At 52.4% G+C, this 70488-nt stretch overlaps 1 protein-coding gene and 1 pseudogene across 1 annotated transcript; both read left to right on the plus strand.

Annotated features, from left to right (window-relative positions):
- The first annotated feature begins 4363 nt into the window (after positions 1-4363).
- Positions 4364-6848, plus strand: LOC119955901 (annotated as a pseudogene).
- Positions 6849-7417: 569 nt separating this feature from the next.
- On the plus strand, positions 7418-43442 carry slc6a8 (solute carrier family 6 member 8). The gene is made up of 11 exons (XM_038782560.1): positions 7418-7545; positions 19763-19895; positions 22511-22645; positions 23844-23947; positions 25584-25708; positions 28315-28427; positions 35224-35361; positions 37562-37664; positions 39205-39305; positions 39910-40080; positions 43240-43442. Exons 1-11 carry the CDS (start codon positions 7418-7420, stop codon positions 43375-43377), a joined length of 1389 nt encoding a protein of 462 aa, XP_038638488.1. The 3' UTR covers positions 43378-43442.
- Positions 43443-70488: the final 27046 nt, after the last annotated feature.

Genomic DNA, 70488 nt, shown 5'->3' on the forward strand with positions numbered 1-70488 from the left:
AAATTGGTCGAATAATGAAAAGCAGAAAGTTATGGGGCTGGATTCTCCGATTCCCCCCCCCCACCCCCATTCCCCCCGGCCGCTTGTTTTAGGGCGGTTCACCTTTCGCTGGCAGCGGGATTCCCTTACCCCGCGACTCGGCAATGGGACTTCCCATCGAAACCATTCCCACGCTGCCGGGAAACCCGCTGGTGGCAGGAAGAGTGAATCCCAACTGCCGGAAAATTCCGCCCAAGTCTCTTAGATCGTCAGATGTAAAATAAAGGGGGTGTCTCGGAATGTCGAATTGTTGGCATGTCTGCTCAAAGGAAGACGAGGTAGGCACTGCTGAACATGATTCCCAGCCGACAAATGCCCCTATCTCTCCCAATATCGAATTTCTGATCCGTAAGATCCGGCGGAAGTCCGGGAAGCCCTGGATGGGAGAAAGAAGGGAAGTCAGATTAGATCTCCCCTTGAATTGACGGGATTCCTCCCGCACTCCAAAGATGTGCAGGTTAGGTGGGTTGGCCACGCTAAATTGCCCCTTAGTGTTGTAAAAGTCAGGCGGGGGGTTACTGGGTTACGGGGATAGGATGGAGGGGTGGGCTTAAATAGGGTGCTCTTTCTAAGGGCCGGTGCAGATTTGATGGGCTGAATGGCCTTCTTCTGCACTGTAAATTCTATGATTCTAACCCAGTTCCTTATAAACCTAAGCTGAGAGGCTAGTTGGTGCAGTTTAATATCCAGGGCCCCCAAACCAACACCCCCCCCCCCCCCAAACCAACACCCCCCCCCCCCTCCCCACACACACACCCCTTGGAACCTGAGAGCTGCAACTTGATCAGGATAGTGGATCCATTGTTTATAACATCCCACCCTTCCCTGGACGTGGGAAAGGTTCCAGTGGATTGGAAGACTGCTAAAGCGACGCCCTTATTCAAAAAGAGAGGGAGGCAGGATGTGGGAAATGACAGACCTGTCAGTTTAACATCCCTCGTTGGGAAACTGTGAGAATCCATTGTTCAGGAAGTAATATCAGGACATCCGGAAAGTCAGAACGCTAACCGTCAGACTCGGCGTGGTTTTATGGAGGGAAAATCATGTTTGACTAATTCGCTTCAGTTCTTGGAGGATCTAACAAGCCAATTGGATAATGGGGATCCTGTAGATGTAGTATATCTGGACTTCCGGAAGGTGTTTGATAAGGTGTCGCATAGAAGGTTAACACACCAGGTTAGATCGCGTGGGGTCAGGGGTGATTTATTCACTTGGATTGAAGACTGGCTGACGGACAGAAGGCAGAGAGTCGGGATAAATGGGTCTTTTCTGGATGGCAACATGTAACTAGTGGAGTGCCACAGGGCTCATGGGTCCCAGCTATTTACAATCTATATTAACGACTTAGATACAGGGATAGAAGGGTCTATAGCCAAATTTGACACTAAAATAGGCAGGACAATAAGTTGCGGCGAGGAAATAAGTTTAGAAATGGATATCGATAGGTTATGAGAGTGGGCCAAGGGGCAGCGCGGTGGCCTAGTGGTTAGCACAACCGCCTCACGGCGCTGAGGTCCCAGGTTCGATCCCGGCTCTGGGTCACTGTCCGTGTGGAGTTTGCACATTCTCCCCGTGTCTGCGTGGGTTTCGCCCCCACAACCCAAAAATGTGCAGAGTAGGTGGATTGGCCACGCTAAATTGCCCCTTAATTGGAAAAAATAATTGGGTAATCTAAATTTATAAAAAAAAAATGAGAGTGGGCCAAAATGCGGCAGATGGAGTTTAATGTTGATAAGTGTAAGGTCACCCATTTTGCTTGGAAAAATGCGACGTAGTTGCCTTTGAGACAGTTCAGAGGAGGTTCACGAGATTGATTCCAGAGATGAGGGGGTTTGTCTTCTGAAGAGAGATTGAGCAGTTTCGGCCCTGACTCCCTCGAGTTCAGAAGAATGAGGGGCAATCTAATTGAGCTGTACAAGGTATTGACAGAGTAGACGTGGTGCAGATGCTTCCTCCGGTCGGGTAATCGAGAACAAGAGGCACAGTTTTAGGATAATACTTCAATTATTTACGTGTTCAATGTCCATCACAAATTGAATCTATCTGGATTTCCTCTGTGTCTTGTCAACTTTCTAAGCACTGGTTGAACTCGTGTGAGTTTGATTTGCTTTCTACCGTCTCTGAAGATGGTTCTTGCTGTGTTTCTGCGATTCGCGCATCTTCAGCTTGTTCCGTTTCTGTGTGCTGAGGTGGCGTCTGTTCAGTGGTCCGGAGATTGCGTTCTGAAACTAGGGGTTGCTGAGCCTTCAGCAAGGCCCGAAAGGGAAAATCCTGGAAAATCTCAGCAAGTCTGGCATCTGTAGGGAGAGAAAAGAGCTGACGTTTCGAGTCCGATGACTCTTTGTCAAAGCTAACAGACAGAGAAAGTGGGAAATATTTATACTGTGGTGGAGTGAGAATGAAAGATGGGTCATAGCCACGGAAACCCAGGGAAACCGGGTGCTAATGGCCACAGAAACCAGGGGGAAAGAGTGTTAATGGCAGTCCCCAGGGAGGACAAAAGATGTGAAAGGTCAAACAGCAGAGAAACTAACATCAGAGGGTGAATAAAGATGTGGGGGGAGGGGAAGGGGGAAGCAAAGAGGAGAAAGGTGCAGGAAAGGTGGATAAGATTTGGGGGGGGGGGGGAAATTAAATGTATATTAAGAAAGAAAGAAATGGTAAAAGATAGTTAAAATGAAATGAAAACAAATGGGTCGAGGTGGGGTAGAGCTGATCATCTGAAGTTGTTGAATTCGATGTTGAGGCCGGAAGGCTGTAGCGTGCCTAACCGGAAGATGAGATGTTGTTCCTCCAGTTTGCGTTGCGCTTCACTGGAACATTGCAGCAGGCCAAGAACAGACATGTGGGCATGGGAGCAGGATCTTGTGTTAAAATGGCAAGCAACAGGAAGGTCAGGGTCCTGAATGCGGACAGACCGAAGATGCTCAGCAAAGCGATCACCCAGTCTGCGTTTGGTCTCTCCGAGATAGAGGAGACCAAATTGGAAGAGATGCAAGTGAAACGCTGCTCAACCTGGAATGAGTGTTTGGGGCCTGGGATGTTAAGGATGGAAGAGGTAAAGGGGCAGGTGTTACACCTTCTGCGATTGCATGGGAAGGTGCCATGGGTGATGGGAGAGGTACTGGGTATGGTGGAGGAGTGGACTAGATTATCTCGGAGGGAACGGTCCCTGGGGAATGCTGACAGAGGGAGTGAAGGGAAGATGTGTTTGGTGGTGGCATCACGCTGGAGTTGGCGAAAATGGCGGAGGATTATGTTTGCATAGGGAGGCTGGTGGGATTACACTCTTTCCCCTTGGTATCTGTGGCCATTAGCACCCGGTTTCCCTGGGCTTCTGTGGCTATGACTCATCTTTCATTCTCCACAGTATAAATATTTCCCACTTTCTCTGTCTGTTAGCTCTGACAAAGAGTCATCGGACTCGAAACGTTATAACATAGAACATACAGTGCAGAAGGAGGCCATTCAGCCCATCGAATCTGCACCGACCCACTTAAGCCCTCACTTCCACCCTATCCCCGTAACCCAATAACCCCTCCTAACCTTTTTGGTCACTAATGGCAAATTATCGTGGCCAATCCACCTAACCCGCACGTCTTTGGACTGTGGGAGGAAACCGGAGCACCCGGAGGAAACCCACGCAGACACGGGGACAACGTGCAGACTCCGCACAGACAGTGACCCAAGCCGGGAATCGAACCCGGGACCCTGGAGCTGTGAAGCCACAGTGCTAACCACTATGCTACCGTGCTGCCCAGATGCTGCCAGACTTGCTGAGATTTTCCAGCATTTTCCCTTTCGTTTCAGATTCCAGCATCCGCAGTAATTTGCTTTTTTTCTTCAGTGGGGCTACCCTGTTTCTTTGTCGAACTAGCCCTTCATCGGTGGCGACGATGTAAGACTGCGGACCCGCTGGGTTGTATTACCTTTGCACACCTCAACATCCACCTGCATCAGGATCTTCTACCCTGGCTGTGTCATTCTTTGCTAATGGTTGCAGACATCTTGTAGATCTGCCATATTTCTTCTGCCTCCTTTTTTGAAATGTGAGCTCCTTCACGTTTCCGATTTTGGTTCCTGTGAAATATATATGAAACGTAAGGTGGTTCTGAGTTGCCGATCCATCAACAATTGTGATGGTGATAGCCCATTAATCGAATGTTGTGATATTTGGAGCAGGATCCCTTTGGCCATCCCTCGCTGAGATATTTTATGACCCTTTGTAGCAATTCATCCTTCTTGGTTTCTTAGTTTTGATTTCGCGCCGGACACTGGAAGTGTTTGCGTCACAAGATTCACGTGTACTCGCACACCGTCATCCATGCGTTCTGCCACCATATCCGCAGCCTGTGAGAGCCCTTCAGCGACTACGGTAAGTTTTTCAGGAGTAGAAATGAGATTGAAATCGTACCTCTGGAGTTTCATCCTTTGTATTCTCGGTGACATCACATTTAAATTCTTTCTTATGAACATAGAACATACAGTGCAGAAGGAGGCCATTCGGCCCATCGAGTCTGCACCGACCCACTTAAGCCATCCTATCCCAATAACCCCTCCTAACCTTTTTGGTCACCGAGGGCAATTTATCACGGCCAATCCACCTAACCCGCACGTCTTTGGACTTGTGGGAGGAAACCGGAGCACCCGGAGGAAACCCACGCAGACACGGGGGAGGACGTGCAGACTCCGCACAGACAGTGGCCCAAGCCGGGAATCGAACCTGGGACCCTGGCGCTGTGAAGCCACAGTGCTAGCCACTGTGCTACCGCGCTGCCCGCGGTCAATGATCTGTTTCAGCCAAGAATGTTGGTCGCCCATATACGCAATCGTGGAATTTGTTGAACCGTTGATCAGATCTAAACCTGCTTTCTCGATCTGAGCGTATCTCTGCTCTGTGTCAGTCAGTGACCTCGAAGCCTGTGCAAGCGGAAGCCAATTTTCGTTATTGACTTTTTGCAATAACCCGGCTCCCGACCCATCATTCGACACATCGGTCGATATTTTAGTCTTTCTTGTCAGGTCAAAAAACGTCAGCACTGGAGTCAATGCTTCCTGTAGCATTCGCCACTTTTTTGCTCGTGTCCGTCAGACCATTGGAAAACAGAATCCTTTCTGATTATTTCCCCCAAGCGGCATGTTTAATATCGCCTTTATCTTCTCCTGGTCTGGTTGTGCACCTCGAGCAGACAGTTTGTCTCCCCAGAATGTAATCTCTTCAACAAACTGACTTCATTTAACCTGAGGCCAGACTTTTTTCAGCTTCGATGAGCCTATCGCCGTGCTCTTCTTTTGTTGAACCCCCAAATAATACCGTATGGCACTTTGAGGAAACAGTATCCCCCGAACGGAGTGCTGGGGGTTCACAGCTTTGTGCTCGCCTCGTTCAACTCGAGTTGCCAATAGCCCTGCGATGCCTCTAGCTTGCTGTCGCTCCTGACCTCTCACACGCCATCTCTTCCCGTTTCAGAATTAGATCCTCGCTTTACATTGAAGTTGAGGCCTTTGGGATCCATGCCGATTCTCAAGTCATCGTTTCGTTTCTTCCACGCAGATTGTGGAGTTCACCCAATCCGTTGGTCCTTCAGTTCGTTTTATCGCCCCCAGATTTGTCATCCTCTCCAGTTGGTGGGCGTATGACTGGTTAAGGATTCTCTTTTAACCGGATCCGATAAGTGAATGGCAAAACTCTGAATCATAGAACAGTACAGCACAGAACAGGCCCTTCGGCCCTCGATGTTGTGCTGAGCAATGATCACCCTTCTTAAACCCACGTAACCCGTATACCCGTAACCCAACAATCCCCCCATTAACCTTACACTACGGGCAATTTAGCATGGCCAATCCACCTAACCCGCACATCTTTGGACTGTGGGAGGAAACCGGAGCACCCGGAGGAAACCCACGCATACACGGGGAGGACGTGCAGACTCCACACAGACAGTGACCCAGCCGGGAATCGAACCTGGGACCCTGGAGCTGTGAAGCATTGATGCTAACCACCATGCTACCGTGAGGCCCCAATCCTTGAAATATTTCTGGAAACGCTTCAATGATTGAATCCACTGATGTACTTTACGTGGTTACAGCACAGTCAGCACTGTATACTCTTTTTACCAATTCGAGTGCTTCACAGGCTTCCACTCCCAGCAGTGATTCACGCTCAGCCCCTACAATAGAAAACTTCACTTTATGCACGTTATTCTTTACCCTGACCTCTAGCTCGCATACTCAATTCTTTTGCCATTATAATCCTTCAGAAGACCCACGGCCGCCATAACGGGAGCTGTTGTCAATGCTTCCCGTAGCATTCGCCACTTTTTTGGGAGCTGAACATTACAGCTGCTAAGGAAATTTAAGTCGGCAGTGGCAGAAAAGCAATCATTATCTTTGTGCCAGTACCCCAACTGAAGTCTTTTCAGAAGATCCAGGCGCGACTTGTTCGAGAGCTTGAAAGGAAACTCAGTGGTAAACACGTCGTCTTCATTGCACAGAGGAGAATTCTGCCAAAACCAACCAGAAAAAATAGAAACAAGAACAAGCAGAAGCGCCCCAGAAGCCATACGTTGACTGCTGTGCATGATGCTGTTCTTGAAGACTGGGTTTTCCCGAGCGAAATTGTGGGCAAGAGAATCCGTGTGAAACTGGATGGTACAAGGCTCATCAAAGTTCATTTGGACAAGGCACAACAGAACAATGTAGAACACAAAGTGGATACATTTTCTGCTGCCTACAAGAAACTAACTGGCAAAGATGTTGTATATGAATTCCCAGAGTTCCAACTGTAAATTGTTCAGAATGGCTTAAATTAAAAAAAAACATAATCCTTCAAAAGAATCGTTTAATTCAAAACGATTTAATTTTCATTTCATGTCCGATAAACTTATAAGATTAGCTCTTGCTCCCGTGTCAAGTTTAACACTGACTAATGCTTAATTAATCATTGGAGGAACTGTCCAGTTATCTCCCTGAACAATTGTATTTGAATTGCTATTACTGCAGATTCGCTGTGAAGACTTTTCAGCTTGCATCCCGTTATAATGTTTATCTTCACTAGAAATAACATCAATAAAAACTGTGCTTTCCAGATTTATCACTTCAACCACGTTGATTGATTTATGTATTTCTGATTTTTTTTATTCGAAAAACATTGTTTTGCAAAGTGATTCTTGCCTTTGCGTTTAGCACTCACCTTTCCCAATGCTGGACATTGCCTTTGCAAATACTTGTTGCCGCATCGTTTGCACAAAATGGTGGAATCGGGTATTCGTTTAAAATGGCCACCGCTGTTGGGACCATGCTTTGCCTTAGGGTTGATTTTTGAGCCAAAATTCTTTAGGTTTAGGGTGCTAATCTGTTGCGCAGCTAGCTCGCTGGCATGGCAAATTTTAATGGCATCATCGAGCTGGAGTTCATTCTCGCTCAACGATCTTTCACAAACATTGCTAATCCCAAACACAATCTGATCTTGGATTGTGGACGCTTTGAGCCTTTAACCTCAAGTCTGTTAGGAAGCTGTCAAACGATTCACCTGCCTGTTGTGTGCGCATTCGAAAAACATACCTTTTTTTTGGGTGTACAATGTTGATCAAATTTTTTCATCACCTCATCAAAATTATTTTTATTAGCTTTGCTATCAAATATGACGGTATGAAAGATTTCTATTGCTTGTGGACCTGCTCCGGTGAGCAGCAACGCTGTTCTCTGTTCTTCAGTCTGTGCCTGAAGACCTAGAGCTGCCACATAGAATGTGAATTGATGTTTGAAAGTGGGCCAATTTGCATCTACATTACCCGTGAATCGAAGCTGGTGTGATGTCTTCAAACCTTCCATCATTGACTTTGATGGCTTAGTCGGGCGTTGAGTTATATTCTGTCAGTACTTTTTGTAGTTAGCAGAAAAATGTTTTTCTTCTTTTCCTTGGTACCTAGGTCCTTGGTCTTCTTATATCTGCAAAAGCAAGCCTGGTACCATGTGAGATCTTCAAAGGTCACCCTGGTACCATGTTATATTCTGGTGTTTGGCCGGACATAATTACTGCACTAGAGGATGTCTAATTTGTGATGAGTTAAATGTTTATTGTTAATTAATAACATGAGTCAGGTAACAATACGAAAACTATCAAAATCTACTATTTATAAATTACTATTGTCTAGGAGCTACTACAAATGTGACTATTCACTACGACAGCTATCTCCAAACTCCCTGTGGTAACAGTGTCACATGGTTGTTCTTTGCTGCCACCTGCTGGTTGGAGGTCATATCTATTAATATTTACATGATTGCTTATGCATTTCATCACAGGGGCCATCTCTGAAGGCCAAAATTCTCAGATCTATAACCATTCATCACCACAGCCATCAATGGCCTGAGTTATAACATTTGAACCCATTTAACATATTCCTCACCCATTGCAAATCTCCACAATGTATACACCAGGTCATCCCATTCCACCTTGTCAAAAGCTATCCAAGGACAGAATCACGGAATATTTCAATCACAGAAGAGGCCCTTTGGCCCAGTGAGTTTGCACCAACGCTTTGGAAAACACCTGACCTGCCTACCTAGCCCCTATTGGCCAGCACTTGGCCCATAGCCTTGAATGTTATGAGGTGCCAAGTGCTCATCCAGGTACTTTTAAAGGGTGCGAGGCAACCCGGCCCTCCCACCCTCCCAGGCCGTGCGTTCCGGACCCTCACCACCCTCTGGGGATAAAGGTTTTTCCTCAAATCGCTCCGAAACCTCCTGCCCTTCGCCTTGAACTTGTGTCCCCCTCGTCACTGACCTTTCAACTCAGGGGAACAGCTGCTCCCTATCCACCCTGTCCACGCCCCTCAGAATCTTGTCCACCTCGATCAGGTCGCCCCTCAGTCTTCTCTGCTCCAGCGAAAACAACCCAAGCCTATCCAACCTCTCCTCATAACCTCAATGTTCCATCCCAGGCAACATCCTGGTGAATCTCCTCTGCACCCCCTCCAGTCCAATCACATCCTTCCTATAATGTGGTGACCAGAATTGCACACGGTACTCCAGCTGTGGCCTCACCAAAGTTCTATACAACTCCCAACATGACCTCCCTGCTTTTGGAATCTATGCCTCGATTGATAAAGGCAAGTGTCCCACATGCCTTTTTCAGCTCCCCATTAACCTGCCCTTCTGCCTTCCGAGATCTATTTACAACGTGCCAAGATCCCTTTATTCCTCGGAACTTCCCAGTGTCAGGCCATTCATTGAATACTTCCTTGTCATAGGGACAGCATGGTGGTTAGCACAATTGCTTCACAATCGATTCCCGGCTTGGGTCACTGTCTGTGTGGAGTCTGCACGTCCTCCCTGTGTCTGCGTGGGTTTCCTCCGGGTGCTCCGGTTTCCTCCCACAGTCCAAAGACGTGCAGGTGAGGTGGATTGGCCGTGCTAAATTTCCCTTAGTGTTGGGTGCGGTGACTGGGTTGTGGAGATGGGGTGGGGGGGGTGTGGGTTTGGGCAGGGTGCTCTTTCAAAGAGCCGGTGCAGACTCGATGGGCCGAATGGCCTCCTTCTGCACTGTAAATCCTATGATCACTCCTTCCGGGGTGCATTACCTCACACTTTTCAGGGTTAAATTTAATCTGCCATTGTTCTGCCCATTTGACCATCCGTCTATATCTCCATGTAACCCGCAACCTCGTTGTCAACCACTCGGCCAAGCTTTGTGTCATCCACAAACTTACTGATCCTAACACCCCCTCTCACACATAGTCATCTATGTCATTTATACAAATGACAAATAATAGAGGAGCCAGCACAGATCCCTGTGGTACGCCACTGGCCACTGGCTTCCACTCACTAAAGCAGCCGTCTGTCACCACCCTCTGTCCCCTACAGTCAGCCAATTTTGAATCCACCTTATCAAGTCACCACTAACTCATCCAACGCCGCTTTTGGAAAACAGTAACCTCTGGACCAGGGGTGGGCAAACTTTTCCGTGCAAGGGCCACATTCAGAAATTCACAATTCACAAAGGGCCGCATAGTATATTAAGTAAAATAATTACTTCACCCGGTTATGATTCTGGGCGCCTCATATAGAACATAGAACAGTACAGCACAGAACAGGCAACTTCGGCCCTCGACGTTGTGCCGAGCAATGATCACCCTACTCAAGTCAACGTATCCACCCTATACCAGTAAGTAACCCAACAGCCCCCCCCCCCCCCCCCCCCCCATTAACCTTAAAAAAAATTTTTTTTTTAATGTTTTTTTTTTAATGACTTGGTGGGCCGCAGAAATACCTTTGGCGGGCCGCATGCAGCCCGAGGGCCGTAGTTTGCCCACCCCTGCTCTGGACACTATCGCCAGAATACCAACCTTTTATGGACCCAGTCTGGTCCCCCCCCCCCCATAAACCCCTCCCCCCCCTCCCCAATGTTCAATGGGCCAATTCCCCCTTAACGCGCCAACACTTCAGACAACAATTCTGTCCGATTGGCCTATGAGGAACCACGTTCCTCCAGGATCTCACCCGCTTTCAGAATCCGAGAGAGAAACATTCACTTCCCGAAGCATCGGTGGCAACAGACCTGCCTCGCCTGAACGACACGCCGATTAACGGATTGATTCACAGGTCCTTAAATTCCCTGTAAAACTCACCCCCCCCCCCCCCCCCCCCCCCCCCCCAAACCATCCGGTCCTGGGTTCCTTGCCCCCTGGGAACTCCCCAATGGCCGTCGCCCGCTTCAGAGAACGGGGCATTAAGGGCGAATCGTTGATCCTCCAAAGGCATAGGAAGCTGGAGGGATGAGATGGAGCGCACCACACGTGCCAGTTCATCTCCAGAGTGGCTGAGCGTATAGAGTTAAGCATAAATATCCCTGAACGCCCTTCCGCCGCCCCTAGAACCCCGAGGGATAGCCCGAGAATCGGCCCCCTCCTTTTAAAACATTTTTTAAAAATTTAACCCGCACATCTTTTGGGGTTTTAAAAAATTCGTTCATGGGACGTGGGCGTCGCAAGCTATGCCAGCTTTTATTGCCCATCCCTAATTGCCCTCTGAGGGGGCAGTTAAGAATGAACCACATGGCTGTGGCTCCGAAGTCACATGTAGGCCAGACCGGGTAAGGACAGCAGATTTCCTTTCCCTAAAGGACGTTATAGATGGGCTTTGCCAACAATCGACATTGGTTTATCTTTAGATAATTTTTTTTAAATTCCAGATTGTTTTGTATTGAATTCAGGGGCGGGGTTCTCCGCGCCCCCCCCCGCTGGGTCGGAGAATCGCCCGGGGGGGGGGGGGGGGGGGGGGGGGTGGTGGGGGGGGGGCGGTGTGAATCCCGCCCCCGCTGGCTGCCGAATTCTCTGGCGCTGGGGATTTGGCGGGGGTGGGAATCACGCCACGCCAGTCGGCGGCCGATGGCAGCAGAACCCCTGCCGATTATCCGGCCCGCGATGGGCCGGGTCACCGGCCGTTTTCGGCCTCTGGGGTCCTCAGGGGGTCTGGGGGTCTGGCTCCGGGGGGGTGCCCCCATGGTGGCCTGGCCCATGATCGGAGCACACCGATCCGCAGGCGGGTCTGTGCCGTGGGGGCACTCTATTCCTCCGCGTCGGCCGCTGAAACAGTCCGCGATGGCTGACATGGAGATGAATCCCCCCCCCCCACGCGCCTGGGCTGGGATGACGCCAGCACACGCTGGCGCTCCCGCGCATGCGCCAACTCGCGGCGGAGACCCTTCAGCGCCGGTTGGCGTGGCGCCAAGCCCCTTCCGCGCTGGCGCTGGCCTAGCCCCTGATGGTGCGGAGGATTCCGCTACTTCGGGGTGGCTCGATGCCAGAGTGGTTCACGCCACTCCTTCGCGCCGGAGTTGCCCGCCCCGTCGGTTTCCGACGAACCCCCCACCCCCCCAGGATTTCTCCATCGTCGCTGGTGGGATTCGAACCTGGATCCAGACAGAAATACTCTGGGTTTCTGGTTTACTAGTCCAGTGACAATACCACAACGCCACACGCAGGCACGGGGAGTCTGTGCAAACTCCACACGGCCAGTGACCTGGAGCTGGGATCAAACCCGGGTCCTCGCCACCTTGAAGTAGCAGTGCTAACCACTGCGCCACTGCGCCGTCCTGTCGGCATTCTCCTTAGTCAAAAAAAAGCCAGGTCTCCTGTCCTGATTCTCACACAGTGTTGTTTGTTTTTAAACATATTTTTATTGGTGTTTTTGACATTTCATATCACACAAGACAAAAAACAAAACTTGTACCGATGAGAATTCATAGCAATTGTAGTATGAGCTATTTTACACCGGATGTGATCTCTCAGTACGCGGGACTCGTCATACCGGTTTAGCTACGGCCATAGGGCAATTGAGTAAGATGTAGACATTGGTAATTTGCAAAGAAACTGTTGCTAAGCGCTTGCCGGGCCAGATTGTGGCCCACAATATGTCCACTGCCTACTCGATCGTGCGGGGCCCGTAGCTAGCTGTGCTTCCCTGACAGGGAGCTTTTATATAGTTACGGTTGGGGGCCCCAGGTGGTCAGCTGTGACTATTGTGCGGCCCTCCCGTTGGTGAAGAGCCGCCATGTTTTGTGGACGCCTCTGATGGCATGTTGTATTTTCTCCAGCTTGAGAAATTCCCCCAGCTCTGGGCTGCGCTGCCGATCGCCCGCCGGGCGGGAGTCTCCGGCGGGCGATCAGGGAGGCAAAGGCCAGGGCGTCGGCCCCTCGCTCCATAAAAACTCTGGCTGTTCCGATACCCTGACGACCGCCACTGGGCGGGCAAGGCACCACCCTCACCCCCCCCCCCCCCCCCCCACAACCCTGGACATGGCCTCGAAGAAGGATATCCAGTACCCGACGGGTCTGGGGCAAGACCAGAACATGTGGGTGCGGTGAGCCGGGCCTCCCTGGCAACGTTCACACTTGTCCCCCACCCCCTGACGCTCATTCTTGTCCTGGTTAGCTGCACCTTCTGCACCGCCTTTAGTTGTGTGAGGCTCAGCCCGGAGCACGTGGAGGTGGTTTGACCTTCGATCCTGAGGCCTTTCCCTATCTCCCTCAACTCACACAATTTGGCCAACTTTAAGACCCCTCTGGCCCCGCTGGGGAGAGGAATGGGGGTGGGGGGGGGGTCAGAAAGGCGGGCGGATGGCCACAGATCACAGTGGTACCGATGGGGTAGGAGGCTACCGATTGTAGGATTGATCTGCAAAGAAATGATCTATTCTAGTGTAGCGTAGAAAGTAGGAGCAGGAGGAGGCCATTCAGCCCTTCGAGCCTGCTCCACCATTCATCATAGCTGATCATCCAACTCAATAGCCTAATCCCGCTTTCCCCCCCCAAATCCTTTGATCCCCTTTGCCCCAAGTGTTGTATCTAACGGCTTTGGAAAACATACAGGGCGAGATTCTCCCATATGGGGAGAAATCGTAAGGCTGGCGTCAAATCCGGGCGGGTTTGACGCCAGCCCCCCCCCCCTTCCCGACCGGGAACCGATTCTGGTCCCCGGTCGGGGCTAGCAGCCCGACGCCGTAAGCTCCGGCATCACGGGCTTAACGAATTTCGTTAAGCCCGCTTGCCCGAGTTAGCGCCGGCTGATGCGTCATATGACGTCAGCCGCGCATGCGCGGATCGGAAGACTCCAACCCGCGCATGCGCGGATGACGTCATCGCGTATTTGCGCGAAACCCGCGCATGCGCGGGCCGGGATGCCCCTCAGCCGCCCCGCGAATGGATACTGCGGGGCGGCGGAAGGACAAAGAGTGCGCGGGCATCGGGCCCGCTGGGCACCGATCGCGGGCCCATGGCACCCTTGGCACGGCCGTGGTACTGCCGTGCCAATCGGTGCCATGGTTATGAAATGCGAGTGTTTACGGCCGTTTTTACGAACGGCCAGACCAGGTGTGTTTGCCGTTTGTAAAAACAGCCGTAAAGGGCTGGGAACTCGGCCCATCGGCCAGCTGTGAATTGCTGCTGGCCGTAAAAAAACGGCGGCAGCGATTCGTGTCGGGAGTCGGGCATGGAGGGGGGGGAGAATAGCGGGAGGGCGTCGGAACAGCGTGGCCGTAAAATTTTACGAGCCACGCTATTCTCCGCACCGTCGGGAGTGCGGAGAATCTCGCCCACAATGTTTTGGCCTCACAGGCTGACCACTCTCAGGGTGAAGACATTTCTCCTCACCTCAGTCCGAAATGGTCTACCCCGTATCCTCAGACTGTGACCCCTGGTTCTGGACACTCCAACGGGAACATCCTTCCTGCATCTACCCTGTCCAATTCTGTTAGAACAGTGACAGCCGTGTGTACCATCTACAAGATGTGCTGCAGCAACTCACCAAGGCTCCTTAGGCAGCACCTTCCAAACCCACGACCACTACCACCTAGAAGGACAAGGGCAGCAGATACCTGGGAACCCCACCACCTGGAGGTTCCCCTCCAAGCACTCAATATATCGGCCGTTCCTTTACTGTCAACTGGGGCAACATCCTAGAAATCCCTCCCTAACAGCACAGTGGGTGTACCTACACGTCAAGAACTGCAGCGGTTCAAGAAGGCAGCTCCCCGCCACATTTGGGAGGGGCAACTCGGGATGGGCAATAAATGCTGGATGCCCGCATCCCGTAAATGAATTTTAAAAAACTTTTCAGAGAACATCGAAGGAGGCCATTCGGCCCATCGAGTCTGCACCGACCCACTTAAGCCCTCACTCCCACCCCATCCCCGTAACCCAATAACCCCTCCTAAACTTTTTTGGACACTAAGGGCAATTTATCATGGCCAATCCACCTAACCTGCACGCCTTTGGACTGTGGGAGGAAACCGGAGCACCCGGAGGAAACCCACGCAGACACGGGGAGAACGTCCAGACTCCGCACAGACAGTGACCCAAGCCGGAATCGAACCTGGGACCCTGGCGCTGTGAAGCCACAGTTCTGTCCACTTGTGCTGCCCTTTTAGAACATAGAACATACAGTGCAGAAGGAGGCCATTCGGCCCATCGAGTCTGCACCGACCCACTTAAACCCTGTCTTCCACCCTATCCCCATAACCCAATAACCCCTTCTAACCTTTTTTTTGGACACTATGGGGCAATTTAGCACGGCCAATCCACCTAACCTGCACGTCTTTGGACTGTGGGAGGAAACCAGAGCACTCAACTACTTCCTGCGGTGACTATTTCCACAGGCCGAACACTCTCTGGGTGAAGAAATGTCTCCTCACCTCAGTCCGAAATGGTCTACCCCGAATCCTCAGACTGTGACCCCTGGTTCTGGACACCCCCCCCCACCATCGGGAACATCCTTCCTGCATCTACCCTGTCCAGTCCTGTTCGAATTTTATAGATGTCTCTGAGATTCCCCCCTCATTCTTCTGAAGTCCAGTGAAGACAACCCCAACGGACTCGATCTCTCCTTGTACGTCATTTCCACCATCCCAGGAATCCGCCTGGTAAACCTTCGCCGCGCTCCCTCTAGAGCAAGAACATCCTTCCTCAGAGAAGGAGACCTAAACTGTACACAATACTCCAGGTGTGGCCTCACGTTGTTGAGCGACTGACAAAAATGTAAATTCTTCACCTGTGGGATGTAAATTTTCCCACAAGTGGAAACACCTCCTGACACATTGACGCTAACTCACTCGCGGGAAGCTAAAAAAAAAACTCTGAAAAAGCCTCAAATGTTTTTGGGCTGGCTGGGGGGCCCGGGGAAGGGGGGGTTACTGCCCGGGGCGAGGGCAGTGATGGGGCACGACTTGATGCCAAGTCCATGGATTCGGGGTGTCCCTATCGGGATCCTGGTAGGTTGGCTCGGACCGCCATGGCCGCAGTCTGTGTTAACCTCGGTGAGCCTCTGGGCAACCGGGGGCCCGCCCAGGCCACCCCCCTCTGGACATCAAGGGCGTGGCCAAACATCCATCGGGGTGTTGGCACTTCTCCGAAGGGGCTGCCCCACTGCTGAAGAAGCAGGGGATCAGCAGAGCTCACCCCAACCAGAGGGCACTCCCCGGTCCTCTGCCCCACTCAGGGCAGAGGCCTCACCAGTGACCTCCCCCCCCCCCCAACCCTCCGGATCACCCCCTCATGGTGAGGCTGGCAGAGCTGGCTGCCCCTGCCGCCTCCTCCCAGGCCCTGTCCGGGAGGGCGGGCCCCGATTTTACAGCCCACCCTGGGGGAGAAGGCATCCCTCTGCTCCTCGCTGCCATGGAGCTGTGGACCCACACGGACTGCTGAAAGACTTCGTATACCGCCCTCGGAGAATAAAGGCTGCCGTAATTCGCTCCAGCTGCCTTGAGCTGCTCACGAACATTATTACCAATCCCAGAATCCTTGGCGGTAAATCTCGGCCTTGTTTTTTTTTTTTAAATTTAGCGTACCCAATTATTTTTTCCAATTAAGGGGCAATTTAGCATGGCCAATCCACCTACTCTGCACGTTTTTTTTTTGGGTTGTGGGGGCGAAACCCACGCAGACACGGGGAGAATGTGCAAACTCCACACGGACAGTGACCCAGAGCCGGGATCGAACCTGGGACCTCGGCGCCGTGAGGCGGTGGTGCTAACCACTAGGCCACCGTGCTGCCCAATCTCGGCCTTGTTGACATGGAATTGAAGTGCCCAGCTTATGGAAATGTGGGAGCCGGCGCTCAGAAAATCTCAACGGGCGCCTTACCGTCGACCGCACCCGGGGGACCGACGACCCCGACGTCCTTCTTCAGGCATCGGTCCTCTGGATCCTCCAGGAATGCCGGACATATTGTGTAATAATAATAATCCTTATAGTCACCTTTATTGACACAAGAAGGCTTACATTAACACTGCAACGAAGTTACTGCGCATGGCCTGTTTTCCAAGGACTGAGCGCCGGCTTCAGCCGAGGGAACAACATTCCCGACATTCCCTTCTTTCCCTCCGTTTCCTCGAGCCCACCCCATTGCTTCTGACTGTCCCCTTTTATAACTGTGTAGAACCTTAGTGAATGAAAATGAAATGAAAATCGCTTATTGTCACGAGTAGGCTTCAATGAAGTTACTGTGAAAAGCCCCTAGTCGCCACATTCCGGCGCCTGTCCGGGGAGGCTGGTACGGGAATCGAACCGTGCTGCTGGCCTGCTGGGTCTGCTTTAAAAGCCAGTGATTTAGCCCAGTGAGCTAAACCAGCCCTTGAGGCCGCACTTGGAGTATAGTGTGCAATTCTGGTCGCCACACTACCAGAAGGATGTGGAGGCTTTAGAGAGGGTGCCGAAGAGATTTACCAGGATGTTGCCTGGTATGGAGGGCATTAGCTGTGAGGAGCGGTTGGATCAACTCAGTTTGTTCTCACTGGAACGACGGAGGTTGAGGGGCGACCTGAGAGAAGTCGACAAAAGTACGAGGGGCATAGACAGACTGGATAGTCAAGAGACTTTTCCCCAGGGTAGAGGGGTCAATTACTAGGGGGGCATAGGTTTAAGGTGCGAGGGGCAAGGTTTAGGGGAGATGTGCGAAGGAGGGTTTTGACACAGAGGGTAGTGGGTGCCTGGAACTCGCTGCCGGAGGAGGTGGTGGAAGCAGGGACGATAGTGACGTTTAAAGGGCATCTTGACAAATACATGAATAGGATGGGAATATTTGGATTGGATTTGTTTATTGTCACGTGTACCGAGGTACAGTGAAAAGTATTTTTCTGCGAGCAGCTCAACAGATCATTAAGTACATGGGACGAAAAGGGAATAAAAGAAAATACATAATAGGGCAACACAAGGTACACAATGTAACTACATAAGCATCGGCATCGGGTGAAGCATACAGGGGTGTAGTGTTAATGAGGTCAGTCCATAAGACGGTCGTTTAGGAGTCTGGTAACAGCGGGGAAGAAGCTGTTTTTGAGTCTGTGGTGAATTCATACTGTATTGTATTATATAGTATTATGCCCCTGTGGGCTCTGTCTGTGAGCCGTTGCGCGGCTCTGCCCATAGGGGGAGATGAGGAGCTTGTACAGGGCTCCTCCCTTGGCTCCGCCCATGGCCCCTCCCACTACCGGAAGTATAAAGAGCTGCAGCCGTGTGAGCCTGCCCTCAGTTCTTCTGGTCGCAGGCAGGCTCAGTTGTAAGACTATTAAAACCACAGTTTACTTCCAATCGTGTTCCGAGCGAATTGATGGTCACGTCAGAGTCTATTCCTTTCTTGAAGTTCCTTGCGGTCCTGGGCCGAGCAGTTGCCATACCCAGGCTGCGATGCAGCCCGATGGGATGCTTTCTGTGGTGCATCTGTAAAAGTTGGTAAGGGTTAATGTGGACATGCCGAATTTCCTTAGCTTCCTGAGGAAGTATAGGCGCTGTTGTGCTTTCTTGGCGGTAGCGTCAACGTGGGTGGACCAGGACAGATACGGAGGGATACGGACCCCGGAAGTGTAGAGGATTTGAGATTAGATGATTGGCGCAGGCTTGGAGGGCTGATCATCTGCGTTCTGGGCTTTATTAGCTGGGCCATGGAGGAGGTGATGCTGAATTTATACAAGACTCGAGTTGGTCCTCAGCTGGAATATTGTGCACAGTCCTGGGCACCCACACTAACGGAGGGATGTGACCACAGAGGAGGGAGTGAGGGAGAGGTTCACAAGAACGGTTCCAGTGAAAATGAAAATCGCTTATTGTCACGAGCAGGCTTCAACGAGTCCTCGTGGGGGGGGTGGGCTCAGGGGGATCCGGCCCCTGGGGGGGGGGGGGGGCCTGGCCCACGATCGGGGCCCACCCATCTGCGGGCGGGCCTGTGCTGGGGGTCACTCTCTCCCTCCGCGCTGGCCTGTGTAAAGCTCCGTCGTGGCCGGCGCGGAGAAGAATCCCCCTGTGCATGAATCCCGCCAGCGGTTATGGGAACACGCCGGCGCCCCTGCGCATGCGCCAACTCGCGCCGGCCGGCGGAGGCCCTCTGGGGCCAGTTGGCGTGCCACCAATCGCTCCAGCGCCGGCCTAGCCCCCGGCGACGCTCGTTTGGAGGGCTGGTGTGAAGACGATGGCTGAATGGTCTCCTTTTGCACTGCAACACATCCTGCAATTTTGTGAAAGATCAATCCAATTTGGTTGCTCCTCTCCCCCCTCATAGTCCTGCAAATATTTCCTCTTCCAGTATTTCTCCAAGTCCACCCCCCCCCCCGCTTTTTTTTTGAGGGTGAATCTGCTGCCTCCGCCCCTTTCGGGCAGCCCTCCCAGATCACAACAACTCGCTGCGTCTGAAATAAAAATTCTCCTCATCCTCCCCCCCTCCCCCTCCCCCTGGTTCTTTCGCCGAAGGCCCTCGCTTGGGATTTGTTGCTGAGGGGAAATGTGGAGGGTAGGAAAGAGGAGGTGTGGGGGAGGGGGTGAGAGGGTAAGAGAGTAAACAGTGATTGCCAGGAATTTGAGGGTGGGCGGAATCATGCCCGCTGGGGGCCGCGAGAGAGAGAGAGAGGGGGGGGAGGGGGGTGTTGGGAATGGCGAGCGGGTTTAGGAGTTGGGGCCTAGGATTGGGGCCTACTTCCTGCCACATCCGCTCAGCACCCCCTCAAGTGCCCAGCTCCTCCCGGCCCACCACTCCCTGGGTCAGGGGCAAGTTAGATCAGCTGAGGGGGGGGGTGGGGGGGGGGGGGGAATGGGGTGTCAGACGGGGGGGGGGGGCGCAGCCTTGGCAGAGGGAGGGGCCCTCGCCTGCGCGTTGACGCGAGGTGCACTGCGTTGCTCAACGGGGTCTTTGTTGGTGATGACACTGAGAGCCCAGGCTGACTCTGTGCTCACTCTTACAGGAGAAAGGTGCTTGGCCTCTCAAGTGGGCTGGAGGAGGTCGGGGACATCAGCTGGCAGTTGACCCTGTGCTTGATGGCGACTTGGATTGTGGTCTACTTCTGTGTCTGGAAGGGTGTGAAGACAACGGGCAAGGTAGGGGTGACGCGTTGCTGCTTTGCGTGTGCGGGGTGGGGTTGGGGGGAGCAATTTTACCATGCACATCTTTGGGGCTGTGGGAGGGACCCGGGGGAAACACAATCAGACACGGGGAGAACGTGCAGACTCCACACAGACAGTCACCCGAAGTCGGAACTGAACCTGGGTCCTGGGGCTGTGAGGCAGCAGTGCTAACCACTGTGCCACCGTGCCCCCCCCCCCCCCCCCCCCCCAAATCCCTTCCGGTTCACTCCCACTGTACACAATCCCAATGGACCCAAACCCCTTCCCATTCACTCCCACTGTACACAATCCCAATGGACCCAAACCCCTTCCCATTCACTCCCACTGTGCACAATCCCAATGGACCCAAACCCCTTCCCATTCACTCCCACTGTACACAATCCCAATGGTTCCAAACCCCTTCCCATTCACTCCCACTATGCACAGTCCCAATGGACCCAAACCCCTTCCCATTCACTCCCATTGAGCAGAATTCTACCTCTGTCACTGTATAACACTGGGGTACGGTACTGGTGGGGACGGGTCTGTCACTGTATAACACTGGGGTACAGTACTGGTGGGGACGGGTCTGTAACTGTATAACACTGGGGTACGGTACTGGTGGGGACAGGTCTGTCACTGTATAACACTGGGGTACGGTACTGGTGGGGACAGGTCTGTCACTGTATAACACTGGGGTACAGTACTGGTGGGGACAGGTCTGTCGCTGTATAACACTGGGGTACAGTACTGGTGGGGACAGGTCTGTCGCTGTATAACACTGGGGTACAGTACTGGTGGGGACAGGTCTGTCACTGTACAACACTGGGGTACAGTACTGGTGGGGACAGGTCTGTCGCTGTATAACGCTGGGGTACAGTACTGGTGGGGACGGGTCTGTCGCTGTATAACACTGGGGTACAGTACTGGTGGGGATGGGTCTGTCACTGTATAACACTGGGGTACAGTACTGGTGGGGACGGGTCTGTCACTGTATAACACTGGGATACAATACTGCTGGGGACGGGTCTGTCACTGCATAACACTGGGGTACAGTACTGGTGGGGACGGGTCTGTCACTGTACAACACTGGGGTACAGTACTGGTGGGGACGGGTCTGTCACTGTATAACACTGGGGTACAGTACTGGTGGGGAAGGGTCTGTCACTGTATAACACTGGGGTACAGTACTGGTGGGGATGGGTCTGTCACTGTATAACACTGGGGCACAGTACTGGTGGGGACGGGTCTTATTGAGACAGAGAGGATTATGGGTGGGATTGACGGGGTTGATGCTGAGAAGATGTTTCATCTTGTGGGAGAATCTAGGACCTTGCGACAGTGCGGCGCTCCCTCACTACTGACTCTCCGACAGTGCGGCGTTCCCTCAGCACTGACCTGCCAACAGTGCGGCGCTCCCTCAGCACTGACCCTCCGACTGTGCGGCGCTCCCTCAGCACTGACCTGCCAACAGTGCGGCGCTCTCTCAGCACTGACCCTCCGACTGTGCGGCTCTCCCTCAGCATTGACCCTCCGACAGTGCGGCGCTCCCTCAGCACTGACCCTCCGACAGTGCGGCGCTCCCTCAGCATTGACCCTCCGACAGTGCGGCGCTCCCTCAGCACTGACCCTCCGACAGTGCGGTGCTCCCTCAGCACTGACCCTCCGACAGTGCGGCGCTCCCTCAGCACTGACCCTCCGACAGTGCGGCGCTCCCTCAGCACTGACCCTCCAACAGTGCGGCGCTCCCTCAGCACTGACCCTCCGACAGTGCAGCGCTCCCACAGCACTGACCCTCCGACAGTGCGGCGCTCCCTCAGCACTGACCCTCCGACAGTGTGGAGCTCCCTCAGCACTGACCCTCCGACAGTGCGGCGCTCCCTCAGCACTGACCCTCCGACAGTGCGGCACTCCCTCAGCACTGACCCTCCGACAGTGCGGCGCTCCCTCAGTACTGACCCTCCGACAGTGCGGCGCTCCCTCAGCACTGACCCTCTGACAGTGCGGCGCTCCCTCAGCACTGACCCTCCGACAGTGCGGCGCTCCCTCAGTACTGACCCTCCGACAGTGCGGCGCTCCCTCAGTACTGACCCTCCGACAGTGCGGCGCTCCCTCAGCACTGACCCTCTGACAGTGCGGCGCTCCCTCAGCACTGACCCTCCCACAGTGCAGTGCTCACCCTGCACTGACACCGGGTGTGGCTGGTGTGTGTGTGGGTGGAGGTGGGGGTGTTGTGGCTTGAACCTTTCTTTTAAAAGTGTTTTATTGGGCCTGGTGGGGAATTTCCGAACAGTCATGTACATTGTTTGCCGTGTTTATTTCCTGTATTACATAGAAAGGGTTGTCTTGTCCTTGCCTTATTTTCCCCTATTTACATTCAGCTGTCCTCGGCGGTGGTTCCTCCTGCCCCCCCCCCCCCCCCCCCCCCCTCCCAACCCCCCTCAGGAACTTGAACCTTGAACTGCATGCAGACTCAGAGCTGGCCTATTCTGAGAGGTTGATTGACGCCAAGGCAAGTTGGGTGGGCGGTTGGGGCCGTCGGGCGAAGCCTTCTGCAGTCAAATAGCTGAAAGTGCGCTGCGTTTCTTTTTCCCTCCCTCTCGTTGCAGGTTGTCTATTTTACAGCCACCTTCCCCTACATCATCCTCATCATTCTGCTTGTGCGTGGCGTTACACTACCGGGGGCTCTCCAAGGTATCATCTACTACTTACAACCGGATTGGTCGAAGCTGGGCGAAGCGCAGGCAAGTAGACCGAGGGTGCGTGTGGTTGGGGGGGGGGGGGGGGTTGTGAAGCTCCTGGGCTACCCTCCAGAACGTTCTGGCAATTACCAGCCACTTTTTTCTGAAACAAGGTGGCCTGTCGATACCTGCCATGAAGCCCCGATGGTGGCCATTTTGAACACAGCATTAGATCAGGGATTGGCCATGGATTGAATTTCAAATACTTTGTTGAGGACTCTGGCTGGAGCACATCACTCCAATACCAGCACGGCGTTCCCTCGGTACTGACCCTCCGACAGTGCTGCACTCCCTCGGTACTGAGCCTCCGACAGTGCGGCGCTCCCTCAGCACTGACCCTCCGACAGTGCGGCGCTCCCTCAGCAGTGACCCTCCGACAGTGCGGCGCTCCCTCAGCACTGACCCTCCGACAGTGCGGCGCTCCCTCAGCACTGACCCTCCGGCAGTGCTGCGCTCCCTCTGCACTGACCTTCTGACAGTGCGGCGCTCCCTCAGCACTGACCCTCCGACAGTGCGGCGCTCCCTCAGCACTGACCCTCCGACAGTGCGGAGCTCCCTCTGCACTGACCCTCTGATAGTGCGGCGCTCCCTCAGCACTGACCCTCCGACAGTGCGGCACTCCCTCAGCACTGACCCTCCGACAGTGCGGCGCTCCCTCTGCACTGACCCTCTGACAGTGCGGCGCTCCCTCAGCACTGACCCTCCGACAGTGCGGCACTCCCTCAGCACTGACCCTCCGACAGTGCGGCGCTCCCTCAGCACACCCTCCGTCAGTGCGGCGCTCCCTCGGCACTGACCCTCCGACAGTGCGGCGCTCCCTCAGCGCCGATCCTCTGACAGTCTAGCCCATCGTTCAGCGTGCACGCTAATTTAAGTAATTGCCCCCTCATCACTATTCGGCCTCAGTGTGGATTCGATCTGGAGGAGGCGGTGTTGGGTAGGCAGCAGCTGGTGAGATAATTAGCCAGGTATTCTCACCTCCTGATTGCCACCCAGCGCTGCCACACCGAGAGTTGCTACATTGGTTTGGATGCCATATTGCTCTTCCCGCGAACAGCGAATCATCAATTGCCACCCGTTGGCAGTGATGGGCACCCATTGTTTGCGGACGAAGGAGTGAATCGTAATTTAGTAACCTGGGGACGGGTGGAGCACAGAGCCATGTTGGCCTCACTCTGAACTCGTACCTTTCACCCTGCAGGTCTGGATCGACGCGGGCACACAGATTTTCTTCTCATACGCCATCGGCCTTGGTGCTCTGACGGCACTGGGCAGTTACAACCAGTTCAACAACGATTGTTACAAGTAAGATGTGAGGTCAGGATTCGCGAGGGGCCGGGGGTGGGGGGTGGGGGGGGGGGGGGGGGGCGCGGGATGGGCTGGCGGCAGAGGTTGAGCAACGAGGGTGGGGTGCTGTACGGCAGTGATCATGGGGCACCCCGACGCCCTCACCCGCTGGACTAACAGCCCTTCAATGAAGACAGACGCAGACCCCTGTCCTGGTGAAGTGGTGACCCCAACACCCCATGTACCTGTCCTGGGAGTGTTTGATGGGGACAGTGTAGAGGGAGCTTTACTCTGTATCTAACCCCGTGCTGTACCTGTCCTGGGAGTGTTTGATGGGGACAGTGTAGAGGGAGCTTTACTCTGTATCTAACCCCGTGCTGTACCTGTCCTGGGAGTGTTTGATGGGGACAGTGTAGAGGGAGCTTTACTTTGTATCTAACCCTGTGCTGTACCTGTCCTGGGAGTGTTTGATGGGGACAGTGTAGAGGGAGCTTTACTCTGTATCTAACCCCGTGCTGTACCTGTCCTGGGAGTGTTTGATGGGGACAGTGTAGAGGGAGCTTTACTCTGTATCTAACCCCGTGCTGTACCTAGAACATAGAACAGTACAGCACAGAACAGGCCCTTCGGCCCTCGATGTTGTGCCGAGCAATGATCACCCTACTCAAACCCACATATCCACCCTATACCCGTAACCCAAGAACACCCCCCCCTAACCTTACTATTAGGACACTACGGGCAATTTATCACGGCCAATCCACCTAACCCGCACATCTTTGGACTGTGGGAGGAAACCGGAGCACCCGGAGGAAACCCACGCAGACACGGGGAGGACGTGCAGACTCCACACAGACAGTGACCCAGCCGGGAATCGAACCTGGGACCCTGGAGCTGTGAAGCATTTATGCTAACCACCATGCTACCGTGCTGCCCCAATGCTACCGCGCTGCTCCTGTCCTGGGAGTGTTTAATGGGGACAGTGTAGAGGGAGCTTTACTCTGTATCTAACCCCGTGCTGTACCTGTCCTGGGAGTGTTTGATGGGGTCAGTGTAGAGGGAGCTTTACTCTGTATCTAACCCCGTACTGTACCTGTCCTGGGAGTGTTTGATGGGGTCAGTGTGGAGGGAGCTTTACTCTGTATCTAACCCCGTGCTGTACCTGTCCTGGGAGTGTTTGATGGGGACAGTGTAGAGGGAGCTTTACTCTGTATCTAACCCCGTGCTGTACCTGTCCTGGGAGTGTTTGATGGGGACAGTGTAGAGGGAGCTTTACTCTGTATCTAACCCCGTGCTGTACCTGTCCTGGGAGTGTTTGATGGGGACAGTGTAGAGGGAGCTTTACTCTGTATCTAACCCCGTGCTGTACCTGTCCTGGGAGTGTTTGATGGGGACAGTGTAGAGGGAGCTTTACTCTGTATCTAACCCCGTGCTGTACCTGTCCTGGGAGTGTTTGATGGGGACAGTGTAGAGGGAGCTTTACTCTGTATCTAACCCCGTGCTGTACCTGTCCTGGGAGTGTTTGATGGGGACAGTGGAGAGGGAGCTTTACTCTGTATCTAACCCTGTGCTGTACCTGTCCTGGGAGTGTTTGATGGGGACAGTGTAGAGGGAGCTTTACTCTGTATCTAACCCCGTGCTGTCCCTCCTCTCTCAGGGATGCCTTTATACTGGCCTTGGTGAACAGTGGGACCAGTTTCTTTGCCGGGTTCGTTGTCTTCTCCATCTTGGGGTTCATGGCGCAGGAACGAGGAGTGGACATCTCTGAGGTGGCAGAGTCAGGTAAGCGGGCGGAATGCATTGGCAGCCATTTGCATGACCGATACCCCAATGTTTCCCCCTCACCTTGTGCTCTGAGGGGCTGAATGGGCCTCCTCCTGATCTCGGTGTGCGTGGGACAATTTGAAAGTGGGCGGATGACATTGTGGTGAATGTATTCAGCATAATGCATGCATGATACCATAACCTGTGACCTTGGACCTGGAAGTGGTGATATGAACTGCTTCCAGGTACTCTACTGTGACCCCGGTATGGCTCCGCCTCTGGCTCCGCCCACACCGGGGCCATATATGGACCGGCCTCTTGTGGGCGGCATTCATCTGTCCTACTGACTCTGGCTAGGCAAGTTCATGACTAATAAAGCCTAATGCTCACTCACTCTGTCTGCCTCACTGTGAATTGAAGGTATATCAGACATGAAATGTGAAAGTATTTTAAACTGTGAGAAGGACATTGTGGAACTTGAAAAGGACAGAGACAGTGCTGGACTGGGCAGATAGGTGGCAAATGAAGGTCAATGCGGAGAAGCATGAGCAGATGTTTTTTGGTGAGAACAACATTGGGGAGAGAGTGAGCAAAAGGTTTACAAGAATGGTTCCAGGGATGAGGGACTGTTCTCCTCGAAGAGGAAGAGGGCCGAGAGGAGATTGGATCGAGATGTTCAAGATCGTGAAGGGAGGCTGGACAGAGTCCAACTCATACCTCAATGGGACCAACCTTCAACTACTCCCACTGTTTGTAAAGCAAAGCGGATCGTGTGGGTGACACATTCCAGTGCAATGCCATGTTGCTCTGGACAAAATGGCACCCTGGGATTTTAAAATGGCCGCCACATTTTACTTGTGGACCCAACAGGCACTGTTCTTAGAACCAGAGCAATCAAAATGAACGCAAGGAGGGGGATGAGACCATCAATTCACGCGACACGTGGTCAGAAGCCAACAGTGGTTTTAGTCGTCTCACAACAGAGCCTGCCTGTAACGAGATGAACTCTAGATGAACTGGCAGGCAGGCTCACAACAGCAACCTTCATACTTCCGGTTAGGGGGAGGAGCCATGGGCGGAGCCAAGGGTGGAGCCCAGTGCAAGCTCCTCATCTCCCCCTATGGGTAGAGCCGCGCAACTACACATGGTCCAGTACAAGGTACAGGCTCAGCACATGTTGTACAATACAGTGTGGATTATTACTGTTTATAATTCACCACAGAGGGGCTCCCAATAAATGGTTTATGGGCAGCACGGTGGCGCAGTGGGTTAGCCCTGCAGCCTCACGGCGCTGAGGTCCCAGGTTCGAATCCCGGCTCTGGGTCACTGTCCGTGTGGAGTTTGCACATTCTCCCCGTGTCTGCGTGGGTTTCACCCCCACAACCCAAAAATGTGCAGAGTAGGTGGATTGGCCACGCTAAATTGCCCCTTAATTGGAAAATATTAATTCGGTACTCTAAATTTATATATAAAAAAAAATAAAATAAAGGGTTTATTTTGTTGACAAAAACGTCGATGCTGGTGGGGAAATTAAGACCAACCGTTTTCTGACAGGGCGTAGATTGAGGCCTACATTGAGGTGTAAATTCTTTTTAGCCCCCTTCCGTTTTAAAATTTGGACTGAAAACGCGATAGGCCCCTCCGCCTGGCCATCACGCCTCGCGCACATCGCTCGTTCAGACGCCACTTGTCTGAGAGGGATCGGTTTTTCCCGTTGCCCGCGTTCTTTCAGGCCCCGCTCGCCTCGGCAAGACTTTGGGGTGCTCAACCATTACTCGCCGAGGTCGTGGCTTCGCGCCTCGCGGTGTCTTTTTGGGTCCTCTTTGTCAGTCCGTCTCGTCTGCGGTTCAAAACACCTTCGGAAGCAAGTGCTTCTCTCCCGCTTAGGAAGCGCTTTCTTAAACCAGGCAGCGGTTTTTTTTCCATGACCACGCTCTCCCTTAATCCTTCTGGGTCAAACGTTGCTCTGGCAGTCATAGATCATAGAATTTACAGTGCAGAAGGAGGCCATTCGGCCCATCGAGTCTGCACCGGCTCCTGGAAAGAGCATCCGATCTAAGGTCAACACCTCCACCCCTATCCCAGTAACCCCACCCAACACTAAGGGACACTAAGGGCAATTTATCACGACCTAACCCGCACATCTTTGGACTGTGGGAGGAAACCGGAGCACCCGGAGGAAACCCACGCACACACGGGGAGGACGTGCAGCCTCCACACAGACAGTGACCCAAGCCGGGAATCGAACCTGGGACCCTGGAGCTGTGAAGCGATTGTGCTATCCACAATGCTACCGTGCTGCCCCTTCACTATCTATCGGGTGTAGCTCCATATGTCTCCGCACCATCCCCACCGTATGTCGTGCATTGGACGCAGGCCAAAGTAAGAAATATAAAGTTGCCGTTGTGTTTTTTTTTGGGGGGGGGGGCAGGTTGTGCCTGATCGGCGTTTGGGGTTTGCCCTGGAGATGCCCTAGACCCTGCCCCTACCCACTCCCCCCCCCCCCCCCCCCCCCCCACACCCTCACGCGTGATCCTGTGTGACTCTGAGTTCCCCAACTTACCCGCTGTGTACCCACTGCCCTCGTGCATTAACGACTTAACGGTTGCTATGGTCTCTCCCAGGACCCGGCTTGGCCTTCATCGCCTACCCCAAGGCAGTGACCCTGATGCCCTTCCCCCAAGTGTGGGCTGCTCTCTTCTTCATCATGCTCCTGCTCCTGGGGCTGGGGAGTCAGGTAAGACCGTCGACGGGAGTGTGGGTAAGATGGGGTAGGTGGCGGTGGGGGGGGGGGGGGGGGGACATGAGATGGGGAGCGGGGTGGGCAGGAGGGGGGGGGGGGGGGGGAGAGGGGTTGGAGCGGCAAGGATCGTAAGCCGGTAGGGAGGGTTCGTAACCTGGGAAGGCAACCGTCGTAACCTGAAATACTTGGGTCGTGACCCAAAGGTGGGGAGGGGGTGCAGAATTTGTCCCTTTTTCTGCCCCTAGTTATTGCAGTGTTGTGGGGTTTTTAAGCATGTAATTGTTGCAATTGTAAAGACGGCTATACTCCTGCAGCATGTGATTCCGTTAGAGGCTTTCTGTGACTGACCCTAAGATGTCAGCCTCCAAAGGCAGACTCACGGCAGAGTGACAGGACTATGGCGAGTGAGTTCGCTCATTGAGTGAAAATCGCTCGTTGTCACGAGTAGGCTTCGATGAAGTTGCTGTGCAAAGCCCCTAGTCGCCACATTCCGGCGCCTGTCCGGGGAGGCGGGTGCGGGAATCGAACCGTGCTGCCGGTCTGCTTTAAAAGCCAGCGATTTAGCCCAGTGAGCTAAACCAGCCCCTAATGAGCTAAACCAGCCCCCTGTGCAGGATGGCATTCCTAAAACCCAAACGTCCCATTCTTAGAGCGTCGAATCTGCCAGAGCAGCACACGTGGATCAGCCAGGTAGAAAACAAAGGTTCTATTTGTTCACAATACTACACCCTCCACCCCCCCAGAAAGGCCTCCCTAGCTCCCAGGCTGGGGTTTTTATCCCTTTTTATACTAGAGAGCTGACCTCTCAGTGAAGGGGGGGAAACCCGCCCTCTCGTTACTGGGGGAACTCACAGTCAGAGAACAAAGAACAAAGAAAAGTACAGCACAGGAACAGGCCCTTCGGCCCTCCAAGCCTGTGCCGACCATGCTGCCCATCTAAACTAAAATCTTCTCCACTTCCGGGGTCCGTATCCCTCTATTCCCATCCCATTCATGTATTTTCCAAGACAACCCTTAAACGTCACTATCGTCCCTGCTTCCACCACCTCCTCCGGCAGCGAGTTCCAGGCTCCCACTACCCTCTGTGTAAAAAACTTACCTCGCACATCTCTAAACCTTGCCCCTCGCACCTTAAACCTGTGCCCCCGAGTAATTGACCCCTCTACCCTGGGAAAAAGTCTCTATCCACTCTGTCTATGCCCCTCATAATTTTGTAGACCTCTATCAGGTCGCCCCTCAACCCCCTTCGTTCCAGTGAGAACAAACCAAGTTTATTCAACCGCTCCTCATAGCTAATGCCCTCCAGACCAGGCAACATCCTGGTAAATCTCTTCAGCACCCTCTCTAAAGCCTCCACATCCTTCTGGTAGTGTGGCGACCAGAGTTGAACATGATACTCCAAGTGTGGTCTAACTAAGTTCTACATCCACATCCTTCTGGTAGTGTGGCGACCAGAATTGAACACTATACTCCAAGTGTGGCCTAACTAAGGTTCTATGCAGCAGCAGCATGTGTTGCCAATTCTTATACTCAATGCCCCGGCCAATGAAGGCAAGCATGCCGTATGCCTTCTTGACTACCTTCTCCACCTGTGTTGCCCCTTTCAGTGACCTGTGGACCTGTACACCTAGATCTCTCTGACTGTCAATACTCTTGAGGGTTCTACCATTCACTGTATATTCCCTACCTGCATTAGACCTTCCAAAATGCATTACCTCACATTTGTCTGGATTAAACTTCATCTGCCATCTCTCCGCCCAAGTCTCCAAACGATCTAACTCCTGTTGTATTCAGAGGAGGTCACCTGGAAGCTAATTGTTCTTGTGCCCTCTCTGAGGGTTATAACATACATCAACAAGAAAAACGATACAACGAGCCTCCCCCCACAAACCCCCCCCCCCGGAACAAAAGACACATTTGCATGCACGATACTGTGTGACTGTTCTCATGCATTCCAGCCATGCAGGTCTCATAATGGAACGTGTGTAATGGCCTTGCCTGTTCTTCTGGGTGATGTACTTTGTCCAGAGAGTGTTGCTCCCATGGCCATGGTGACACATGGAGCTCTGGGATCAATGGTAGTTCTGCGCTCAGTACAGCCAGCGAGATCAATGGTTTGATTTGATTTATTGTCACGTGTACCGAAGTACAGTGAAAAGTATTTTTCTGCGGCCGAGGGAACGTACACAGTGCGTACACAGCAGACAAAAGAATAATCAACAGGGAACATTGACAAATGGCACATCGACAAACAGTGATTGGTTACTGTGCGGAACAAGGGGCCAAACAAAGCAGATACATGAGCAAGAGCAGCTTAGGGCGTCGTGAATCGTGTTCGTACAGGGAACAGATCAGTCCGAGGGGGAGGCGTTGAGGAGCCTTGTAGCTGTGGGGAAGAAGCTGTTCCTATGTCTGGATGTGCGGGTCTTCAGACTTCTACAGCTTCTGCCTGATAGAAGGGTCTCTCTCTGCCTCTCTCTCTGCCTCTCTCCCTGTCTCTCTCTCTCTCTGCCTCTCTCCCTGTCTCTCTCCCTGTCTCTCTCTCTCTCTCTCTCTCTCTCTCTCTCCCTGTCTCTCTCCCTGTCTCTCTCTCTCTCTGCCTCTCTCTCTGCCTCTCTCCCTGTCTCTCTCTCTCTCTCTGCCTTTCTCTCTGTCTCTCTCTCTCTCTGCCTCTCTCCCTGTCTCTCTCCCTGTCTCTCTCTCTCTCTGCCTCTCTCTCTGCCTCTCTCCCTGTCTCTCTCTCTCTCTGCCTCTCTCCCTGTCTCTCTCTCTCTGCCTCTCTCTCTGCCTCTCTCCCTGTCTCTCTCTCTCTCTGCCTCTCTCCCTGTCTCTCTCCCTGTCTCTCTCTCTCTCTGCCTCTCTCTCTGTCTCTCTCTCTGCCTCTCTCCCTGTCTCTCTCCTCTCTCTGCCTCTCTCTCTGCCTCTCTCCCTCTCTGCCTCTCTCCCTGTCTCTCTCCCTGTCTCTCTCTCTCTCTCTGCCTCTCTCTCTGTCTCTCTCTCTGCCTCTCTCCCTGTCTCTCTCTCTCTCTCTGTCTCTCTCTCTGCCTCTCTCCCTGTCTCTCTCTCTCTCTCTCTCTGTATCTCTCTCTGTCTCTCTTTCTGCCTCTCTGTCTCTGTCTATGTGGGCAGCACAGTAGCACAAGTGGATCTCACTGTGGCTTCACAGCACCAGTGTCCTAGGTTCGATTCCCGGCTTGGGTCACTGTCTGTGCGGAGTTTGCATGTTCTCCCCGTGTCTGCGTGGGTTTCCTCCGGGTGCTCCGGTTTCCTCCCACAGTCCAAAGATGTGCAGGTTAGGTGGATTGGCCATGATAAATTGTCCTTAGTGCCCAACAAGGTTAGTTGGGCTGAGTTCACCGCACTCCGCAGTTTCTTGCAACACTGAACATAGAACATTACAGCACGCGCGGAACAGTTGCCATGGGTAACCCCCCCAGGATGATCCTCTGAGAGAATTCTGCTTTGCACATGGGCCTGGTTACGATCCCGGCCTCCGGATTGCTCCTCTCCCGCTTTGCTAAACAAAGTGCCTGAGTCACCTGCCACGAGGCTAGTTTGCATCTCCCAAGTTCTCTCGGCAGCTGAAGGCCCGACTGTTGTGTTTATTTAATCCTTTACTTCACATTTCATTCTGACCCCTTGACAGGGGAAAAACCCGACCATGAGAACTCATCCTCGCTTGGCCATCAGTGGCCCTGTGTGTCTGTGGCACGGTGGCACAGTGGTTAGCACTGCTGCCTCACCGCTCCAGGGCCCCGGGTTCAATTCCAGGCTCTGGTCACTCTCTGCGCGGAGATGCGCGTTCGCAGAATCATTGAATCGTAGAATTTTACAGCGCAGAAGGAGGCCATTCGGCCCATCGGGTCTGCACCGGCCCTTGGAAAGAGCACCCCAGTCACGCTTCCGCCCCCACCCTAACCCAGTAACCCCCACCTAACCTTTTTGGATACTAAAGGGCAATTTATCGCGGCCAATCCACCTAACCCGCACGTCTTTGGACTGTGGGAGGAAACCGGAGCACCCGGAGGAAACCCACGCAGACACGGGGGGGGGGGGGGAACGTGCAGACTCCGCACGGACAGTGACCCAAGCCGGGAATCGAACCGGGGACCCTGGAGCTGTGAAGCAACTGTGCTGCCCACTGTGCTACCGTGCTGGTTGTTTTTTTGAGGCAGAGGGGGAAACCTGATTGACGCGTACAAGATTTTGAGGGACATTGATAGGGGTCAATAGCTGGGGGGGGGAGGGGGGGGCATAGATTTAAGGTAAGGGGCAGGGGACTTTGAGGGGATCTGATTTTTAACCGGGAGGTTGGTTGGAATCCGGAACTCACTGCCTGAAAAGGTGGTGGAGGCAGGAACTCTAACAACAATTAAGAAGTATTGAGACGAGCATTTAATTTGCCACAGCACACAAGGCTATGGAGAGTGCTTGGGAATGGGCATTGAAATAGAGAGGGTGCTTGATGGGCCAGCCCAGACATCGATGGAACGAAGGGCCTCATTTGGTGCTGTAAAACTGTTTGACTCGCTGACTCTATCAGAGTTCTCATGTGACTGAGAGATGGGAGGCTGAGGGCAGGGGTATAAAACTGACACTAAAAAGATAAGATTACAAATAAACGTTAATTGTACTATAGGCAGTTCCAGTACAAAGTTAAGCCAACTCGGAGTTCAGAGTTCAAATCAGGTGAAGACAACTCAGAGGTCAGAGTTCAATTCCCAACAAGACCAACTATAAAACTGAACCTAATTCCCCCATCACCCCCTGAGCTCGCTGAGCCACACTCGCTACCAGGTCCAACCACACCGCCATTTTCTAATTCTCGGCCTTCTTTCCAAATCCCTTCTTGGTAACCCTCCCTATCTCAGTGAACACCTCCTATCCCTACAACCCTCCCTATCTCAGTGACCTCCTCCTGTCCCTACAACCCTCCCTATCTCAGTAACCTCCTCCAGCCCCTACAACCCTCCCTATCTCTGTAACCTCTTCCAACCCCTACAACCCTCCCTATCTCTGTAATCTCCTCCAGCCCCTACAACCCTCCCTATCTCTGTAACCTCCTCCAGCCCCTACAACCCTCCCTATCTCTGTAACCTCCTCCAGCCCCTACAACCCTCCCTATCTCTGTAACCTCCTCCAGCCCCTACAACCCTCCCTATCTCTGTAACCTCCTCCAGCCCCTACAACCCTCCCTATCTCTGTAACCTCCTCCAGCCCCTACAACCCTCCCTATCTCTGTAACCTCTGCCTCTGTCTCCCTCACTCTCACTCACTGTCTCTTTCTGTCTGTCTGTCTCTCTCTCTCTGTCTCTCTCTCTGTCTCTCTCTGCCTCTCTGTCTATGTGGGCAGCACGGTAGCACAAGTGGATAGCACTGTGGCTTCACAGCTCCAGGGTCCCAGGTTCAATTCCCGGCTTGGGTCACTGTCTGTGCGGAGTTTGCATGTTCTCCCCGTGTCTGCGTGGGTTTCCTCCGGGTGCTCCGGTTTCCTCCCACAGTCCAAAGATGTGCAGGTTAGGTGGATTGGCCATGATAAATTGCCCTTAGTGTCCAAAAGGTTAGGAGGGGTTATTGGGTTACGGAGATAGGGTAGAAGTGAGGGCTTAAGTGGGTTGGTGCAGACTCGACAGGCTGAATGGCCTCCTTCTGCACTGTATGTATGTTGTATGTTCTCTCTGTCTCTGTGTTTCTCTGAGTGTGTTTCTCTCTCTCTGTCTCTCGCCCTCTCCCTTTTTCTGTCTGTTTCTCTCTCTGTCTCCCTCTTTCTATCTCTCTCACTCTGCGCCTCTCTCTGTCTCTCTATCTCTCTCTGTCTCTCTATCTCTCTATCTCTCTGTCTCTCTCTCTCTCTCTGTCTCTCTCTCTCTCTCCGTCTCTTTCTCTATCTCTCTCTCTCTCTCAGTCTCTCTGTCTCTCTCTCTCTCTCCTCTCTCAGTCTCTCTGTCTCTCTCTCTCTCCTCTCTCAGTCTCTCTGTCTCTCTCTCTGTCTCTCTGTCTCTCTCTCAGTCTCTCTGTCTCTCTCTCTCCTCTCTCAGTCTCTCTGTCTCTCTCTCTCTCTGTCTCCCTTTTTCTGTCTGTTTCTCTCTCTGTCTCCCTCTTTCTGTCTCTCTTTCTATCTCTCTCACTCTGCGCCTCTCTCTCTGTCTCTCTTTCTCTCTCTCTCTCTCCGTCTCCCTCTCTCTCTCAGTCTCTCTGTCTCTCTCTCTGTCTCTCTCTCTCAGTCTCTCTGTCTCTGTCTCTCTCTCTGTCTCTCTCTGTCTCTCTCTTTCTCTCTCTCTCTCTCTCTCAGTCTCTCTGTCTCTCTCTCTGTCTCTCTCTCTCTCTCTCTCTGTCTCTCTCTGACTCTCTCTCTGTCTCTCTCTCTGTCTCTCTCTCTCCTCTCTCTGTCTCTCTCTCTCTCTCTGTCTCTCTCCACTCTCTCCGTCTCTCTGTCTCTCTCTCTCTCTCCTCTCTCAGTCTCTCTCACCTGTCCCTAATATCTCTTTATGAGACACGGGTCAAATCCTGTCTGATTTGTGCCCGTGTGAAGTGTCCTGGGTCTATTTTGCCGCAGTAAAGGCGCTAGGCAAGTTCAGGTGGTTGTTGCACGTTGGACATTACAACATCTGGCCAGCGAATGTTCCTGGGCCATCGAGGGGAGTACTGGATGGTGTGGGGGAGGTGTGGAGAACCGCACCCTGGCTGTCGTGGTCAAAAGGTGACTGAGGTCAGGGGGCGTGCGGGCAGGCGGGCATGGGGCAGAGCCTGACGGCCATTCACCGCTCTCCCGCCATTTCTGTCTCCCCAGTTTGTCGGAGTTGAAGGATTCGTGACCGGGATTCTCGACCTTATGCCTTCCAAGTACTACTTCCGGTACCAGCGGGAGGTTACAGTGGCTATCTGCATCGGCCTCAGCTTCATCATCGACCTCACCATGGTGACGCAGGTAAGCCGGTCTCTGCCCGCTGCCACCATGTTAGAGTGTGCGAACTTTCACCCCTCACCCCCCCCCGCCCCCCCCCTCCCCGACCCCCTCCTCCCCCACATCACCTCAATCCACACCCCCCCCCCCCCCCCGCCCCCCCCCTCCCCGACCCCCCCTCCCCGACATCACCTCAATCCACATCGCGGGAACAGGCAATCGGAAGACGCGAACCTGGCAAACGGCGGCAGTCGTGGGGACGCGGTGCGTGGGCCTCAGGAGGCTAGCGTGCAACCACGGCTAGCCGCGAGGGAGGCAGATGGCACGTTGGGCCGTTACCGCGAGGGGATGGGGGGGGGGGGGGGCTGGATCACCAGAATAAAGAGGCTTTGGCGAGGCCAATTACGGAATAACTGCGGTCTCCACGTTTTAGCAGACGGCGCAGCAAAGATTGACCGGATTGGCTCACGGTTCAAGGGGAGGAAGGGGAGGAAAGGTCGAGCAGATTTGAGACTGTTCCCGTCGGGATTTGCGGGTCCATCTCCTCCAGAGTTTCGGAGGACGTGAGGCAACCTCGTTGCGACGAAGGGGGGGGGGGGGCACTGAGAGATTGTCTCCGCTCTTCACATTAAAAATTAGCGATTCAGACGAGGGGACTAAATGCGTTATCTCCAAATTTGCAGACGATACAAAGTTGGGTGGGGGAGGGTGAGCTGTGAGGAGGATGCCGAGAGGCTTCCGCGGGATTTGGACAGGCTGAGTGAGTGGGTACATGTGCACGGCAGATGCAGTATAATTTGGATAAATGTGACTTTATCCGCTTTGGTAGCCAAAATAGGAAGGCAGGTTATTATTTGAATGGGTGTAAATTGAGAGAGGCGGATATTCAGCATGTCCTCGTGCATCAGTCGCTGAAAATAAGCAGGCAGGTACAGCGGGTACAGCAGGCAGTAAAGGAGGCAAATGGCACGTTGGTCTTCATAACGCGAGGATTTGCGTCAAGGAATAGAGAAGTTTTACTGCGATTGTATAGGGCATTGGTGAGGCCACACCTGGATGGAGTATTGTGTGTAGTTTTGGTGTCCTTAACTGAGGAATGATGTTCTTGCGATGGAGGGAATGCAGCGAAGGCTGATTCCTCGGATGGCCGGACTGTCATATGAGGAGAGACAGAATTGGTCAGGATTGTTCTCGCCGGAGTTCAGAAAACTGAGAGGGGATCTCGTCGAAACTTATGAAATTCTAGCAGGATTAGACAGGGTAGATCCTGAAAGAATGTTCCCGGTGGTGGGGGAGTCCAGAACTAGGGGGGTCATAGTTTGAGGGTCAGGGGTAAACCTTTCAAGACTGAGGTGAGGAGAAATTTCTTCACCCAGAAAGTGGTTTGATTTCAAGAAGGAATTCGATGTAGGTCTTGGGGATTAAGGGGATCAAGGGACATAGGGGGAGGCGGGATCAGGGTGTTGAACTTGATGATCAGCCTTGACGATGAATGGCGGAGCAGGCTCGAAGGGCTGAATGGCCTCCTCCTGCTTCTATTTTCTATGTACGGGCGGCGAGTCGAAAACCACGGGAGGGGGAAGCCTTTGCCACTGAGATGCGGAGAAACATCTTCGCTCAAAATGTTGCAAGTCTTTGGGATTCCTGACCCCGGAAGGTTGCCTGGGCCCTGTCCCTGAAGGCATTTAAAGTTGGGGATAGGACAGATTTTCGGGGGCCGTTAAGGGGGTATGGGGAGTGGGAGGGGTCAGCCACGATAGTAGTGAATGGTGGAGCAGGCTTGAGATGCCGAATTCACCTCCTCCCCGTTGGATTCTGTGCAACCACAATCTCCTGAATTCTCTCCCCCAACGCCGCCCACCCCACCCTTTCACCCCCCCCCTCCCCCCCAAGTCCCGCCCCATCCCTCCCTCCCTCCCTTCCACTGATGAACGTTGCTATCTTTGAACTCACCACCGATTGACAGCGAATTGGGTTGACCACCGCGGGTCAAAGGGGGGAAGGGGCAAAGGGGCGGAAAGCGAAGCTTGACCTTAAAACTCAGCGTCTGATTGGTTGACCTTTCTGCGGCCACACAGCAGGTCAAGAACTGACCGCTCAACTGGAGGAGGGGGAGGGGAGGGGGGGAAAGAGGTGGGGATGGGGGGGATTGGGTGGGACACGGGGCGGGCGAAGGTTGACCTTAAAGATTGGCGTCTCAACGACCTTCCCATCACACACACAGGGTGGGATGTACATCTTCCAGATCTTCGACTATTACTCAGCAAGTGGGATGTCTTTGCTTTGGCAGGCGTTCTGGGAGTGTATAGTGGTTGCGTGGGTTTATGGTAAGTACCCTTTCTGCGTGCTCTTTTTCAGTCATTCTGTAGGAGTTCCTCAGGGGAGTGTCCTAGGCCCCAGCCACCTTCAGCTGCTTCACCAATGACCTTCCTTCCACGTCATGAGGTCAGAAGGCGGGGTGATCACTGGTGACTACACAATGTTCAGCACCATTCGCGACTCCTCAGATAATGAAGCAGCCCGTGTCCAAATGCAGCCAGACCTGGGCAATATCCAGGCTCGGGGCTGACAAGGGGCAAGTTGCCTTCGCGCCACACAAGTGCCGGGCAATGGCCATCTCCTACAAGAGAGGACCTAACCATCGCCCCTTGACATTCAATGGCGTTACCATCGCTGAATCCCCCACACTCAACATCCTCGGCGCTTGTCGAGGGAGCCTTGGCGATTGGCTGCAGTGCATCTTGTAGACGGTACACACGGCTGCCGCTCTGCGTCGGTGGGTGGAGGACGTAGATGTCGAAGGTGGGGGTTAGCGAGTCGGTCGAGTGGGGGGGGGGGGGGGGCGGGGGGCTGCTTTGTCCTGGATGGTGTCGAGCTTCTCGAGTGTTGTCGGAGCCGCGCTCATCCAGGCGAGTGGGAGAGTCCATCACACTCCTGACTTGTGTCCTTGTAGATGGTGGACAGGCTTTGCGGGGGGGGGGGGGGGGGGGGGGGGGCGTCAGGAGGTGAGTTACTCTCCGCAGGATTCCCAGCCTCTGACGTGCTCTGGTAGCCACAGTATTTATACGGCTGGGCCCAGTTCAGTTCCTTTCAATTGTTTATCTAACTTTGTCTTTGAACGCGTAACTTCAATTATTATCATTGACACGAGGCATTGATTACGGAGGAAGTGTGAAAATCGATCAACCGGATGGAATTGAGGCCGGGGCCAGTGAACTAGGCCGATTCCCGGGATGAAGGAGGGGGGTGTGTCCGATGAGGAAAGAGTTGAGCAGGTTGGGGTCCTGTACCCATCGGAGTTCAGAGGCCCGAGAGGCGATCACATTGGAACATTTCAGATTCTGGGGGGGGGGTTGACAGGGTGGATGCCGAGAGAATGTCCCCCTCTTGGGGGTGGGGGGGGGGGGGGAGTCTCGAACTAGGAGTTGGGGGGGGGGCACAGTTTGAGAATAAGGGGGTCTCCCATTGAAGACGGAGATGAGGAGGAATTTCTCTCAGAGGGGAGTCAGTCAGTGGAATGCACCCCCCCCCCCCCCCCCCCCCCTCAGACAGCAGTATATTCAAGGCCGAGATAGAGAGATTTCTGATCGACGGGGGGGGGGGGGGGGAGGGGGGGGGGGTCATGGGGGGAGGGGGAGAGATGGAAAGTGGAGTTGAGGCCCCGATTGGATCAGACCGGAAATCGAACGGGGGGGTGGGGGTTGCAGGACTCCCGAATGGCCTGAGACCTGATCCTGTTCCGGGCCTTCCCCCTTGGAGGGGTCTTTGCCTTTAACCATTTCCGCTTTTCCCTCACCGACCCCCCCCCCCCCCCTCCTCCCCCTTTTCCCCTCCCCATTCCCCCCCCCCCTCCCATTCTCGTTGCAGGGGCGGACCGTTTCATGGACGACATCGCGTGCATGGTGGGATATCAGCCCCTCCCCTTGATGAAGTGGTGCTGGAGCTTCGTGACGCCTCTCCTCTGCTTGGTAAGACCCTCGGGGAGACCTCCGCCTCGTCTTGAGCCGGTCGGGAGGGAGTCGGTGGGGGGAGTGCTGGAGAGGGGGTGGGGGGGAGGTGGGGTGGGGGGGGGGGGGGGGGAGGTGGGAGGAGTGCTGGAGCGTCGGGGAGGGGGGGGGGGGGCGCGGAGGTGGGGGCGCGGTACCTGAATCATCGAACACGAGTCGACAAAAAAAGAAAACGGCCCGACGGTCAACCTGGCTGCCTGCGGGACTGATCGACTGCGGGAGGCATCGCAGTCAGGATGGATGTGAGGCGATCCCGCTGCAGTCGCACAGAGGATTTGTGTTGGGAATACATCCTGGAATGATCTTGTGTGGATCTGAGAGTATATGCTCGCATGGAGGGGGGGGGGGGGGGCGGTACAGCGAAGGTTCACTCGATTGAGTTCCTGCGATGAGGGGGAGGGTGGTGTTGACCCACAATGAGAAGCTGAGTTTTGATGGGCCGAATAGTCTATTCCTGTTCCGTGCATTTCTGGGATAACGCGGGCCTAGTTCGGGGCAAGGCCCAACACAAACTAACTGTGCCTCTCTCTCTCTCTCTCTCTCTCTTTCTCGAACACAATCCCAGGGGATCTTTTTGTTCCACCTCATCAACTACCAGCCCCTGATGTACAACAAGGTCTACACCTACCCGTGGTGGGGTGAAGCCCTGGGCTGGTGCCTCGCCCTCGCCTCCATGCTCTGCATCCCAACGACAATACTCTACAAACTCTGCCGGGGCAGGGGGACATTCACAGAGGTCAGTGGACGCGACGCGGAACGGGGCGAGGTGCCCGTTGCCTCGCTGCTGTTGCCCACCATCGGAGCTGTTCCCCGAGGGTACCGGGCAAGATCCACGAGTGTGGCCAACTCCCAGAAATAGTGTTGACCCTCCGACAGTGCGCCGCTCCCTCAGCACTGACCCTCCGACAGTGCGGCGCTCCCTCAGCACTGACCCTCCGACAGTGCGGCGTCCCCTCACCACTGACCCTCCGACAGTTCAGCGCTCCCTCACCACTGACCCTCCGACAGTGCGGGGCTCCCTCACCACTGACCCTCCGACAGTGCGGCGCTCCCTCAGCACTGACCCTCCAACAGTGCGGCGCTCCCTCAGCACTGACCCTCCGACAGTTCAGCGCTCCCTCACCACTGACCCTCCGACAGTGCGGCGTTCCCTCAGCACTGACCCTCCAACAGTGCGGTGCTCCCTCAGCACTGACCCTCCAACAGTGCGGCGCTCCCTCAGCACTGACCCTCCGACAGTGCGGCGCTCCCTCAGCACTGACCCTCCAACAGTGCGCCGCTCCCTCAGCACTGACCCTCCGACAGTTCAGCGCTCCCTCACCACTGACCCTCCGACAGTGCGGCGCTCCCTCAGCACTGACCCTCCGACAGTGCGGCGCTCCCTCAGCACTGACCCTCCGACAGTGCGGAGCTCCCTCACCACTGACCCTCCGACAGTGCGCCGCTCCCTCAGCACTGACCCTCCGACAGTGCGGCGCTCCCTCAGCACTGACCCTCCGACAGTGCGGTGCTCCCTCAGCACTGACCCTCCGACAGTGCGGCGCTCCCTCAGCACTGACCCTCCGACAGTGCGGCGCTCCCTCAGCACTGACCCTCCGACAGTGCGGCGCTCCCCCAGCACTGACCCTCCGACAGTGCGGCGCTCCCTCAGCACTGACCCTCTGACAGTGCGGCGCTCCCTCAGCACTGACCCTCCGACAGTACGGCGCTCCCTCAGCACTGACCCTCCGACAGTGCGGCGTTCCCTCAGCACTGACCCTCCGACAGTACGGCGCCCCCTCAGCACTGACCCTCCGACAGTGCGGCTTTCCCTCAGCACTGACCCTCCCACAGTACGGCGCTCCCTCAGCACTGACCCTCCGACAGTGCGGCGTTCCCTCAGCACTGACCCTCCGACAGTGCGGCGCCCCCTCAGCACTGACCCTCCGACAGTGCTATGCTCCCTCAGCACCGACCTTCCGACAGTGCAGTGCTCCCTCAGCACTGACCCTCCGACAGTGCGGCTTTCCCTCAGCACTGACCCTCCCACAGTACGGCGCTCCCTCAGCACTGACCCTCCGAAAGTGCGGCGTTCCCTCACCACTGACCCTCCGACAGTGCGGTGCTCCCTCAGCACTGACCCTCCAACAGTGCGGCGCTCCCTCAGCACTGACCCTCCGACAGTGCGGTGCTCCCTCACACTGACCTTCTGACAGTGCGGCACACCCTCAGCACTGACCCTCCGACAGTGCGGTACTCCCCCAGCACTGACCCTCCGACAGTGCGGCTTTCCCTCAGCACTGACCCTCCGACAGTGCGGCGTTCCCTCAGCACTGACCCTCCGACAGTACGGCGCTCCCTCAGCACTGACCCTGCGACAGTGCAGCGCTCCCTCAGCACTGACCCTCCGACAGTGCGGCATTCCCTCAGCACTGACCTTCTGACAGTGCAGCACTACCTCAGCACTGACCCTCTGACAGTGCAGCGCTCTCTCAGCACTGACCTTCTGACAGTGCAGCACTCCCTCAGCACTGACCCTCTGACAATGCGGCACTCCCTCAGTACTGACCAAATGGACAATCTTTGATAAATGATCGTGAGCCAAAAGCTATACTAAGAACTCAATTTGTTGGTACTAAAACCTACATATATTAATACATGGGACCGTTCAGTACAGTCAGAAAGAACCTGAACACACATTGCACCTGTTTCAGCTGAACAAACTTAGTTTTGGCCATTTGCTGGTTCATTCCTCAGGGAAATGTCTTGATCAACCTGGGTCAAGCTGCCTGGTTTAAATTTCAAACAGTGCTTGGCAGTTAACTGTCAGTCACCATCAGCTGGTGCATTCCTCCTGCAAGCATGTCTGCCACGTGCCAACGAATCAGCACTCTCTTTCCCTGCAGAGTAAATTGTTGTTCGTTGCACATTTGCTGTTCTTGCGCATTGCCCTGGTGCGTGCAAGATGAAAAGATTTGACAAAAATAATCTCCCTTTTGTCCCTCACCGCCCCATTGTGCCTTGCCCCCCAGGGATGGAGTAAATCCCCATGCTCTTGTGGAGCAATGCCATTGGAGGTCCATTAGCTAAGGCTGTTGATCACTCAGACCCCAAATTAGTAAGCCGGCCTCCGGTTCTCCTTGCCCCCTAGTGGTCTGGAGGATAACTGAGCACTCGTGCTTGTAATGAAGTTCAAATACCATTGGTTCTGACAATATTTTTAAATCTTCCCTCCCTCTCCCTCACAACCTCTCTTTCTCTCTCTCACTTTTCTTCCAAACCTTTCTGTCTCGCTTGCATTCCCTTTCCTATCTCTCTCTTTTTCTATCTCTTTTCACTCTCCATCTCTCTCTCTCTGTCTCTCCCTCTCTCCTGTAACACTCCCCCTCTCCCCGTTACACTATCTCTGTCTCTCACCCTCTCTCTATCCTTCACTCTTTCCTCTCTTGCTCGCTCTTTCTCCCTCAATCACTCTCTTTCTACCCCTTCCTCTCTCTCTTCCCCCTTCTCTCTCTCTGTCTCTCTCTCTCTATATACCCCTTCCCGTTCTCTCTCTCTCTCTCTTTCCCCCTTCTCCCTCTCTGTCTCTCTCTCTCTATACCCCTTCCCGTTCTCTCTCTCCCTCAATCTCCCTCTCTACTCACGCCCTCTACTCTTCCATCTCTCTCTCTACCCCTCTCCCCCACTTTCTACCTCTTCCTCTACTCCTCTCTCCCTCTCTCTCTCTCTACCTCCTCTTTCTACTCCTCTCCACCACTTTCTATCCCTCCCTCTCTCTCTACGCCTCTCCCTTTCTATACCTCTCCCCCCTCTGCCTACCCACCTCTCTCTCTCTCTCTCTACTCCTCTCCACCCCTCGATACTTCCCTCTCTGCCACCTTCTCTCCCTCTAATCCACCCCATTGTCTCTTCACAGCGCTGGAACTATCTGACGACCCCGGTATGGGCACCGCACCACCTCCGGTACAGGGAGGTGACGATGGACTCCGCCAGTCACGCCGCAGCACGACCCACGGCGGAAGAGAAGATTGTGATATATGAGAGTGTGATGTGAGGGCTCCAGACGTCAGCTGGTGTTATGTAATATTCAATCATTTTTAAAGACACAAATTCGCAGAATTCTAATTGGCATTTTATACCCCAGGAATCGAAACCAGCCCTTTAAATGCACTTTATTGATAGGCTATTAAAAAAAGTAATACTATGCAATTTTAGAAACACAACACACAAGCAGGGAGAGTTTTGGGTACTGGGAATGTTTGATGCGGGGGGGGGGGGGGGGGGGAAGTGTCGAGGGAGCTTTACTCTGTATCTAACCCCGTGCTGTACCTGTCCTGGGAGTGTTTGATGGGGACAGTGTAGAGGGAGCTTTACTCTGTATCTAACCCCGTGCTGTACCTGTCCTGGGAGTGTTTGATGGGGACAGTGTAGAGGGAGCTTTACTCTGTATCTAACCCCGTGCTGTACCTGTCTTGGGAGTGTTTGATGGGGAAAGTGTAGAGGGAGCTTTACTCTGTATCTAACCCCGTGCTGTACCTGTCCTGGGAGTGTTTGATGGGGACAGTGTAGAGGGAGCTTTACTCTGTATCTAACCCCGTGCTGTACCTGTCCTGGGAGTGTTTGATGGGGACAGTGTAGAGGGAGCTTTACTCTGTATCTAACCCCGTGCTGTACCTGTCCTGCGAGTCTTTGATGGGGACAGTGTAGAGGGAGCTTTACTCTGTAACTAAACCCGTGCTGTCCCTGTCCTGGGAGCGTTTGATGGGGACAGTGTAGAGGGAGCTTTACTCTGTGTCTAACCCCGTGCTGTACCTGTCCTGGGAGTGTTTGATGGGGACAGTGTAGAGGGAGCTTTACTCTGTAACTAAACCCGTGCTGTCCCTGTCCTGGGAGTGTTTGATGGGGACAGTGTAGAGGGAGCTTTACTCTGTATGTAACCCCGTGCTGTCCCTGTCCTGGGAACGTTTGATGGGGACAGTGTAGAGGGAGCTTTACTCTGTGTCTAACCCCGTGCTGTACCTGTCCTGGGAGTGTTTGATGGGGACAGTGAAGAGGGAGCTTTACTCTGTATGTAACCCCGTGCTGTACCTGTCCTGGGAGTGTTTGATGGGGAGAGTGTAGAAGGAGCTTTACTCAGTATCTAACCCCGTGCTGTACCTGTCCCGGGAGTGTTTGATGGGGACAGTGTAAAGGGAGCTTTAAGAACATAAGAACTAGGAGCAGGAGTAGGCCATCTGGCCCCTTGAGCCTGCTTCACCATTCAATGAGATCATGGCTGATCTTTTGTGGACTCAGCTCCACTTTCCGGCCCGAACACCATAACCCTTAATCCCTTTATTCTTCAAAAAACTATCTATGTTTACCTTAAAAACATTTAATGAAGGAGCCTCAATTGCTTCACTGGGCAAGGAATTCCATAGATTCACAACCCTTTGGGGGAAGAAGTTCCTCCTAAACTCAGTCCTAAATCTACTTCCTCTTATTTTGAGGCTATGCCCCCTAGTTCTGCTTTCACCCGCCAGTTGAAACAACCTGCCCGCATCTATCCTATCTATTCCCTTCAGAATTTTATATGTTTCTATAAAATCCTCCCGCATCCTTCTAAATTCCAACGAGTACAGTCCCAGTCTACGGTACTCAACCTCTCCTCATAATCCAACCCCTTCAGCTCTGGGATTAACCTGGTGAATCTCCTCTGCACACCCTCCAGTGCCAGTACGTCCTTTCTCAAGTAAGGAGACCAAAACTGAACACAATACTCCAGGTGTGGCCTCACTAACACCGTATACAATTGCAACATAACCTCCCTAGTCTTAAACTCCATCCCTCTAGCAATGAAGGACAAAATTCCATTTGCCTTCTTAATCACCTGTTGCACCTGTAAACCAACTTTCTGTGACTCATGCACCCAGGTCTCTCTGCACAGTGGCATGCTTTAATATTTTATCATTTAAATAATAATCCCGTTTGCTGTTATTCCTACCAAAATGGATAACCTCACATTTGTCAACATTGTATTCCATCTGCCAGACCCTAGCCCATTCACTTAACCTATCCAAATCCCTCTGCAGACTTCCAATATCCTCTGCACTTTTCGCTTTACCACTCATCTTAGTGTCATCTGCAAACGTGGACACATTGCCCCTGGTCCCCAACTCCAAATCATCTATGTAAATTGTGAACAATTGTGGGCCCAACACGGATCCCTGAGGGACACCACTAGCTACTGATTGCCAACCAGAGAAACACCCATTAATCTCCACTCTTTTCTTTCTATTAATTAACCAATCCTCTATCCATACTACTACTTTACCCTTAATGCCATGCATCTTCATCTTATGCAGCAACCTTTTGTGTGGCACCTTGTCAAAGGCTTTCTGGAAATCCAGATATACCTCATCCATTGGCTCCCCGTTATCTACTGCACTGGTAATGTCCTCAAACAATTCCACTAAATTAGTTAGGCACGACCTGCCTTTTATGAACCTATGCTGTGTCTGCCCAATGGGACAATTTCTATCCAGATGCCTCGCTATTTCTTCCTTGATGATAGATTCCAGCATCTTCCCTACTACTGAAGTTAAGCTCACTGGCCTATAATTACCCGCTCTCTGCCTACCTCGTTTTTTAAACAGTGGTGTCACGTTTGCTAATTTCCAATCAGCCGGGACCACCCCAGAGTCTAGTGAATTTTGTTAAATTTTCACTAGTGCATTTGCAATTTCCCTAGCCATCTCTTTTAGCACTCTGGGATGCATTCCATCAGGGCCAGGAGACTTGTCTACCCTTAGCCCCATTAGCTTGCCCATCACTACCTCCTTAGTGATAACAATCATCTCAAGGTCCTCACCTGTCATAGCCTCATTCCTATCAGTCACTGGCATGTTATTTGTTTGTTATTTGTTATCCACTGTGAAGACCGACCCAAAAAACCTGTTCAGTTCCTCAGCCATTTCCTCATCTCCCATTATTAAAACTCCCTTCTCATCCTCTAAAGGACCAATATTTACCTTAGCCACCCTTTTTTGTTTTATATATTTGTAGAAACTTTTACTGTCTGTTTTTATATTCTGAGCAAGTTTACTCTCATAATCTATCTTACTCTTCTTTATAGCTTTTTTAGTAGCTTTCTGTTGCCCCCTAAAGATTTCCCAGTCCTCTAGTCTCCCACTAATCTTTGCCACTTTGTCTGCTTTTTCCTTCAATTTGATACTCTCCCTTATTTCCTTAGATATCCACGGTCAATTTTCCCTCTTTCTACCGTCCTTCCTTTTTGTTGGTATAAACCTTTGCTGAGCACAGTGAAAAATCGCTTGGAAGGTTCTCCACTGTTCCTCAACTGTTCCACCATAAAGTATTTGCTCCCAGTCTACCTTAGCTAGTTCTTCTCTCATCCCATTGTAATCTCCTTTGTTTAAGCACAAAACACTAGTATTTGATTTTACCTTCTCACCCTCCATCTGTATTTTAAATTCCACCATATTGTGATCGCTCCTTCCGAGAGGATCCCTAACTATGAGATCATGAATCAATGCTGTCTCATTACACAAGACAAGATCTAGGACTGCTTGTTCCCTCGTAGGTTCCATTACATACTGTTCTAGGAAACTATCGCGGATACATTCTATAAACTCCTCCTCAAGGCTGCCTTGACTGACTTGGTTAAACCAATCGACATGTAGATTAAAATCACCCATGATAACTGCTGTCCCATTTCTACATGCATCAGTTATTTCTTTGTTTATTGCCTGCCCCACCATAACATTACTATTTGGTGGCCTATAGACTACTCCTATCAGGAACTTTTTCGCCTTACTATTCCTGATTTCCACCCAAATGGATTTAACTTTATCCTCCATAGCACCGATGTCATCCCTTACTGTTGCCCGGATCTCATCCTTAAATAACAGAGCAACACCACCTCCCTTACCATCCACTCTGTCCTTCCGAATAGTTTGATACCCTTGGATATTTAACTCTCAGTCGTGACCATCCTTTAACCATGTTTCAGTAATGGCCACTAAATCATAGTCATTCACGATGATTTGCACCATCAACTCATTTACTTTATTCCGAATACTACGAGCATTCAGTTGAGTACACTTATGTTGTTTTTTTACCTCTGTTTTGAATCTTAACATCTCCAGTTTTATTCCTTTTAATATTACTGGGCCTATTCACTGAGCTCCCCTCAGTCACTGTACCTTGTACTGTCGCCCTTTTTGATTTTTGACTTTGGCTTCTCTGCCTTGCACTTTTCCCCTTACTTCCTTTTGCTTCTGTTCCTGTTTTACTACCTTCCACCTTCCTGCATCGGTTCCCATCCCCCTGCTACATTAGTTTAAACCCTCCCCAACAGCTCTAGAAAACACCCCCCCCTAGGACATCGGTTCCAGTCCTGCCCAAGTGCAGACCGTCCGGTTTGTACTGGTCCCACCTCCCCCAGAACCGGTCCCAATGCCCCAGGAATTTGAATCCCTCTCTCTTGCACCATCTCTCGAGCCACGCAGTCATCCCATCTATCCTGACATTCCTACTCTGAGTATCTCGTGGCACTGGTAGCAATCCTGAGATTACTACCTTTGAGGTCCTACTTTTTAGTTTAACTCCTAACTCCCTGAATTCAGTTTGTAGGGCCTCATCCCGTTTTTTACCTATATCATTGGTGCCTATGAGCACCACGACAGCTGGCTGTTCACCCCCCCCCCCCCCCCCCCAGAATGTCCTGCAGCCGCTCCGAGACATCCTTGACCCTTGCACCAGGGAGGCAACATACCATCCTGGAGTCTCGATTGCGTCCACAGAACCGCCTGTCTATTCCCCTTACGATTGAGTCCCCTATCACTATAGCCCTGCCATTTTTCTTCCTGCCCTGCTGTGCAGCAGAGCCAGCCACGGTGCCATGAACCTGGCTGCTGCTGCCTTCCCCTGGTGAGCCATCTCCCTCAACAGTATCCAAAGCGGTATATCTGTTTTGGAGGGAGATGACCGCATGGGACACCTGCACTGCCTTCCTACTCTGTATCTAACCCGTGCTGTACCTGTCCTGGGAGTGTTTGATGGGGACAGTGTCGAGGGAGCTTTACTCTGTATCTAATCCCGTGCTGTACCTGTCCTGGGAGTGTTTGATGGGGACAGTGTAGAGGGAGCTTTACTCTGTATCTAACCCCGTGCTGTATCTGTCCTGGGAGTGTTTGATGGGGACAGTGTAGAGGGAGCTTTACTCTGTATCTAACCCCGTGTTGTACCTGTCCTGGGAGTGTTTGATGGGGACAGTGTAGAGGGAGCTTTACTCTGTATCTAACCCCGTGCTGTACCTGTCCTGGGAATGTTTGATGGGGACAGTGTAGTGGGAGCTTTACTCTGTATCTAACCCTGTGCTGTACCTGTCCTGGGAGTGTTTGATGGGGACAGTGTAGAGGGAGCTTTACTCTGTACCTAACCCTGCGCTGTACCTGTCCTGGGAGTGTTTGATGGGGACAGTGTAGAGGGAGCTTTACTCTGTATCTAACCCCGTGCTGTACCTGTCCTGGGAGTGTTTGATGGGGACAGCGTGGAGGGAGCTTTGCCCTAAATCTAATCTGCAGCTCCAATGGGTGTCCTTATCCCTGTGGGGTTTTATCAGTGAGGTAATCTGACTGACTATGAGGGGGGGGGGGGGGGGGGGGGGGGGCACATTAAGAGCTCCTCTCCCTCCAGAGACCTGGTGCTGAAAGTGGGACCTCTCTCTGCATGTCTGAACTGAGGCCAGCCGGCAATCCATTCTGCCAATCATTATCTATTTATATTCTAATATATAACTTGGATATTAATATATAACATGCAATTACTTATTTAATAATGTTGGCATAATGGATTGGTGCGGGTAGTTTCAGTTCATGAGGTGAGAGGGGGAGAGGTTGGAATACCTCCCGCTGGAGCGGAGAAAGTGAAGAGGGAGATTTAATCAAAGCATTCGCCGCGGGGCGGGGGGGGGGGGGGGTCGGTTTTGATCGAGGAACTGAGGAGAAAGTGGTTGGCAGTTGGCAGAAGGGCCGGTAAACAGAGGTAATAATAATATTCATTATTGTCACTAGTAGGCTTACGTTAACACTACAATGAAGTCACTGTGCAAAGCCCCCTCGTCGCCAAATTCCGGCGCCTGTTCGGGTACACCGAGGGAGAATTCAGAATGTCCGATTCACCCTAACAAGCACGTCTATCGGGACTTGACCTTGGCCGGGATGTGGTGGGAGCAGGAGAAAGTGCAAGAGAATGGGGAGAGAGGACGTGGGACTAACTGGAGAACTGACTCTCTCTCTCTGTCCCAAAGGGGCTAGACTAGGCCCGATGGGCCGAATGGCTTCCTTTCCTCCGTGTGGGTGAGTGTGTGGGACAGTTGAAGGAGCCGCAGCGTCACACACTGCCCGTCGAAAATGTACCAAATTGCCGTACCCATGCAGGCCTCGGGCGGCCTGAAAACCTGAGGCTGCGCCTTCACACCGTACAGAGCGGCGGGTGCCCCCCCCCCCCGCCCCCCCAGATGCTCGTCGGACCCTCGGCGAGGGGCGGGGTCTCCCTACTCCTGATCAAGGGAAATTTTTTTTAAAAAACTGGACGGTGGCGAGTCGCTTTCTGAATCTTCGACTGGCGTGGTTGGCTTTGCAGGCTGGAACTGCAGCCATGGCAACCGGGAGTTTGGATCGGGCCCACGTTTAATTGTGCCAGGGAACGGTTTGAGCGTCTTTGGAGGCCCACGCAGCCGACCAGACGTCTCGCAAGCACTTCACAGCTGAAGAAGTTTTTTGTTTGTACTCTTCGAAGTGTGCGCGCGCACCGTGGTAGAAAGGCAGCAGCCCAATCAGTGCACAGCAAGATCCCACAGTCGGCCTAAGTGACCAATCAACCCAGATCATCCGTTTCTTTTTCACCACTGATGTTGGCTGAGGGCTAGATATTGGGCCCCAAGGAGAATGTCCCATCCCAAAAAATGGCATCTCCGACAGTGCGGCGCTCCCTCAGCACTGACCCTCCGACAGTGCGGCGCTCCTTACGTACTGACCCTCCGACAGTGCAGCGCTCCCTCAGCACTGACCCTCTGACAGTACGGCGCTCCTTACGTACTGACCCTCCGACAGTGCAGCGCTCCCTCAGCACTGACCCTCTGATGGTGCGGCGCTCCCTCAGCACTGACCCTCCGACAGTGCGGCGCTCCCTCAGCACTGACCCTCTGATGGTGCGGCGCTCCCTCAGCACTGACCCTCCGACAGTGCGGCGCTCCCTCAGCACTGACCCTCCGACAGTGCGGCGCTCCCTCAGCACTGACCCTCCGACAGTGCTGCGCTCCCTCAGCACTGACCCTCTGACAGTGCGGCGCTCCCTCAGCACTGACCCTCCGACAGTGCGGCGCTCCCTCAGCACTGACCCTCCGACAGTGCGGCGCTCCCTAAGCACTGACCCTCCGACAGTGCGGCGCTCCCTCAGCACTGACCCTCCTCAGTGCGGCGCTCCCTCAGCACTGACCCTCCTCAGTGCGGCGCTCCCTCAGCACTGACCCTCCTCAGTGCGGCACTCCCCCAGCACTGACCCTCCGACAGTGCGGCGCTCCCTCAGCACTGACCCTACGACAGGAGGAGGCCATTCAGCCTCTTTCGAGCCTATTGCTCCCGTCAGTCAGATCACGGCTGCTTGGTATCCTCACCATTCCATTAACGTTAATTTCCCCCCATCCCCCCCCCCCCCGACTTACCGAACACAAATCTATCAAACCCAAGGTTGAAATTTCCCCAGCAGCCTCGACAGCCTGGGGAGGAGGGGGGGGGGGGGGGGGGGAGAGGAAGGAGAGTGTTTTAGATGCCCTAACATTTTCCCTGAACAGCCTTGCTCTCGTCTTAAAGTTCTGACCCCTCCCCCCCCTCCCGTTCCTGACTCCCGGACCCCGCCCGTATCCTACTGACTGGGGGGGGGGGGGGGGGTACGCTGATTGAGGTTTACAGTGAATATGTGCCTGGCCTGCACTTGATTTGTGGAATTTAAGCTTGCTTTCTGGATCGCAAAGTGTTTTTCGATTTGACCGACGGAGTGACAACTGATGAGTGGAATCAATGGCTTCCTAATAAAGATAACATCTCGGAAATTTCAGAGAAAAACTGTCTGTTCTGTCTCTCCTTTTCCCTGATCCTTGGCCTGGTGCGTGCGTGTGTACCCCCCCCCTCTCTCTCTCCCTCAGCATCTGCCAAGCCGGTTACACGACTTTTAAACGCACAAGTGACACCGCGTCGGGAACTCGGCACCATCGGAGACGGAGAATCCTCCCGGAGCCCCCGGAGAATACCGGGTCGGGTCCGTTAATGATATACAGTCTTTACTGTGCGTGCGTTCCGGGCCACATTGACGCCGCTGTCGAGGTGACGGAGAATTGCGATTTGATGTCAAATCGGCGTCCGCTGTGATTTTGGTGTCGGAACCTATTCTCCGGTCAAACGCGTTTGCCAATTTCCGCCGTCGGCCAACGGGGAATCCAGCCAAAGAGTTTGTTCCAGACGGTTGTTTGCAGCACGTTGTCCTTCAAACCGGCTTTGAGGTCAGAGAGAGAGAGAGACATACACACAGAGAGGAGCAGAGAGAGAGAGTGTGTGTGTGAGAGAGAGAGAGAGAGAAAGCGAGTGAGGAGCAGAGAGATAGAGAAGTGGAGAAAGAGAGTGAGAGAGAGAGCAAGAGAGAAGCACTGAGAGAGAGAAGTGGAGAAAGAGTGAGAGAGAAGCAGAATGAGAGATAGTCAGAGAGAAGCAGAGAGAGAGAGTGATAGAGAGAGAGAGCAAGAGAGAAGCAGAGAGAGAGGGAAGCACAATGAGAGAGAGACAGAGAGAAGCAGAGAGAGAGTGATAGAGAGAGCAAGAGAGAAGCAGAGAGAGAGGGAAGCAGAATGAGAGAGCAAGAGAGAAGCAGAGAGAGAGAGGGAAGCAGAAAGAGAGAGCAAGAGAGAAGCAGAGAGAGGGAAGCAGAATGAGAGAGAGCAAGAGAGAAGCAGAGAGAGAGAGTGATAGAGAGAGAGCAAGAGAGAAGCAGAGAGAGAGAGGGAAGCAGAATGAGAGAGAGACAGAGAGAGTGATAGAGAGAGAAGCAAAGAGAGGGAAGCAGAATGAGAGAGACAGAGAGAGAAGCAGAGAGAGAGAGTGATAGAGAGAGAGCAAGAGAGAAGCAGAGGAGCAGAGAGAGGGAAGCAGAATGAGAGAGAGACAGAGAGAAGCAGAGAGAGAGTGATAGAGAGAGAGCAAGAGAGAAGCAGAGAGGAGCAGAGAGAGAGGGAAGCAGAATGAGAGAGAGACAGAATGAAGCAGAGAGAGTGATAGAGAGAGAGAGAGCAAGAGAGAAGCAGAGAGGAGCAGAGAGAGGGAAGCAGAATGAGAGAGAGACAGAGAGAAGCAGAGAGAGAGAGAGCAAGAGAGAAGCAGAGAGAGAGGGAAGCAGAATGAGAGAGAGACAGTGAGAAGCAGAGAGAGAGAGAGAAAGAGTGAGAGAGAGAGAGCAAGAGAGAAGCAGAAAGAGAGTGAGAGAGGAGCAGACAGAGAGGGAAGCAGAGAGAGAGAGAACGAGAGAGGCAGAGAGGAGGAGCAGAGAGAGGGAAGCAGAATGAGAGACAGAGAGAGGCAGAGAGAGAGCTAGAGAGGAGCTGAGAGAGAAGCAGAATGAGAGCGAGGCAGAGAGATAGAGAAGCAGAGAGAGAGGAGCAGAGAGAGCAAGACAGAAGCGGAGAGAGAGGCAGAGAGAGGAGCAGAGAGAGAGGGAAGCAGAATGAGAGAGACAGAGAGAGAGAGAGCAAGAGAGAGAGCGAGAGCAGAGAGAGCAGAGAGAGAGAAGCAGAGCGAGAGAGTGTGAGAGAGAGAGAGAGCAAGACAGAAGCGGAGAGAGAGAGAGAGAGAGGAGCAGAGAGAGAGAAGAGCTAGAGAGAGAGGGAAGCAGAATGAGAGAGACAGAGAGAAGCAGAGAGAGAGCGAGAGAGGAGCAGAGAGAGAGAGAGAGTGTGAGAGAGAAAGAGAGAGAGCAAGACAGAAGCAGAGAGAGAGAGAAGATCCTTTCCCCGGAATGTCCAGGGACCCACCTCTGCTTTGTCTCAGGTCTCTGAAGATCATCGCACTCTGGCAGAATGCAACACCACCTGGTACCAGGTATATTCTCTGAAGGCAGAAGGGCAGGTTAATGGGGAGGTGAAAAAGGCATGTCGGACACTTGCCTTTATCAATCGAGGCATAGATTCCAAAAGCAGGGAGGCCATGTTGGAGTTGTATAGAACTTTGGTGAGGCCACAGCTGGAGTACTGTGTGCAATTCTGGTCACCACATTATAGGAAGGATGTGATTGGACTGGAGGGGGGTGCAGAGGAGATTCACCAGGATGTTGCCTGGGATGGAACATTGAGGTTGGATAGGCTTGGTTTGTTTTCCCAGGAGCAGAGAGGACTGAGGGGGGCGACCTGATTGAGGTGGACAAGATTATGAGGGGCATGGACCGGGTGGATTGGGAGCAGCTGTTCCCCTTAGTTGACGGTTCAGGTACGCGGGGGGGGGGGGGGGGGGGACACAAGTTCAAGGTGAGGGGCGGGAGGTTTTGGTGGATTTGAAGAAAAACTTCTTTACCCAGAGGGTGGTGATGGTCTGGAACGCACGGCCTGGGAGGGGGTGGGGGAGGGGGTGGGGGAGGGGGGGGGGGGGGGGGGGTGGTAGGGCCGGGTTGCCTCACATCCTTTAAAACTTTTCTGAATGAGCACTTGGCACGTCATCACATTCAGGGTTGTGGCCCAATAGGATTACGTCGGCAGGTCAGGTGTTTTTCACGTGTTGCTGGAAACTCGATGGGCCGAAGGGCCAATGATTCTCTGTGCAGTGGCTCACCTTCCCACTGTTCATATCGACAATTATGAAAGAAGTTAATATCCAGAGTGAAGACCTGGAGAAATTGACAAACATTTTCAAACGTCCTGACAACAATTGAGTGATTTTATGATTCTCTGAATGCCGCCTCTTACCAGCCAACCAATCGAACCGCGTCCCGCCCCATCTCTCGGGTGCCACCAAGTCTGAGCTCTGCTGCTCGAACACTAACACCACAAGCTTAAAATCCCACATTCGCTCTGCTGACTTAAAGGCACATGTCCATTAACCATCCATGGATCAAAAATGATAACAGCAAAAATTAAAGAAAGGGAAATAAGGGAAACAACCTTATCCTTACACGGATAATGAAATATAGATGTCCCTTTCGGGAAGGGAAATCTGTCGTCCTTACCCTGGTCTGGCACCAATTGGTGCTCAAGCACAGGGTGCAATTGGGAGATGCTTCCTCGTGAAGGTCTTTGTTTAATTTGTGTCTTGCCTCCTCATAAGACCCCGCCGCAGAACCACGCTCCCCGTTTCAGCCTGTCCCGTCCCTCCTGACGTACACGACCATCGCATTCTCTCCCCTCACTCCGTTCCCCACTCCCTCGTCCTCGCTCGCCTCCATCTGTGAGGAGATCCGTAGAATCTCGCCAGTGCAAGAGGAGGCCATTCAGCCCATCGAGTCTGCACCAAGCCCCCCTTGAAAGAAGACCCTGCCTAAGCCCACTCCCCCCCCCCCCCCCACTCTATCCATGTAACCCAAACCTGCACATCTCTGAACACCAATGGACAATTCTATCATGGCCAATCCACCTAACCTGCACATCTTTGGACTGTGGGAGGAAACCGGAGCACCCGGAGGAAACCCACGCAGACACGGGGAGAATGTGCAGACTCCGCACAGACAGTGAGAGAGAGAGAGAGAGAGACTGAGAGAGGAGAGAGAGAGAGAGAGACAGAGAGACTGAGAGAGAGAGAGAGAGAGAGATAGAGAAAGAGACGGAGAGAGACAGAGAGACAGAGAGAGAGAGAGAGAGAGACAGAGAGAGAGAGAGAGAGAGAGACAGAGAGAGATAGAGAGACAGAGAGAGAAGCGCAGAGTGAGAGAGATAGAAAGAGGGAGACACAGAGAGAAACAGACAGAAAAAGGGAGAGGGCGAGAGACAGAGAGAGAGAAACACACTCAGAGAAACACAGAGACTGAGAGAACATACAACATACATACAGTGCGGAAGGAGGCCATTCAGCCTGTCGAGTCTGCACCGACCTACTTAAGCCCTCACTTCTACCCTATCTCCGTAACCCAATAACCCCATCTAACCTTTTTGGACACTAAGGGCAATTTATCACGGCCAATCCACCTAACCTGCACATCTTTGGGCTGTGGGAGGAAACCGGAGCACCCGGAGGAAACCCACGCACACATGGGGAGGACGTGCAGACTCCACACAGACAGTGACCCAGCCGGGAATTGAACCTGGGTCTTTGGCGAAGCACTGTGCCGCCTGATGTCCTTACCTTGTCACCGGGCTGGCACCCAGTGCCCTCTGAGCCCCTGGTGCCCTCTCAGCACTCGGGGGGAACGTACCCGCCCCTCTGCATCATACCCATTCTCCCACCGCCCTCTCCTGACTATACCGTCCCCCTATCAGTACCGCATTCTTTTTCACCCCCCCCCGCCTTCCTCCCCCCCCCCATAACCTGAATGGCGCCATGCACCGTGGTGCTATGAATAGTTTTCTCACCCTCTCGACAGACTCCACACCCTCCCACACTTCCAGCCAGGTAAGGTCGACAGGGATTGGTGGCGGACTGGGCCCTGACCCCAGGGGGCTTCGCATAAACCACTTGCACCTCCGCTGGTGCAGGGGAAGGGGCATTCTATGTGTACAACAGTCCCCGGCTGAGAGGGAGAACGAGTAGAGGCCTCACAGAGTAGGAGAAGCGGCTGGAAGAGGGAGGGAGGAGGAGGTAAAGGCACCCGGCAGGGAGGGGCGGGGCCATTTCAACCCAGATATCCAATGAGCAGTTCTCCTTTCTGAACATCAGACACGAAAGGACTGTGGCATCTCCTGTGAGGGTGAACTCTCCGAAAACCTGGCAATGAATATAAGAAACTGCTGTACGATATTATTAAAATCTAGGCTTAAATGTTTACAGACAGTATGTCTCCTAGATCTGTGATTAAAAGTGAGGTAATTAATGATTTTTGCACGGCAAGTGTTTTGTTAACAGATATTAAAAACCACTTTACTTGTCTGCAGCTGGAGAGCTAATGTGACAGTTGTAACAGTTTGAGCCTGACTAAAACACGTCAAGGCACAGTGTGGAACAAGAGGCAAAAGAATGCCGTGTGCTTTGAGTGCAGCTGGTGTAGCTAACGGGAGGGTCTCCGGGTCTGTCGGGACTTCAGGCTGAGCAGATTTTCAATTTGGACCAAAAACAAAAAAGGTTTCTCAGTCCAAGCACTCTGCTCCAGGATAAGCAAGTAAAACCTGCTTGTCGTTAACTTTATGTGCAAATGGCAACCAATTCCCGCATTGGATCACTGTCTGTGCGGAGTCTGCACGTTCTGTGTGTGTGTGTGTCTGTATGTGCCAGTGTTTGTGTGTCATTGTGAGTTCAAAAAAGGGAATAGGGATAACCCTGGGAGTTACAGGCCAGTTAGTCTTACTTCGGTGGTAGGCAAAGTAATGGAAAGGGTACTGAGGGATAGGATTTCTGAGCATCTGGAAAGGCACTACTTGATTAGGGATAGTCAGCACGGATTTGTGAGGGGTATGTTTTGCCTCACAAGTCTTATTGAATTCTTTGAGGAGGTGACCAAGCACATGGATGAAGGTAAAGCAGTGGATGTGGTGTACATTTGATAAGGTTCCGCATGGTAGGCTTATGCAGAAAGTAAGGAGGCATGGGATAGTGGGAAATTTGGCCAGTTGGATAACGAACTGGCTAACCGATAGAATTCAGAGAATGGTGGTGGATGGCAAATATTCAGCCCGGAGCCCAGTTACCAGTGGCATACTGCAGGGATCAGTTCTGGATCCTCTGCTGTTTGTGATTTTCATTAATGACTTGGATGAGGGAGTTGAAGGGCGAGTCAATAAATTTGCAGACAATACGAAGATTGGTGGAGTTGTGGATAGTGAGGAGGGCTGTTGTCGGCTGCAAAGAGACATAGATAGGATACAGAGCTGGGATGAGGTGGCAGATGGAGTTTAACCCTGAAAAGTGTGAGGTTGTCCATTTTGGAAGGACAAATATGAATGCGGAATACAGGGTTAACGGTAGGGTTCTTGGCAATGTGGAGGAACAGAGCAATCTCTGTTTAGCTCACTCAGCTAAATAGCTGGCTTTTAAAGCAGACCAAGCAGGCCAGCAGCACGGTTCGATTCCCGTACCAGCCTCCCCGGACAGGCGCCGTGAATGTGGCAACGAGGGGCTTTTCACAGTAACTTCATTGAAGCCTACTCGTGACAATAAAGCGATTTTCCTTTTTCATTTTTATCTTGGGGTCTATGTTCATAGATCTTTGAAAGTTGCCACTCAAGTGGATAGAGCTGTGAAGAAGGCCTATGGTGTGCTAGCGTTCGTTAGCAGAAGGATTGAATTTAAGAGCCGTGAGGTGATGATGCAGCTGTACAAAACCTTGGTAAGGCCACATTTGGAGTACTGTGTGCAGTTCTGGTCGCCTCGAAGGATGTGGAAGCTTTGGAAAAATTGCAATGGAGATTTACCAGAATGTTGCCTGGAATGGAGAGTAGGTCTTTCGAGGAAAGGTTGAGGGTGCTTGGCCGTTTCTCATTAGAACAGAGAAGGATGAGGGGCGACTTGAGAGGGTTTATAAGATGATCAGGGGAAAAGATAGAGTAGACAGTCAGAGACTTTTTCCCCGGGTGGAACAAACCATTACAAGGGGACATAAATTTAAGGTGAATGGTGGAATATATAGGGGGGATGTCAGAGGTAGGTTCTTTACCCAGAGAGTAGTGGGGGCATGGAATGCACTGCCTGTGGAAGTAGTTGAGTCGGAAACATTAGGGACCTTCAAGCGGCTATTGGATAGGTACATGGATTAAGGTAGAATGATGGGGTGTAGATTAATTTGTTCTTAATCGAGGACAAACGTTTGGCACAACATCATGGGCTTAAGGGCCTGTTCTGTGCTGTATTTTTCTATAATATTTATAGATTGGCTTAATTGGAATGTAGAGGCAGGTTTCAATGAAGAAAGTTAAGATGTTGTACCTGTTAACTATAACGCAATTTCTTTGTTCCCAATGTGCTTAATTCGGTGTTCAAATTAAAGTTTGTTTTAATAGCCATCTACTGGTCAGTGTTATCACTCCTATGGTGCAGGTCGTCATAGTTTTACCAAACGCAAATGCTAAAACAAGATCTGAACCAAAATTCTCCATTCCCCATGTAGTGTCGGTCCTCCCACCGTGCTGTTAGGGAGGGAGTTCCAGGATTCTGACCCAGCGACAGTAAAGGAACGACCGATATATTTCCAAGTCGGGGTGGTGTGTGTGTGTTGGTGGGGGGAGGGTTGCTCAGAGGGGGAACTCGCAGACGGTCTGCTGCCCTCGTCCTTCTAGGGGGCGGAGGTGGTGGGTTTGGGTGGTACTTATCGAAGGAGGCTTAGGCGTGTGGCTGCCGTGCATCCTGTAGACGATACACACGGCTGTAGCTGTGCGTTGGTGGGTGGAGGGAGTGGGTGTTAAAGGTGGCAGTTAGCATGTGTTTATCCCCCCCCCCCCCATGAATTAGCTTGGGGCCCTCCGGATTACTGGTCCAATGACGTGCTATCCTTGTGTCAGAGCCCAATGGAATCTCACCGCATCTCCCTGGGATGAGGAGGGTGGAGGAGGGGGGGGGGGTGGATTTGTCCAACAATGAGAGTACTGGAGGGGTTGGAGAAGTTCATGACGTACAGGCAGGTGGGAAGATTCGCCTAGCTTGAGGATCCCCGGCGTGAGCCGGGATGCATAGTCCGACTCCGACATTCCCTGGGTCGTTTTTGCCTGCTGCCTTTCGGAAGGCAAAATGAAGGAACGCCACCACATCTGCCCGACCTTCGAGCCCCCTTTCCCGAACGCCGCGGACCCAATGAAAAAAGGTCGTCTCAAGCTGCCGATTAAACCCGCGACTCCTCCAAACATTAACTGAAGCCGATTGAGGATTAAACTCACACGCAGCCCCTGGTTAGGCTCAAATCTGACACTGCCTCTCACCAGATTACAAAAAAAAGGGGGGGGGGGAACGGTAAAGTGAAAGTTCACTAGATTGGGGTCCCTGAGATGAGGGGCCATTGCCCCATGATGAGAGGCTGAGTAAATCAGGCCTTGGAGGGAGTACAGCGTAGGTTTGCAAGGACGATCTCTGGACTGTAGGGGATGAGTTACGAGGAGAGATGCCACGCATTAGATCTGTTTTCGCTAGAGTATAGAAGGTTAAGGGGTGATCTCATCAAAGTATTCAAGATAGTACCAGGAAAAGATAGGGTAGATAAAGATAAACTATTTCCACTGCTTGGAGATTCTAAAAGTCAGGGGCATAGTCTAAATATTAGGACTATAATAATCTTTATCAGTGTCACAAGCAGGCTTACATTAACACTGCAATGAAGTTACTGTGAAAAGACCCTCGTCGCCACATTCGGGTACGCAGAGGGAGAATTCAGAGTGTCCAATTCGCCTAACAGCACATCTTTCGGGACTGGTGGGAGGAAACCGGAGCGCCCGGAGGAAACCCACGCAGACACGGGGAGAACGTGCAGACTCCGCACAGACCCAAGCCGGGAATCGGACCCTGGCGCTGTGAAGCAACCGTGCTAGTCCGTTCAGGAGAGATGTTCGGACGAATTTCTTCGCTCAAAGGGTGGGAGAGGTTTGGAGACCTCTACCACAAACAGCAGTTGATGCTCCGTCGGTTGTTAACTTTAAGTCGGAAATAGATTTGTGTGAAGCAAAGATACTAAAGGGCTATGGACCAAAGGCTATGGAGTTAGGCCATGAACTCGTTGAATGGCAGGACGGGCTCGAGGGGCTGAATGGCCTTCTCCTGATCCTTTTTTTTTCAAATATAAATTTAGAGTACCCAATTTTTTTTTTTTCCAATTAAGGGGCAATTTATCGTGGCCAATCCACCTCACCATCTTTGGGTTGTTCGAGAGAGATTTTTAATCAGTAAGGATAATGCGGGGAAGTGGAGTTGAGGATTATCACATCAGATGAGCCAGGATGTCCTTGAATTGGGGAGCAGGCTCCATGGGCCGAATGGCCAACTTCTGCTCCTGCATCTTCCGGTCACTTTGGCAGGCGGAGCACAGATTCAAGTCTCGGCAATAAATCATTTAATATTTATCACCATGATAATCTTCGATTGCCCTAAAAACCCACCTGGCTCACTCATGCCCCCTTGAGGGAGGGAACATGCCGTCCTTACCCCAGTCTGGAGGCTCCCTCCACCACACAGACAGCAAACAGGTCGAACCTTAACCACCTCTCGGAAATAGGCCCCAGCGAGGTGCTTTGTTCAAAGGGCCTCCCCACCTCTCCCTCGTCCCACACACCCTCCCCGGTGAGTGTCTCTATCTCTCCCACCCCCCTGTCTCTATCTCTCATAGAATTTACAGTGCAGAAGGAGGCCATTCGGCCCATTGAGTCTGCACCGGCCCTTGGAAAGAGCATCCAACCCAAGCCAACACCTCCACCCTATCCGGTAACTCCCACCTAATCTTTTTGGACACTAAGGGCAATTTATCATTGGCCAATCCACCTAACCCGCACATTTTGGACTGTGAGAGCACCCGGAGGAAACCCACGCACACACGGGGAGAACGTGCAGACTCCGCACAGACAGTGACCCGAGCCGGGAATCGAACCTGGGACCCTGGAGCTGTGAAGCAACCGTGCTAACCCCACGTGTCTCTCTCCCTTCCCCACACCCCCCGTGTCTCTCTCTCTCCCTTCCCCACACCCCCCGTGTCTCTCTCTCTCCCTCCCCCACCCCCTGCGTGTCTCTCTCTCCCTCCCCCACCCCCTGCGTGTCTCTCCCCCACCCCCACGTGTGTCTGCCCCCACCCCCTCATGTGTCTCCGTCCCCCACCCCCTTGTGTGTGTCTGTCTCCCTCCCTCCCCCCCTCCCCCCCCACGCTCCCACCCATCTCTCTTTCCTCCCCCACGTGCTCCTTCAGCACAGTTATGGCAGCTCAGCAGTTTCAGGATCCACTCACTAAATTCACTCCGTGAAGCACACCTCCTGGTTTCGATCAACTGACAGTTGACTTTGCTCCGCTCAAGATAGGAGGAATTGGATTTGTTGACAGGGCAGTAACCACCACATCAACACTTAGTCTTCAGGTACCATCCCTCTATCTGTGTTTCCAAACTGCCCAGATTCTCCGACAGTACGGCGCTCCCTCAGCACTGACCCTCCCACAGTGCGGCGCTCCCTCAGCACTGACCCTCCCACAGTGCGGCGCTCCCTCAGCACTGACCCTCCCACAGTGCGGCGCTCCCTCAGCACTGACCCTCCGACAGTGCGGCCTCCCTCAGCACTGACTCTCCCACAGTGCGGCGCTGCCTCAGCACTGACACTCCGACAGTGCGGCGCTCCCTCAGCACTGACCCTCCGACAGTGCGGCGCTGCCTCAGCACTGACCCTCCGACAGTGCGGCGCTCCCTCAGCACTGACCCTCCCACAGTGCGTCGCTCCCTCAGCACTGACCCTCCGACACTGCGCTGCTCCCTCAGCACTGACCCTCCGACAGTGCGGCGCTCCCTCAGCACTGACCCAGGAGGTGGGTTAAGGGATTTGAATTTGAGGAGTGGTGTGGTTGGTGGGTCAGGTTGTGGGTTTGAGTTCTAATTTCGAGAGAGTCTGTTGGAGGTGGGTGGGTGCAGGGCAGATCCGCTAAAAGAATTCCAGGACTGGAAGGCTCGAGAGGAGCTGAATGGGCCTCGTCCTCGAAAACAGAGATGGGGGGGGGGGGGGCAGTGGTGAATAACAGAGACAACCAGACAGATGACATGGGCAGCTTACTTAAACATTCAATTCAACCCCTCCCCCTCCCATCCAGCTCCCTTGTCTTGCCCAGCCTTTGAGGTCAAGTGGCCTCAATCCATCGACCCGTTCCTTAGCAACAGACAGGCCCCAGTGAAAAGCGCTAGGCCCTGGAGGCCAACAGGGCCCTGGGTTTTGTAACGAAGGACCGTTGCCCCGGGAAAGTCTGAGTAACCTCGCCAGGCATTCACTCCACTCTGAATAGGGAGTCCTTTGTTGTCTGTGTCAATGGATGCGTCACTTGCCAGCTGTAGCCAGTGAACTCAAGTTTGCGTTGTCCTGAATTACAATCATTGAACCAGTTGCCCCGGCTGGGGAAGTGTGAGGCGTTGCGAATGTGGGCCTCACCGCACTTGCTAGGCCCGAGCCATTCTCCCCACCTCCCTCGTATTTTACATCGGTCTTTACCAAGGCAGAAAATCATTGTGATTGTAAGATCTATGTACAGCAACCAAAATAATCTTTAAGGTAAACCAGTTGCGTGAATTAGGACCATAATCGAATTGAGGGTATCCATTATGTGATAAAACTCGATAAACTTCCCAGAAGATACTATCATAATCTCGCAGCAAAGTCCAGCGGTATATAACACTACCCCAAGGACAGGATTGACAATCAAACCACTCCTTCCCCTCCCATCTCTGTAAATTCCTCCAGCCCCTACAACCCTCCCTATTTCTGTAACCTTCCCCATCCTCCACAACCCTCCCTATCTCTGTAACCTCCTCCAGCCCCGTCAACCCTCCCTATCTCTGTAACCTCCTCCAGCCCCGACAACCCTTCCTAGCTCTGCAACCTTCTCCAGCCCCTACAACCCTCCCTATCTCTGTAAACTCTTCCAAACCCCAACAACCCTCACTACCTCTGTAACTTCCTCCAGCCTCTACAACTCTCCCCATCTCTATAAACTCCTCCAGCCCCAACAACCCTCCCCATCCCTGTAACCTCCAGCCCACCCTATCTCTGTAACCTCGTCCTGCCCCTACAACTCTCCCCATCCCTGTAGCCTCCTCCAGCCTCTACACCCCTCCCAATCTCTGTAACCTCCTCCAGCCCCTACAACCCTCCCTATCCCTGTAATCTCCTCCAGCCTCTACAACCCTCCCTATCCCTGTAATCTCCTCCAGCCTCTACAACCCTCCCTATCCCTGTAACCTCCTCCAAACCCCTACAACCCTCCCTGTAACCTCCTACAACCCTCCGTATCTCTGTAACCTCCTCCAGTCCCTACAACCCTCCCTATCTCTGTAACCTCCTCCAGCCCCTACAACCCTTCCTCTGGTGACCTCCTACAACCCTCCGTATCTCTGTAACCTCCTCCAGTCCCTACAACCCTCCCTATCTCTGTAACCTCCTCCAGCCCCTACAACCCTCCCTTTCTCTGTAACCTCCTCCTGCCCCTACAACTCTCCCCATCCCTGTAGCCTCCTCCAGCCTCTACACCCCTCCCAATCTCTGTAACATCCTCCAGCCCCTACAACCCTCCCTATCCCTGTAACCTCCTCCAGCCCCTCCAACCCCTATAACCCTTCCTATCTCTGTAAACTCCTCCAAACCCCAACAACCCTCACTACCTCTGTAACTTCCTCCAGCCCCTACAACTCTCCCCATCTCTATAAACTCCTCCAGCCCTAACAACCCTCCCCATCTCTGTAACCTCCTCCAACCCCTACAACCCTCCCCATCTCTGTAACCTCCTCCAGCCTCTACAACCCTCCCCATCTCTGTAACCTCCTCCAACCCCTACAACCCTCCCTCTCTGTAAATTCCTACAACCCTCCGTATCTCTGTAACCTCCTCTAGTACCTACAACCCTCCCTATCTCTGTAACCTCCTCCAGTCCCTACAACCCTCCCTATCTCTGTAACCTCCTACAACCCTCCCTTTCTCTGTAACCTCCTCATGCCCCTACAACTCTCCCATCCCTGTAGCCTCCTCCAGCCTCTACACCCCTCCCTATCTCTGTAACCTCCTCCAGCCCCTCCAACCCCTATAACCTTTCCTATCTCTAAACTCCTCCAAACCCCAACAACCCTCACTACCTCTGTAACCTCCTCCAGCCCCTACAACCCTTCCTCTCTGCAACCTCCTACAATCCTCCGTATCTCTGTAACCTCCTCCAGCCCCTACAACCCTCCCCATCTCTATAAACTGCTCCAGCCCCAACAACCCTCCCCATCTCTGTAACCTCCTCCAGGTCTGACAGCCCTCCCTATCTCTGTAACCTCGTCCAGCACCCCCCCCCCCCCCACCTCTGTAAATTCCTCCAGACCCCCAAAACCCTATCTCTGTAACCGCCTCGTGCCCCTACAACTCTCCCCAGGCCTGTGGCCTCCTCCAGCCTCTACACCCCTCCCAATCTCTGTAACCTCCTCCAGTCCCTACAACCCTCCCTATCTGTAACCTCCTCCAGCCCCTACAACCCTCCCTATCTCTGTAACCTCCTCCAGCCCCTACAACCCTCCCTATTTCTGCAACCTCCTCCAGCCCCTACAATGCTCCCTATCTCTGTAACCTCCTCCAGCCCCTACAACCCTCCCTATCCCTGTAACCTCCTCCAGCCTCTACAACCCTCCCTATCTCTGTAACCTCCTCCAACCCCTACAACCCTCCCTCTCTGTAACCTCCTACAACCCTCCCTATCCCTGTAACCTCCTCCAGCCTCGAGGACAGTTTTACTGGAGTCAGGCAATTGGGAGCAGCCTTCGACCGTGCGAGGGGCAAAAGAGACGGGACATCTCTCGCTCTCTCTCTCTCTCAGAGAACGGAAATCAGCAGCAGTATCGAGGGTCCAAAGTTCTTTGTTTATTTAATTTTCTCCAACACAGTCCCATGTCCCCCCTGTCGTTCGCGTTTGCACCTGAGCCGTTGGCCATCCCATTGAGGAGTTTGGAGATGAGGAAAGGGATAGTGCGGGGGCGGAGGAGGTAGAGCATAAGGTAGCTTTGAATGTGGAGGGGGAAGGTGGCTAGGATTAGGAAGGTGCTGTTGAAGAGAGGACGGCAGTCAGGGGAGTTGGGTCTTCTGAATTTACCATATTATTACTGGGTGGTGATCGCAGAGGTGATGAGCTGGGTTGGGGAGGGGAAGCAATTGCTCCAGCACTTTAGGCTGGGGGCAGGGTTATGGAAATGGTGATTTGGGGAATCACAGATGAAATGAAATGAAATGAAATGAAATGCGCTTATGTCACGAGTAGGCTTCAAATGAAGTAACTGTGAAAAGCCCCTCGTCGCCACATTCCGGCGCCTGTCCGGGGAGGCTGGTACGGGAATTGAACCGTGCCACTGGCCTCCATTGGTCTGCTTTCAAAGCCAGCTGTTTAGCCCTGTGCTAAACCAGCCCCTCTTTGAGCCAGAGAAGTGGGGTTTGTTATGGGCCAGGGTTTAGAGAACCCCAAAATGTATCATGGAGTTCACCTGACCCACAACTTTTACTAGATTGTGGTATGGGGAGCACACGGCCCATTGTACAGGTGTGGTACAGCAGACAATTTTCCCTCTTTAAAAACATAGTGAACATCTTAGCAACCATCAATTCAAATACAGCCCCCAAAGAATACAACACTAAGTAATCCTTAAACTTTCCTTTTAACATCCATAAGACATTTTTAAAAAAAACCTTTTAACAGAGCAGCATCAGGTTTAAATTCACTACTGAGAACAGTTATCACTCTGAATTCACCAAATGATCAAGAGATAGTCTTTACATGGCAGAGAGACCAACATTACGCCTTCTCTGGCTGGCTGCAGCTCCAACACTGAAACAAAACCAAAAAAAACAGACACACCCAAGCTTTTCTCAAAGCGAAACTAAAAGCTGACAGACAGCCCAGCTCCACCCACACTCTGACATGACTGCAGTAACTTGCACAGACAAACGTTTCTTAAAGTGACGCTCTCATGACACCTCCCCCCCCCCCCCAAGAAAAAAAAATCCATCAACTTCAAGATGGCTTCATTTTTCACCTTTTCACTATCCTTTAAGAAATGCACACAGTAAATATACTTTTTTGTTTAAAAAAAAACACGCAAACAGGTATAATAATATCATCCATTTTTTGTGTCTTCCTCCACCTGGAATCTCTCTCGATTGACAGTCTCTTTGAACAAGAAGGTCTATGCACGATCCATCCATTTCTCTGCCTCGGCATTCAAGTCAGATACTTTAGTTCAATCTGATCACAGAGTCCCTTGTAATCCACCAACACAGGAGCATTGGTTATCACAGCTTTCAGGCAGTAAGATGCCTGTTGAATCTCCGCTGTGCACCGAAATGTTTGACGTTTCTTCAGCAAGCCCATCACTGCAAAAGCTTTGCACAAAAGTTTGATCAAATCCACTCGTGCCAAGAAATCGCTTCCCTTCATGTCGACGGTATCGGAAACTCCCCAATAACTTTTGTTTTCACATCTCGTGGGACCATTCGACCCTGTCCGATTGTATGGCCAAGGAAAGTGACTTGGGCTTTTCCAAATTCATTTTTGGCAAGGTTTATCACCAGACCCGCCTCCTGAAGTCGATCAAATAACTCAATCAGGTGTTTTTCCCACATTTGCCAGATCATCGATGAAAACCGCACAATTGGGTAATCCTGAAACGACTGTGTTAGTTAACCATTGAAATGTGGCTGGGGCGTTTTTCATGCCAAATGGCAGAACTTTGAATTGGTATATACCATCTGGAGTCACAAAAGCTGAAATCTCCTTCGCCCTTTCGGATAAAGGTACTTGCCAGTAACCTTTAAGTAAATCCAGTTTGGAAATAAAAGTTGATTGTCCCACTTTCTCAAAGCAGTCCTCCAAACGTGGGGTAGGGCAAGAGTCCGTTCTTGTAACTGTGCATTAACCTTTCTATAGTCCACACACAACCGTTGGGTACCATCCGGTTTTGGTACCATCACTATGGGTGAGCTCCATTGGCTCCAACCCACTTAAATTATGTCATTCTTAAGCATACTTTCAATCTCTTTGTTAACCTGTGCCAATTTTTTATATATATATTTTTTAAAATTTAGATTATCCAATTCATTTTTTCCAATTAAGGGGCAATTAAGTGTGGCCAATTAACTTACCCTACAATCCTTTGGCTTGTGGGGGCGAAACCCACGCAAACACAGGGAGAATGTGCAAACTCTACACGGACAGTAACCCAGAGCCAGGATCGAAACTGGGACCTCAGCGCCGTGAGGCAGCAGCACTAACCACTGCTCCACCGTGCTGCCCAATTTTGGTAAAACAATTTTCAAGGGTTAAGTCTGTATGGATGTTATTTAATTGGAACAGCATTTCCCACATCTACATCCTGTATAGCCATTTTAGTACTTCTCTATTTATTTCTACAAACTTGCCCACGTGATATCAATAACTCTTTCAGGTCAGTCCGTTTTTCCTCTGGAAGGTAACTCAACAATTTATCCCAATTTTTAAGAATATCCTCATATTCCAATTTAATTTGAGGTACGTCAAATTCACAGTCATCTGGATTTGGTTCGTCAGTTTGAGTTAGAATCATTAAAACTTCCTTCTTTTTCTCTCCTTCCCTTTCAAAGTATCTTTTAAGCATATTCACAAGACACACTCGGTGAGTCTTCCTTCTATCTGCCATTTTAACCACATAATTCACCTCACTTAATTTCCTTTCAATCTGATACGGTCCACAAAACCTAGCTTTTAAAGGCTCCCCTACCACTGGTAACAACACTAAAACTTTATCTCCACTGACAAAACTACGAACTTTGGATGTCTTGTCCGATATCCGTTTCATCACATGTTGTGCAACTTTCAAATGTTGTCTAGCTGATTCACCTGCTCTATTTAATCGTTCCCTAAAATTTGACACGTAATCCAATAGTGTAATTCCCGATTTCTCACTGACCAATTTTTCCTTAAGCAATTTAAGTGCTCCTCTTACCTCATGACCAAAAATTAGTTCAAAAGGAATACATTTGGTTGACTAATTAAGTAAATCCCTAATTGCAAACAGTACGAATGGAATTCCTTTATCCCAATCCTCTGGATAATCGTGACAATACGGCGTCAACATTGTCTTTAATGCCTGATGCCACCTTTCTATCGATCCCTGCGATTCTGGATCGTACGCTGTTGATTTAAATTGTTTTATTCCTAAACTATCCATAACTTCTTTGAATAACCGCGAGTTAAAATTCGATCCTTGATCCAATTGTATTTCTGTGGGTAATCCATATCTAGTCAAGAATTTAAATAACTCCGCCACAATCTTTTTAGCTGCAATATTACGCACTGGAATGGCCTCTGGAAACCGAGTAAACACATCCATTATCATCAAAAGATATTGATTCCCACTTTTCGTTTTAGGAAGCGGTCCTACGCAATCAATTAGGACCCTTGTAAAAGGTTCCTCAAATGCTGGAATGGGTATTAAGGGCGCTGGTTTTATCACTGCTTGAGGTTTCCTTATCACTTGACATGTGTGACATGATTGACAAAGTTTAACTCCATCTTTATGTAGTCCAGGCCAATAAAAATGTTTCTGGATTTTAGCTCGAGTTTCCCTGATTCCCAAATGACCTCCCACTGGTACCTCATGTGCGACTCGCAACACCTCCTTTCTGTACCCTACCGGCAATACTACTTGATGAACCTCTGCCGACTTTTCATCCCCCTGTATATGTAAAGGTCTCCATTTTCTCAAGCCATCATTTTTACAGTAATAACACTCTGGTATACACTCAGGTTCCTCCTGTGTATGCTTTCTGATACATCCGTTTTATTTCTACATCTTTCTGTTGTAACTCCGCCAATTTTCCTGAACTAAAAATATACGCCTCATCCTCCACCTGTTCTTTTTCAACTACCTGATCAAAAATTGTTTCTGGTAATTGAACTTCAACTTTATCTTCACTCTCTGATTTCTCCTCTTGTCTTAACCTGTGACTTTGCGACCTTGTTACGACACAATCTGGAAAAATCCCAGGATATTCGTCCTTCAACACTTCAATTGATTTTCCACTGGCTTATCAACCACAGTAGGCATCACTCCCACCTGCGATCCAGCTATATCATTACCCAAGATAAACTGTATTCCTGGACAAGATAGTTTCTCTATTACTCCTACTACCACTTCACCACTCTTCACTGGACTTTCCAACCTAACCTTGTATAATGGAACACTACTCCTCTCACCCTGAATTCCACATACTACTACCTTTTCTGGCAATATTCTTCCCAAACTACATAACTCCTCATCTCTTACCATTAAAGATTGACTAGCTCCCGTATCTCTTAAAATTGTGACTTCTTTACCTGCTTCTCCTGATACACAAGTAAACTTTATACACAAGAAAATACTTTAAATTCTTTAAAGAGATCTGGCACCTTCTTAACAATCACTTCTTGCTGGTGGAGCAGATGGAGGAGGAGTTCAAGAGGTGGGATGTGTTGCTACTTTCCCTGGCGGGCAGGGTCCAGTTGGTTAAGATGACGGTGCTCCCGAGGTTCTTGTTTCTCTTCCAGTGTTTACCCATTATGATTCCGAAGGCTTTCTTTAGGAGGGTTAACAGGAGCATTACGGGGTTTGTGTGGGCGCAGAAGACCCCAAGGGTGAGGGGGGTATTCTTGGAGCGAGGCAGGGAGGTGGGTGGACTGGCGCTGCCCAGCCTGTGTGGGTATTACTGGGCTGCGAATGTGGCAATGATACGTAGGTGGGTGATGGAGGGGGAGGGGGCGGCGTGGAAGGGGGATGGAGGCGGCGTCTTGTGTGGGCACGAGTTTGGAGGCGCTGGTGACGGCCCCGCTGCCTCTCCCCCCGGCAAGGTACTCTTAGAGTCCGGTAGTGGTAGCTACCCTCAAAATCTGGGGGCAGTGGAGAAGGCATAGGGGAGAGGTGAAGGCCTCGGTTTGGTCCCCGATACGGGGGAACCACCGGTTTTGTACCAGCGAGGATAGATGGAGGGTTTTTGAGTTGGCACAGGCCAGGTATCAGGCGGATGGGGGACCTCTTCCTAGACGGGAAGTTTGCGACCTTAGAGGAGTTGGAAGGGAAGTGGGGTCCACCCCCAGGGAATTCTTTTAGGTACATGCAGGTTAGGGCGTTTGTTAAGCGGCAGGTAGAGGAGATTCCGTTATTGCCGCCAAGGGGGGTTCAGGACAGGGTGCTCTCGGGGACGTGGGTCGGCGAGGGTAGGATCTCTGCAATTTATCAGGTGATGCAGGAGGGGGAGGAGGCCTCAGTGGAGGAGCTGAAAGCAAAGTGGGAGGAGGA

Source organism: Scyliorhinus canicula, chromosome 21, assembly GCF_902713615.1.
Source record: "Scyliorhinus canicula chromosome 21, sScyCan1.1, whole genome shotgun sequence".
In the NCBI taxonomy this organism is placed as follows: Eukaryota; Metazoa; Chordata; class Chondrichthyes; order Carcharhiniformes; family Scyliorhinidae; genus Scyliorhinus; species Scyliorhinus canicula.

Excerpts from the sequence above, each read along its gene's own strand:
- slc6a8 (XM_038782560.1), top strand. The coding sequence starts at position 7,418 with ATGGCAAATTTTAATGGCATCATCGAGCTGGAGTTCATTCTCGCTCAA. Across the intron at positions 35,362-37,561 it reads ACCTCACCATGGTGACGCAG|GGTGGGATGTACATCTTCCA; the intron begins GTAAGCCGGTCT and ends TCACACACACAG. Across the intron at positions 39,306-39,909 it reads TGACGCCTCTCCTCTGCTTG|GGGATCTTTTTGTTCCACCT; the intron begins GTAAGACCCTCG and ends ACACAATCCCAG.